Source organism: Sorghum bicolor, chromosome 3, assembly GCF_000003195.3.
Source record: "Sorghum bicolor cultivar BTx623 chromosome 3, Sorghum_bicolor_NCBIv3, whole genome shotgun sequence".
In the NCBI taxonomy this organism is placed as follows: Eukaryota; Viridiplantae; Streptophyta; class Magnoliopsida; order Poales; family Poaceae; genus Sorghum; species Sorghum bicolor.
Window position 1 is genome coordinate 74,219,908 of NC_012872.2, and position 65,172 is coordinate 74,285,079.

Below are 65,172 nucleotides of genomic sequence, written 5' to 3' on the forward strand. Positions count from 1 at the left end.
CCGGACGCACTCACAGAGCGTCTGGTGCCCCTTTGGGCACCCAAACTTCGTCGAAACGTGATCGCTTCAACACGAAGTTTGCTCCTCTCGATCTAAGGACTAACTCTGAGCTGCCTAGTGCTAGGTTTACCAAGTGTGCACCACACCCAAACCTAAAGCCTTGCCTAAGTCAAGCTACTAGATCAAAGCCCCTCTTAATAGTACGGTCAAAGGAAAACAAACTCCTAAACTACTCTAAGTGCCCTTCTTCACCATATGGCACTTAGACCTAGTCTAGTCTCGACGATGTCCATCCATCTTTTGAAAACCGAAACGATTTCCACTATTAAGTAGGCATGTACGTCCCTGTCCATCGAGTACCTATTTACCATGACCTTACCTATGACTTTGCCTCTGCAAAACACACGTTAGTCAAGGTAATCAACAATGTCATTAATCACCGAAATCACTAGGGGCCTAGATGCTCTTTCAATCTCCCCCTTTTTGGTGATTGATGACAACCTCGAGTATGAAAAGAGTTGAGGTTTTTAAAGTGACTTGGTTTCAATAAGCATATTACAATAAGACCAAAGAGATTAGTAATGTTGATATCAACCAAGTCCAATACCCTGCATCCAAATATGTGAGTGGTATACAATAGGATATAAACAAAAGGCTCATAAGAAAAACGGAGTAGAAACGCGGAAGCAAAGATAATATGAGCCAAAACACATGACAATTAGATATCACAGTAAGCACAAATCATGTCTCATAACTCACAAAACATGTCTCATAACTAGTATCTCACACAAGTGCAATGCATAAAGGTAAGCATGATGCATGATGATAGAACACTAAGAAAGTATCTCAAAAGAATAAACTCCCTCTCTAGCTCTAAACTCCCTCTCTAGCTCCCCCTAACTCTATCTCTCCCTAACTCTCTCATACGCACTCTCTCCCCTTTGGCATCAAGCACCAAAAACCTAAGAAGACGGTGGAGGAGGCGGAGCAGTAGAGTCCCTCGACGCGGCAACGAAGCGAGCTGCATCATCTGAAGTATCGGCCGTCGAGGCAGAGGAGGTGGAATGACCCTCTGAAGCTGCAGGTGCTGGAGAAGCGGTCCGGGTCTGCTCTGGCGCTGTCACAGGCTGTGCTGGCTGCTCAAGTCCGGCTGACGAGGCTGGCACGGACTCGGTCGCTGTAGCTGTCGTCTCTGGAATGGTAGTAGACGGTGCAAGCTGCTCGGACGACGCTACTGACGACGACAGAAGCTCTGTAGTGGTAACTGGCGCCGTAAAGACTGCAGGAGCCTGCAGAGGAGGAGGCGTAGGGTCACCAGTCAGAGCACTGTAGGTGAAGCTGAGGTGCGGATCTGTCTGCGAGTCCCACACAAGCTGTGACGCTGAAGCTGACTGAGGTGTGAAGCCTGAGCGGAGAGGGGTAAACTGCGGTACCTGCTCAAAGCCTGAAGAGATAGCACCCTGAGAGACCTGGTGCTGTGGCGTCGAAAACGACTGACTCTGAGCTGGTAGCTGGAGCGGCTGCTGGGACGGGCTCTGAGTCTGAGGTGCAGGAGCAGGGGGCCTGACGGACGACGTGCCTGGGAGCTGTATCTGCGGTAGCTGAATCCCGGAGGCGGCCATGAGAGCGGCCATCATTGCTGTCTGCTGGGCCTGGAAAGCAAGCTGCTGCTCCTGAAAAGTGAGTAGCTGACGCTGAAGCTCATCCTGCCTGGCCTGCATGGCTGCATTGATGGCAGCCTGATTCCTGTCCCGCCTCGCCTGCTCCTCAGCTGCACGGCGCTGATCTGCCCTCATCCCCTCTAGAATAGCAAGCAGGGCGGGGTCTGAAGCACTCGAAGAACCGCCTGCCTCGTGGTCGTGAGCTCTGGGAGGAAGGTCAGTCACTGGCGGCTGATAGTCGTCGTCTGAACTGTCTGAGACGAAGTCAAACTCGCCCTCTGCCTCTGCATCAGCAAACGCTCCAATAGCTATGTCCTGCTGCTCCTCTGTCTCTGCAACAGCTGCTGTACTGCGGGTGCCCCTAGGAGAAGGTGGGGGCACCGGTCTACGTGGAGCACGAGGAGGAGGTGCACCGCGAAGGTCGTGGTGCGCTCTCAACATCTGCCGAGGGTCGTAGTGGGGGAAGACTGTGTCTGACTCTGTCAACTCCCTCTGCAAGTGAGCTGGCAGGGGCAGTGGCCTAGCACGAAGAATAAGCAAGGTGATCCAATGTGCGTAGGGCAACTGACGTCGGCCCCTGAAGCTCTCTGAAATGGTGTCCTCAATCTCGGAGACGATCAAATCCCACAAATCAAACTGCGTCTGGGAGATAAGGTGAGCGACGAGCCACTACTGCATACGAGTGAATCCGTCTCTGTAGCCTGTCCTGGGCAGAAGAGTCTTCCTCAACACAAAGTCGAGGATCCTGGCTGGGCGAGTCAAGTCTGCCACTGTCCTGCTGGAGCCCTCACCAAAGGGTGCACGGAAGCATGGAGCCACGAAGTCAACCGGTGGTATCTCACCACCGTGAGGACGACGAGGGGGATCCACGTTCCCGTAGCACAGCTGGTGAATCCTGGTGGGAGAGGCTCGCAGTCCAAGCACCTCTCTAGCCCTCTGAGCTGTCACTCTGTAGTCTGTCCCCGCCAGTGCGTAGTGGATATAGGTGTGATCTGGAGAACTCCACACTGACGCATAGAACTCTCTGACCCACTGCTCACAAAAAGTACCGGGGAGTGCTAGCAGCTCTGGGAGTCCGTGGAGGTAAGTGAAATACTGACGAATATCAGCTCCAACCACGTTCCCCAGTATCTCCAGGTCGATCACTCTGTGCTCCCTGAACTGAGCCTGAGAGCGAACCAGTGCCTCGTAGATGTCCTCCTGGATGACTGTGTAGAACCTGGCACCGGCTCTAGGATCCCTGGCAGCTGGAAACCAGGTGGGAAACGGAACAAACCTCAGCTGCTGGATCTCTCTGGCTGTGGATTCTGACTGGCCTCGATCGTGAAGATGGAGTACCTCTCGCTGGTGTAGCACGAGCTGAGGAAGTGGACTGTCCCGGCGTGCCGGTCCGAGGAACGGCCTGGGTACGAGCACGAGTCGACCTCCTGAGTGGCTGCTCCTGCTCCTGCTCCTGTGCTGGACCCTCTGCCTGGGTCTCTGTCTCGGTGTCTGGATCCTCCTGAGCTGGATCCCTGACCACAAGCCTAACCCTCTGACCTCCAATCGTCACGGTGCCTGGAGGGGATCCATGGAAAGCCTCTGCCTCAAGCACTGCACGCCTCTGACGTGGCGTAAGATCATCCCCGATCCTCAGAGAACCAGAACGACCACCCCTCTCGGCTGCCTCAGCTGCTGCTGCAACTGCCTCTGCGACCTCTGCATCTCTGTCACTGGCCTTGCGCTTCTTGGTGGCCAGCTTCTTTCCCTTGCCTTTCTCTGCAGCTGAGAAATGACGAGGAGGATCACCTCCACCATCGCCTCCTGGGGAACCTCCTGAGCCGGCTGTCGGTCCACTGACATTCTTGGTACGAGCCATAGCAAATTAAGCGTCCGACAAGCAACTGACTAGCACTGGAGAACAATGTAGATCCACGGACGAGACGCGTTCTGGATGAAATCTCTCGATCGACAATCACCGGAGTACGCGAAACTTCTCCTCAAGGTGCCAAACCCTAACTCTTGGCAGGGAAGAATGCTCAGCACAAGGAGAAAGAAGGGAAGTTCGCCCTCGCAGATCTGGACGCCGGGATGATTCCAAGGGCGCCGGGATCCGGCGAACGGACGGCGGCGGCGGCGATTCTAGGGCGCTAGGGCACGGGTGGCTCGGTTGAAGTCGGCGGAGGAAAGAGAGAACGGCCGCTCGAGACCCCTGGGTGCGGGCTTTAACCGCTCGCCGCGGGGTCACCGGACGCTCTTTATGTTGCACCGGACGCGTCCGGTGACCACCGGACTCATGCGCAGAGAGGTTTGCATTTTGGCATTGCACCGGACGATGGGCACCGGACGCTGGCTTTAGCGTCCGGTGCTTCGGGATACGCCTGGTGAGCACCGGACGCACCGCACTGGACGCAACAGGGATATTGTTCCTGCGTCCGGTGCGTGTAATCTGGCACACACACCGCACCGGACGCTCAGAGGCATCGTCCGGTGCATCGTCCGGTGCTCTTCTGAGCACTTTTCCAACTAAGCACTACGCCCGACTTTGACCCAACCAAGTTCCATCTTCAAAAACACTCAAGTAAACACCAAATGGAACTGGTATGAGTGACATCTCTCAAACCCTCAAGTTTTCACAAATAATTAGCCATAGGCTTAGTAGATTTTTATGAAAAAAGTTCGAGAAAATCACAAGGAGCATCGTATGGCCATAAAGCTAGGGGTTTGAATCACAATGAGCTTTGAATGCTCCCCCTGTCTATGGACGAACACAGCGGATGCTCAACGAATGACCGAAAAGAAACGGTCAAAAACCAAGCATGCATATGATATGAGTTGTAATGCAAAACTTGAAAGAAAGCTAATGCTTGTCAAGTTTGATCCAAGGTTAAGCTTTTTCACACACTCAAGGGGGTTATCTTAACCATGTTAGACAAGCCCTACATACAAGTTACATTTTTAGTTTTAGTATGCATGATATGCAAAACAAGGGTTATTTACAAGTTTCAACACACAACTTTTATCTTTTAGTGAAGTTAGACATGTCAAGCACATTAAGTTCATTTCTCAACATACAAAACCTAGCTTCATCTAGGGGTTTTGTGAAGATGTCCGCCAATTGATTTTCCGTTCCCACATTCTCTAGGGATATGTCACCTTTAGCAACGTGATCCCTAAGGAAGTGGTGGCGGATGTCAATATGTTTTGTGCGGGTGTGTTGAACCGGGTTGTTTGCAAGTTTTACGGCACTTTCGTTGTCACACAACAAAGGTACTTTGTCTAGTACTACTCCATAGTCTAGCAAAGTTTGTTTCATGTAGAGTATTTGTGCACAACAAGCACCGGCGGCTATGTATTCCGCCTCGGCCGTTGACAAGGCAACACTATTTTGTTTCTTTGACATCCAAGAGACAAGTGATCTACCTAGGAAGTGGCACCCTCCGGATGTGCTTTTTCTATCAATCCGGCACCCGGCATAATCCGAATCAGAATAGCCTACAAGTTGGAATCTTGCACCTTTGGGATACCACAAGCCTAGGCAAGGTGTGTATTTTAGATACCTAAGAATTCTATTAACCGCAATTAAGTGAGATTCCATAGGCATTGCTTGATATCTTGCACACATACACACACTAAACATTATATCGGGCCTAGATGCGGTGAGGTAGAGTAGACTTCCTATCATGGAGCGATAGAGAGTCTTGTCAATAGGGTTACCTCCCTCATCCAAGTCGAGATGCCCATTTGATGCCATGGGAGTCTTGATTGGCTTGCAATCCATCATCTTGAATCTCTTGAGAAGATCTTGAGTGTATTTCTCTTGAGAGATAAAGACCCCTTCCTTCATTTGCTTGACTTGAAATCCTAGGAAGAAGGATAGCTCGCCAATCATGGACATCTCAAACTCCTTGGACATCAAATCACCAAATTTCTTGCAAAAATCTTCATTAGTAGAGCCAAAAATAATATCATCAACATAAACTTGGCAAATGAAGATTTCCCCATTTATTTTCTTGGTGAAGAGTGTTGTGTCAACTTTCCCAATCTTGAAGCCCTTCTTAATGAGGAAGTCCCTAAGTCTCTCATACCAAGCTCTAGGAGCTTACTTGAGACCATAGAGAGCCTTGGACAACCGGTAGACATGCTTGGGGTACCTAGGGTCTTCAAAACCGGGGGGTTGCTCAACATAGACAAGCTCATTAATATAACCATTTAAGAAGGCACTTTTCACATCCATTTGAAATAATTTGATATCATGACTTGATGCATATGCAAGTAGGATACGGATTGCTTCAAGTCTTGCCACCGGTGCAAAGGTTTCACCGAAGTCAAGACCTTCCACTTGTGAAAAGCCTTTTGCCACAAGTCTTGCCTTGTTGCGCACCACTTTGCCTTGATCATCCTTCTTGTTCCGGAAGACCCACTTTGTTCCAATCACTCTTGCATCTTTGGGTCGCTCTTCAAGTGTCCACACTTGGTTGCAAGAGAAGTTATTCAACTCCTCTTGCATGGCCATGATCCAATCCGCATCACGAAGAGCTTCCTCTATAGTCTTTGGTTCATCTTCAAGAGACACAAAAGCGTGATGTTCAATAAACAAAGCATGTCTAGAACGAGTAGTTACACCACGTGATGGACTCCCGATGATGAGATCTTGAGAGTGATCTTGGAGGAGATGTGATGTTCTTCTTGGTGCCACTTGAGGGGTTGGTTGGGGAGCATCAACATCTTGTGCTTATGCCACCGCTTGCTCATGAGTGACTTGAGTGTCTTCATGAGCATCTCTCACATCCTTGTCTTCATCTTGTGGACCTTGTGAGGTGGATGGTGGCTCAAAGACTTGCACATCATCATCATCTTCTTTAGGCTTGATGTCTCCCACCGGCATGTTCTTCATGGCATCCCTCAATGGTTCACCACCTACATCATCAAGATTATCACTTGCTCCTTGGGAGCCATTAGTTTCATCAAATTCAACATCAAATGTTTCTTCAACCATGTTTGTGGCATGGTTAAAGACCCTATATGCTTTGGACTTTGATGAATAGCCAACCAAGTAGCCAATGTCACATCTTCTTTGGAACTTTCCCAAGTGTTGGCGCTTCTTGTAGATGTAGCACTTGCACCCAAACACTCTAAAGAAAGAGACATCGGGCTTCTTCCCATTGAGCAACTCATATGGTGTCTTCTCTAGGAACTTGTGAGGAAAGAGCCGATTTGAAGCATAGCATGCCGTGTTGATTGCTTCGGCCCACATCTTCTCCGAAGTGTTGTACTCATCTAGCATTGTTCTTGCCAAAGTGATCAATGTCCGGTTCTTTCTTTCTACAACCCCATTTTGTTGTGGTGTGTATGTTGAGGAGAACTCATGCTTGATTCCCACTTCATCACAATACTCTTCAATGTTGGTGTTGTCAAACTCTTTGCCATTGTCACTTCTAATTTTCTTGATCTTCACATCAAATTGATTTTGGGCATTCTTTGCAAACTTCTTGAATATTGATGCAACTTCGGCCTTGTCTTGCAAGAAGAATGTTCAAGTGTACCGGGAGAAATCATCAACTATGACCAAGCAATATTTGTTGCCTCCAAGACTAGCATATGTGGTTGGTCCAAACAAATCCATGAGAAGTAGCTCAAGCACTCTTGAAGTAGAGAGATAGGCTTTGGTTGGATGAGTGTTTGCCACTTGTTTGCCCGCTTGACATGCACTACAAAGCTTGTCCTTCTCAAATGTCACATCCTTCAAGCCTCTAATCAATTCTTTCTTCATCAACTTTTTGAGTGTGCTCATTCCAACATGTGCTAACCTTCTATGCCACAACCACCCAAGTGAAGTCTTGGTGAATAAGCATGTCTTGACATCAACTTCATTTGATGAGAAATCAACTACATATAAGTTGTTGTGCCGGAAGCCTTTGAAAATCACTTCATTATCATCTTCCTTGGTCACAATTACTTCCTTCTTCTTGAATAGGCATTCAAATCCAAGGTCACATAATTGTCCAACCGAGAGCAAATTGAAACTCAAAGATTGCACATAGAGCACATTGGTGATGGAGTTGTCATTTGATATAGCAACCTTTCCTAGTCCCTTCACTTTCCCTTTTGAATTGTCACCAAATGTGATCTTCTCTTGGTTGTCAACATCTTCATCAAGAGAGGTGAACATCCGGGGATCTCCGGTCATATGTTGAGTGCAACCACTATCAATTACCCAATGTGATCCACCGGTCTTGTAGTTCACCTACACACAAGAGATCAAGCTTGAGATTTAGGGACCCACAATTGCTTAGGGCCCTTGACCTTCTCTACTAGTTGCTTTGGCACCCAAATCTTCTTTGGCCTTTGCTTGTTTGGCGGTCCCATGAAGCTAACCTTGACCTTGCCACTCTTGTCTTTCCTTACAATGTAGTGAGCATTGAAGGCAAATGGTCTTGCATGCTTGGGCAAGGGTGGTGGTAGTGGTGCCTTACACTCATGAGAAAAGTGTCCTTCTTGACCACACTCAAAGCATCTCTTTGGCTTTGGCTTGCTTGCTTGATCATGAGTGGCTAGAGACTTGATGAGCTTTGTTTGATGAGCCTTGTACCCAATTCCACTCTTGTCCATCTTCATGACGGTGTTCATAAAAAGCTCACTTTGAAGGTCCTTCCCCTTTGTGAACTTTGCTAACCCCATGGTTAGGTGTTCCTTCTCTTTCTTGAGCTTGTTGTTCTCTTGAGTTAGCTTCTTGATGATTGGGTCATTGTTGCTAGCTAACTCATCCAAGATGAATGTCTCATCTTCTTCTTGCTTATCATACATCAAACCAAGTTTGAGATATTGATTTTCTTCCTTGAGCAACTTGTTCTCATAAGCAAGCTTCTTGTCTTGATCAAGTGACTCAATCACAATTTTCTTGTGCTTGGCTTGTTCTTGTAACTCTTTCTTGAGCATGACGATCTCATCCTTGAGCTTGATAGTGTCCTCATAACTCTCGGCCACTACCACTTTCTTGCCCTTGCAAACAACACATTTGCTTGTGCTCTCCACAAGTAAGTCATCACAAGATGTGGCTACATCAAGCTTAGCAACATTGTTAGTAGCAACATGTGTTTCGTCAATTGCAAGTTCATAAGCAATCTCAAGGTTGTCATAGTTTGCTTTTAGAGTTGTTAGCTCTTCTTTCATTGCTCTATATCTAGTGATAAGCTCATCATGAACACTCTCAAGTTTATCATGTTTTTCTTTGAGCTCTTTTAGAGAGAGTTTGAGCTCCTTGAGCTTAGTGGTCATGATCTCATTTTGATCTCTAAGCTCATCACTAGACTTAAGCTTTGCTAGAAGTGTGTCATTTTCAAGTTCAAGCTTTTCATTTTCACTTCTAGTCTTTCTTATGACTTTTGTATATTTGTTAAGCAATTCTACAAGTTCATCATAAGAAGGTGATTCATATTCAATATCACTCTCACTACTCTCATCCTCACTTTGTACCTTCCGGTCACCTTTAGCCATAAGGCATAGGTGTGTAGAGGATGTAGATGGTGGTGAAGATGATGGTGATGGAGCATCAATGGCAATGGCGGCAACCTTCTCATCATCACTTTCATTTCCGGATGAGTCACCACTTGAGCTTTCAATGTCGGTGAGCCAATCACCAACGATATAAGCCTTGCCATTCTTTTTCTTGTAGTGCTCCTTCTTCTTGCCACCTTTCTTCTTGTATTGCTTCTTGTCATTCTTCTCATCATCACTTGAGTCATCTTGCTCTTTGTTCTTCTTCTTGTACTTGTCCTTCTTGGGCTTTGGACATTGATGAGCAAGATGCCCAAGTTCACCACAATTGTAGCAATCCATCTCGGAGATGGGCTTCCTCTTGCTACTTGTGAAGAATTTCTTCTTCTTGGAGTCAAAGTTGACTCCATTCTTGTTGAGCTTCTTCAACATCTTGGTGGTTCTTCTCACCAAGAGAGCAATAGATGCATCATCATCACTTGAAGTTGATGACTCAACTTCAATCTTCTTGGCTTTGCCCTTGTGAGAAGCTTTGAGAGCCAAGTCCTTCTTTTCTTTCTTGGCCGATGAGGAGCCATCTTGAGGGTTCATGTGCATGTACATCTCATGAGCATTGATCTTCCCCAATATGGTGGTTGGTGTAGCGGTGGAAAGATCGCCTTGATGAAGCACGGTTACTATGTGCCCATATTTCTCAATGGGAAGCACACATAGTATGTTCCTTGCTACATCCGCCGTACTCATTTGTGTAAGCCCAAGTCCGTTTAGCTCCTCTACAATGACATTCAAGCGAGAATACATTTCATTAGCATTTTCTTTAGGGAGCATTTCAAATGTATTAAGCTTGTTCATCACTAGGTGATAGCGTTCCTCGCGTTCACTCTTAGTTCCCTCATGGAGTGCACAAAGTTCCTTCCAAAGTTCATTGGCGGTTTTGTGGCTCCTAACGCGGTTGAACACCTCTTTGCAAAGACCTCTAAAGATGTGGTTTTTGGCCTTTGCATTCCACTTCTCGTTTTCTTGCTCTTGTGGAGTAAGAGCGGTGGCTCTTTCCGGAGGGGCAAACCCTTCGGTCGCGGCTTTTAGGCACTTTACATCGCATGCCTCAAGGTATGACTCCATCCGTATTTTCCAATACGGGAAGTCATTCCCATCGAACATGGGTGGCGGTCCATCCCCGTTAGACATCTTTCTCTAGGCGGTGAAGCCTAAGTAATGAGCACTAGGCTCCGATACCAATTGAAAGGATCAAGATGCCCAAGAGGGGGGGTGAATTGGGCTTCTCTAAAAATTTAAGCAACCTATAAGCTCCAATTCAACTCCTTGTGCCTAGTGTGACTTAGAGAGCTACCGGATAAAAGTTTTGCAACCTAGTTCCAATCCTATTCTAGCATGGCAATTCTAAGAATGTAAAAGCACAAAGTAAATGCTAGAAAGTAAAAGGAGTAGTGGAAGAAAGTGCTCGGCGATGTTTTGCCGAGGTATCGGAGAGTCGCCACTCTCCACTAGTCCTCGTTGGAGCACCCGCGCAAGGGTCTTGCTCCCCCTTGGTCCGCGCAAGGACCAAGTGCTCTCTACGGGCTGATTCTTCGACACTCCGTCGCGGTGAATCTCCCAAAACCGCTCACAAGCTTGACACGAGCCACCCACAAGAACTCCGGGTGATCTTCGTGCCTCCAATCACCACCGAACCGTCTAGGTGATGGCGATCACCAAGAGTAACAAGCAAAGAACTCTCACTTGACCCAAACAAGGCACTAGAGAGTGGTGGATGCACACTTGACTCTTGGAACTCACTAGAGGAGGATTCTCTAAAGAATTTACTCAAAACTCAATCCTCTCTAAGCTCTTTGCAACACTCTTGCTCCACAACAAGTTTCTCAGATGTTCAAATGGGCAAGAGAGGTCTCATGGACGAGGTGGAGGAGTATAAATACTATCCACCAAGTCCAAAGGTCGGCCAACCGTTTTCCATAGAAAACGGGGTCACTGGACGCACATTATGTTGCACCGGACGCACTGCACCGAGCGTCCGGTGTGACATAACGGCTACCTGTGCTTTCTCTGACAGGTCACCGGACGCTAACTCGCAGCGTCCGGTGCACCGTCTGGTGCTCGGGGAAACTTTACATGCTCCCTGCGCATGGGACCGGACGCTACCCGGTGCGTCCGGTGCTAGCGTCCGGTGCTCAGGGGAACGTTGCAAGCTCCCTGGGTAAGGGACCGGACGCTGCCCGGTGCGTCCGGTGCCAGCGTCCGGTGCCTAACCCTAAGCACGGCACTGTTCTAACGGCTAAGGACCTCACCGGACGCACTCACAGAGCGTCCGGTGCAGCGTCCGGTGCCCCTTTGGGCACCCAAACTTCGTCGAAACGTGATCGCTTCAACACGAAGTTTGCTCCTCTCGATCTAAGGACTAACTCTGAGCTGCCTAGTGCTAGGTTTACCAAGTGTGCACCACACCCAAACCTAAAGCCTTGCCTAAGTCAAGCTACTAGATCAAAGCCCCTCTTAATAGTACGGTCAAAGGAAAACAAAGTCCTAAACTACTCTAAGTGCCCTTCTTCACCATATGGCACTTAGACCTAGTCTAGTCTCGACGATGTCCATCCATCTTTTGAAAACCGAAACGATTTCCACTATTAAGTAGGCATGTACGTCCCTGTCCATCGAGTACCTATTTACCATGACCTTACCTATGACTTTGCCTCTGCAAAACACACGTTAGTCAGGGTAATCAACAATGTCATTAATCACCGAAATCACTAGGGGCCTAGATGCTCTTTCAGAGGGGTTTTGGGGTGCCTGTCCACCCTTTTCTCCAGGGTCTTCTTTTGTATTATGAGATCGGGATTTGCAATCTGCACCCGAACTCAATCCTTCTTGTTTCAACTTTTATCCATTTGTGCGAGGCCTATGTTGGCATAGAGCCGCACTTCGACCTCTTCTGCTATCTTTTCTGTTTAAGGAAGAAGGGAGCAGTTGGAGGCTCCAAGGTTGCAGGTGGAGTATACCTCAACCTTCGCGACGGGATGAAGAATCGCTACCTGCACTGCCCCTGGAACACTTCCTTGACCGAATGGTACACGAGGTGGTTCTACATCAGGGAAGAACCGGGCAGCTCCACGTTCTGCGACGTGGGATACATCCCCGAGAAGAGGGTGAGCTGGACCGACCGCCCAGCGTACGCCGGTCAAGTGGCAGACCTGATGCAGCTGATCGACTGGTCGCACCTGGACGGGCTTGGCGTGGTCGGCAACTTCATTTGCCGCCGGGTGATGCCCTGCCAGAAGAGGGTGCACTCGGCGTACGAGTATGCCGAAAGCGTGGACCCGACCAGGATGCGACCTGAGGTCTTGGAGAAGGCGGAGGTACAACAGCTGTTGAACGAGCTGTTCAACTTTGCGGACGGAGGCTTCGTCCGTGGTAGTGATCGGGTGCAAGCCTTCAAGTTGGGTCGACCAGCACCAAAGGTATGTTACAGATATTTTTGCTTTAGCATCCATGTATCGTCTGCAGCTGGCTTATCTTTGTTGATTTTGCAGATCGGAGATATCGACCGGTGCACAGTGTATGTATCACTGGCACCTGGAATGGAGAATCCTGCGGGAGAAGATCCGCCGGAGGAAAACGCTGTTCGGTGTTCTCGTTACACCAGCAGTGAGGAAGACCAGGCCCGCCCCGTCCTGACCACCGAGGATAGAGTGGCGGGGAAAAGGCCAATGGCGGCGGATCCGTCGCCGGCGCCGACGCTGCCGGCCGAGAGCAGCCGAGCGCCGAAGCGTCATCGGTTCGTTCGTATTACTGACGACGACGAGGAGGAGGAGGAGGCTGCACCATCGTTGGTCCGGAGGCCTCACAGCCGTCCGGACAGCGTGCCGGCCACTGCTGATCAAGTGGCCAGCGACCCTCCTTCGCCTCGCGTTGAGGAGACGGGGGCACAGGTGCCAACTGGCCGGGCAAGGAGGAGGTTCACCGCGACCCACCGTCGGTCGGAGCTGTAAGTGTTCGACTTACGTATTTTGGTGATTTTTTTTTGAGCTGTAGTTGAAAATATCGCTCTGTTATGTAGCGCGGCGTCGGACGTCAATCCCGACCAGGCCGCAGAACAGGTGACGGCTGCTCCTGTTGCCGCCGCTGAGGACGCCGCACCACAGGCCACAAGGCAACCTGCAGCGGCGGCGGGCACCGAGGATCAATCTACCCCGACGAGTGCCGCGGCGAGCACTCAGCCAAGGAGTGAGGAGGCAACAGGGACCCCTCCCCCTAGTACTATTGCAGAGGAGGAGAGCAGAGTCCCGACTCCTCCAGCCGAAGGGAGAGTGCCGACACCGCCCCGAGCAGGGGCTTCTTCGCCCGTGGGCTCCCCTGGCCCAGACCAGGGACCAGTGATGCCCTCGACCGCGGCCGGAGGCAATGCGGCAAACGAGAAGCCCCAGGAGGCCTCCGATGACGACGTGGAGGAGGTCCAGGGTCGTCTCCGTGATGGTCGCCAGCACGTCTACGTGTGGCGCCAACGCGGGGACCACTTTATTGGACATGAGGAGCTCGCAGAGACGGAAGAGGCCGTGAGGGTGGAGCGCGCGGCTAAACGCCTCGTGGACGAGGTTAAGGTAGGTGGTCCTGTGTGCTGCTTGGATAACTTTGTGCAGTGTTCCCGTATTCGACATGTGTTCTTTTTGCAGGGTGCAATGCGAACGGCGAAGTACCGGAAACGGTGCTTCGACCAGATCGAAGGAATTGTGGCCGAGAATAAGGCCTTGTCCGCGGAGGTAGACCGGCTGCGGTCGGAGGTTGGGGAGAAGGTGGCCGAGATGAATGCCCAGGAGGAGCATCGTCTCGAGCTTACCCGTCGCTTGGCTGACCAGTACCGGCAGCGAGAAGGTTAGTCACGTGCTCCGAGCAGCTTTGTGTAGCTGTGTAGTTTGCTTTACTGACTAGGTTATGATTCGCGTAGACTTGGAGGAGGAGGTGGCGCGCCTCCGACAGGAGAAGGAGCAGCTCAGCCAAGAGCTTGCCAGTGCGCTGGAGTCCGGGCGCCGAGCGGGAGAGGAGTTGGGTTGGAAGGACCGGGAGTTATCTGGTAATACGCGCCACCTCGTTATCTGCCGCTTGTCGCCCCTTTGTTTTTTGATATGTCGAAAATAACGTCCTGCTTGATTTGCAGTGCTCAAGGTGAACGCCAAGAAGCACCTGGATGAGCTGATCAAGCACCGGGACTCCTAGAAGGTCAATTGTTGTAAGATCTGGAAAGGAGTATCCCCGGTCCTGGATCTGATCAGTCCCAAGCTCCCAGAGAGCCAGCCCCGCACGCCGAGGTTGACTCCAGTGGAGAAGGCGCAACGGGCGTGGGACTGGCTCCAGCAATTTGTGAAGGACGCCGGGGAGTTTGCTGGCGCGCATGTCCTTAGCATGGTGCGTGCCCACTACCCCCTGGTCGACTTGACCAGGCTGGAGAAGGGGTACCCCAAGGAGGTCGGCCCGCAGGAGGCGGACGAGCTTCGGGGGGGTCTGCTGGACTTGTCGTCGACGGTGATCGGCGACATCAATCTATGCGGAACGGCCACTCCCCCCGACCAGCTAGGTTCAGACAGGTCGGCCAGGGAGCTGTCAGGCGCGTCTATTGCGGGAGATGGGCGGTCGACGCCTGCGGTCTCGACCTGCCAGGCGCCGGTGGCCCCGACCCCTTCGTCCGGGCAGCAGGGCCAGGCGGGTGATCAGCCCAAGCAGTAGGCCAATAGGGTAGTCTGTATGAATAGACTAGCGTCTGCCCGTCAGGGTATTTATTGTAAACTTTGTATGTAAAGTTTGTAATAAAGTTTGCCTTTGTCATGACTGTTATTTTGAGCGCTGTACAATTATCTGAGTGACGTGCCACTGTATTTGACTTTGTAGTCGCTAAGAGTCTTCCGGTGCAGAAGGCTTTCCGAGTTCTGCATGTAACAAAGTATAGGCAAAAAATAGAAACCTTTATTATTGACAGCTATAAGATATTTACAAGCGAAAGTTATTAGAACTTATGGATAAAATCATCGCAGTTTGTCTATGTGCCAAGAGTTAGGCACGCGTGTTCCGTCTGGGTATGCCAATCTGTAGGACGTGGGTCGTGTGACTTCGGCGACCACGAAGGGTCCTTCCCAGGGAGTGGATAGCTTGTGCATTCCATCTTGGCTTGTTTTCCACCTAAGTACCAGATCGCCGACCATGAAATAACGGTCCTTGACGGTCCTGTTGTGGTATCGCCTGACTACCGCGAGATACTTTACTGTTCGGAGACAAGAATTCAAACGCTTTTCCTCCATGCAGTTGATTTCGAGCTCTCTGGCGTTGTCGGCTGTTGACTGGTCGAAGTTTTCAATCCTAGGAGAACTGAAGGTTATGTCAGACGGCAGGACTGCCTCGGTGCCGTAAACCATAAAGTAGGGAGACACTCCTGTGTTCCGACTGGTCTGAGTTCGGAGGCCTAGACCACGGCCGGTAACTCTTTCATCCATCGATCGGGTGCTCTATCGTTCTCGGTGTACAGCCGTTTCTTTAGGGCGTCAATGATCATTCCGTTTGCGCGCTCAACTTGACCATTTGCCCGTGGGTGAGCCACTGACACATATTTTATGACTATGCCCCTGTCATCGCAGAAGTCCCAAAATGTGGTGCCAGTAAACTGAGTACCCAGGTCGGTGATTATGCTGTTTGGGATGCCGAATCTGTGTATGATTTGATTGAGGAACTCCACAGCCTTCTCGGAGGTTGCTTTGACCAGAGGCATGTTTTCGATCCACTTGGAGAACTTGTCGATTAACACGAAAACAAACTAGAAGTTGTCGGGAGCTGGTTTAAATGGCCCGATCATGTCAAGCCCCCAGCAGGCAAAGGGCCAGGATGACGGGATGGTTTGAATTTCATGAGCAGGTACGTGGGTCCTTTTAGCGAAGAACTGACATCCCTCGCAGTGTCGGACCAGTTTTTCTGCGTCATTTACCGCGGTTGGCCAATAAAAACCTGCTCGGAAGGCTTTCCCGACCAGCGTTCTGGATGCGGCGTGATTGCCGCAGGATCCAGCGTGTATGTCTTCTAGGAGCTTGATACCATCATCTTGGGATATGCACTTGAGCAGTACTTCAGAACTTGCGTTTTTTCGCATGAGTTTGCCGTCGACCAGGATGTAGTTCTTTGACCGTCGAATGAGGCGCTCGTTCTCTGTTTTGTCCTGAAAGCCTGACCCGTCCGATATATACTTGATGAACGGGGTACGCCAATCACGACCACTGGTTGTTGGAGTGGCATCGTCTATGAGCATTGCCTCAGTGAGTTGCTTTTCGACTAGGCCGGAGCCTACGCTTGGCTCGTGGATGTCCTGGACGAAAATACCCTGCGGGATCTGGGCCTGAGATGACCCTAACTTCGACAACGCATCTGCTGCCTGGTTCTTATCCCGGACCACGTGGATGTACTCTATGCCATAGAAGTTGGTTTCCCATTTGCGAATTTCTTTGCAGTAGAGATCCATCTTCTCGTGGGTTGCGTCCCACTCCTTGTTGAGCTGGTTGACAACCAAAGCAGAGTCGCCATAGACATAGAGGCGTTTGACTCCCAGCTCAACAGCTAGCCTTATGCCGTGCAGGCATGCTTCGTATTCGGCGACATTGTTTGATGCCGGAAAGAGGATCCTAAGGACGTAACGCAGTTTGTCCTTGTTAGGCGACACGAACAGTATCCCAGCACCAGCGCCGTTGATGTTCAAGGATCCGTCAAAGAACATTGACTAGTGGTCGGAGACATCGGGAACGGGAGGCTCGTTGAGATCCGTCCACTCAGCAATGAAATCGACCAAGGCCTGAGACTTAACTGTGGTGCGGCTCTGGAACTCCAGGGAAAATGGGCATAACTCCATCGCCCATTTTACGATTCTGCCATTGGCATCTTTATTGCGCAGAATGTCCCCGAGAGGGAAACTGGTGGTCACCAAGACTCGATGGCCGTCGAAGTAGTGCTTCAGCTTTCTTGACGTTATTAGAATAGCGTATATGAGCTTCTGTATTTGTGGGTACCTGGCCTTGGACTCGTTTAGGACTTCGCTTATGAAGTAAACGGGTCTCTGGACCTTGTAGACATGACCTGGCTCATCTCGTTCGACCACTATTGCCGTGGAAACAACCCTGTCGGTTGCAACAATGTAAAGGAGTAGGTCTTCATTGGGCTGAGGCGCTGTAAGAACAGGTGGTGAAGTGAGGAAAGTCTTAAGCTGAGTGAACGCAGCGTCAGCTTCCTCTGTCCAAGAGAATTTTTCCGACGCTTTCAAGAGTTTCAAGAAAGGGAGGCCTTTTTCTCCTAGTCTTGAGATAAAGCGACTTAGGGCGGCCATACATCTGGTGAGTTTCTGAATGTCCTTGATATTTTTAGGTGGTCGCATGTCGAGTACTGCTTTTACTTTGGAGGGATTCGGCCGTATGCCGTCACGACTAACGACGTTGCCGAGCAGTAGTCCGGAAGGAACACCAAAAATGCACTTCTTGGGGTTAAGCTTCCACTTGTACCTATTAAGCGCCTTGAAAGTTCGGTCTAAGTTGTCGATTAGGGTGTTTGCGTCCCTTGTTTTGACGACGACGTCATCTACATAGGCCTTGACGAGGTCGTCACGAATCTCGTCGTGGAGGCACTGCTGTATAGCTCGTTGATAAGTGGCTCTGGCATTTTTGAGTCTGAATGACATAGTCGTGTAGCAATATGCGCCGAAAGGAGTAATAAAAGATGTTTTGATCTGATCGTCTTCCTTTAGCGAAATCTGGTGATAACCAGAGTAGCAGTCTAAAAAAGAGAGGAGTTCGCATCCGGCCGTTGAGTCGACCACCTCGTCGACGCGAGGGAGACCAAAAGGATCTTTAGGACAATGTTTATTGAGATCAGTGTAATCAACGCACATTCTCCATTCATTATTCTTTTTGCGTACAAGGACCGGATTGGCGAGCCAATCGGGGTGATACACTTCTTTTATGAATCCGGCTGCTAGAAGCCGTGTTATTTCTGTCCTAATAGCCTCCTTTTTGTCACGAGCGAACCGTCGCAGCTTTTGCTTGATTGGTCTTGCGGTCTTCGAGACATTTAAGGAGTGCTCGATCAGGTTTCGTGGGACGCCGGGCATGTCTGCGGGTTTCCATGCGAAAACGCTCACGTTGTCCCTTAGAAACCTGACGAGCGCGTCTTCCTATTTTGGGTCCAGATTGGCCCCGATGAGGGCCGTCTTCTCAGGGCTGCCGTCGACCAGCTGTACTTCTTTGTACTTCTTGGATTTTGAATTCTTCCTGGCGGTCTCCTGCTCGGGTAATCGGAGCTGGTCGGGAGGCAGCTGCGCGGCTTGGGTTGCTGTTTCTGCCATGCGGATTGAGAGGTCGATTGCCTCGGTAATCTTGAAGCTCTCTTCTTCACAGGTATACGCGGTGTATACATTGCCTCTGACGGTTAGGACACCTTTCTCCGTAGGCATTTTAAGGACCAGGTATGAGTAGTGCGGGACTGCCATGAACTTTGTCAGCGATGCTCGGCCTAGTATAGCGTGGTAGGTCCCGTCGAAGTCCGCGACCACGAAGTTGATGAACTCTGTTCGAAAGTGGTCGGGTGTGCCAAATTGGACAGGCAATGTTATCTGTCCGAGGGGCACTGAACTCTGACCTGGCAGAACCCCCCAGAATTGAGCATCGTAGGGTTTTAGTTGTGCAGGAGATATCTTGAGAGCGGGCAGACTATTGCGGAAGAGGATGTCGATGGAGCTTCCCCCGTCTACGAGCACGCGCTCGAATCTGATGCTGTTGATGCAAGGATCTAGGATCAGAGGGAAACGAACTGGCTCTGGGATAGCGGCCCACTGATCCTTCCTACTGAATGAGATCTCTCTGTGCGACCACGGGGGAAAAATTTGGGTCTGCGATCAGCCCGTCCGTGCTGTCTATGTTGAGGCAGGCTCTCTTTAATAGCTTTCTTTCTCGCTTAGATTCGATGGAGACCTTGCCCCCGAAGATGGATTGGACCACGTCAGTGGGGCTGACATATTGGTGTCGGGGGTCCCTATCTTGGTCCTCGTCCTCGTCTTCGTGGTCGTGCCCGTCTCGCTTGCCGTTTTTCTTGGCGGAGTCGTCTTGGGCGGCCCACCGTGTATAGATGTTTTTGAGGACGCGGCACTCTTCCATGGTATGATTAGACTTTGGATGTAGTTGGCACGGTCCCTTCAACGTTTTGTTGTAGTCTTCCTGATAGTCCCGGCGCCCGTTAGGACGCTTGACCGTATTTACTTCGTGGTCGTGGTCGCGGGGGCGCTTTCCTCTGAAATCATCGCGATTGTCGCGCCGCCGATTCCAACCTTCTCTATGATCACGGTTGTCGGGGCGGCGGTGGTTCCTGTTGTCGAAACGACCGCGACCGTCATCCCGTCGGGGGGGGGCTGGTCGGGACCTCTCGCATCGTCTCGGATTAGTTTCTCTGCGTCGTCGGCATCGGCGTAGTTTTTAGCCGTGGCGAGGAGCTCTGCCACCGTTGTCGGCCTTTTGCACAACAGTTTGTTCCTCAGCGCTTCATGGAAACACAGGCCCTTGATGAAGGCAGAGATGGCTTCGTCGTGGGAAATCTTCGGGATCTTAAGGCGCATATCCGAGAATCGTCGGATGTAATCGCGCAGAGGTTCGTTTTCCCTGTCCCTTATCCTTTCGAGGTCATACTTGTTTCCAGGCTGCTCGCATGTGGCGATTGTTGACGGTCCTTAAGTATCAAATTTAATTATCAAATAAACAAAGAAAAGGATCCAAATGAAATCAACATCTAGACTTAGGGTTTTATCTGACAGAATTCCACGAGTTTTGGTGTTTGTCTATTTTTGGAGGGGGTTATCAGGAAATAAGGAAGAAAGGCCCACATGTCGGGATTACATAGAGATATCAACCCACCACGCAATTTTCTACCATCTAGAAGACTCCAGAAGCCACGGGAAGGAAGCGGAGCCCGAAAGGGGCCAGGCCCAGGGCGCCCGCCCTGAGGACCTGGGCGCCCGCCCCCCTCTGGACTCCGTTCCAGACTCTCTTCGCACACGACGTTCCACCGACCTATTGGATCCAGAATAACATAGTACCACCTCGCCTATCGACCCAAAAACGCATAGAAGGGGAGGACTATATAAGGAGACCCCCTCTGGCCCCTGGAGGAGACAAGAAATTATCATAGAGATTGAGGGGTGCCCTCGAAGGAAAACCTCTTCTCTAAATAATATTTTTTTTAGGCCTAGCAACCAATGTAAAGTAGAAATAGATCTTCTAGTTTCTACTAGATTGAGAGAGATAGAGTGGAGGTGTGGATCGGAGGAAGGCCGGCCTGTCGGTGTCTACTCCGAGTTGTACCTGCGGGATCAAGTCTCCTAACCCGAGGCTTGCTTCTAAGATTCTTCAGTAATTCGACTTCTAATACTAGTAAGTTCTTGTTTTATTGTTCTTTGGTTTATGAGTTTACTTTAATCCTCTTCCAGTTGAGTATTAGAGTAATCACTTGTTAGCGTAAACGTGGTGTTTAGGCTAGGGTACTCATAGATATCCCCTGACTAGCTGGACCGTGGTAGTAGCGAGGAACGTGACATTTCCGAGTTACCTTTGCAGATCACATCTCGTTAGCAGGACAGGTAGGTTTATAGGTGCGGGTCGAACATCCTTTGTGTTGTCTAGATTCCGTGAGCCTCCCCAACAGAACAATAGATCATCCTTACCAAGGTTAGAACGAGACTACGGTTGCAGTCTTCTCTATACATCACTCACATCGAGAGACATTCTTTGTAGCCTAAAGGGGTAGTAGCAATAGATTTGGTTAGTCAGATGCACCCTTTCTCCCAGTGGTAAAAATATAAATACGATAACTCTGGATAACCTCCCGGGTGAAATGCTCACCGATATCCGTGCGCTTGCGGATCATTTTCTAATTGCGTTACCAAATATCAACAAGCATTTCTGGCGCCGTTGCCGGGGAGAAAGACGGTTTGCTGAGATAACTTTGAGTCTTGCTATTATCTTGTATTATACTTTTATACTTTTATTCTTTTATCTTTTTATTTTTTCTATCTTTATGGATAACTCAAATTCCATACCTATTATTGAATTCTTTGCACCTTCGGAGACCAGCCATAGACCATGGGAGTCAACACGTCCTGCCCCTAATTATGATCTGTGTCCGGAGTTTATTGCAATAGGTCAAAACCAACCCTTTTCTATAGCCGAGGTCCTATCTTTTAATCAAGAAGATAATGCACTTTTAGCTACACCTAGGGAATCTTTTAATTTTTTTATAAATTCTGGTTCAGACCTAGCCCTACAAGACCATGTTTTTCCTAGATATTTTCACATTGGTCTTAATCATATAATTTTTGGTAGAGTCTTTCTTTCTTTATCTATTAGTAAAGGAAGGTATGTCTTCATTTGTGGACATCCTTCTTGTACTAGTCTTCATAGAAAAATCTTAGAGATAGAGAAGGAATCATCTCCCAGACGAGGAAAGGAAGTTTCAATAGCCGATTTCCAAACATTTCAATCCCATGATTCGGCTATCCATCCCATCCTTGAGCTTAATAAATTCTACTATGCTCTTTCTCTTAAAACTCCCGATAATCCTATGAATTTCTCTAGACATCCCATGCATAAGAAGGAGGATCGAGAAGAGCAACATCAATGGCTAGAGGGCATTAAAAATCCATGTGCTATCACCATTGAATGGATAGATAAAACAAACTTGAGAGACAATCCTAGAGGAATTTTAAACATTCATGAAGAATCATCCTTGGAGTTTGAGAATAAGAGAAACAACAGTGAGCGTGGAAGTTATTTCATAAATACCTCACCCAGTCCTTGCTCATATAAAACATCTCTCCAATCAATTTGTCTCTCCATCCTTACCACATTTGAGATCTCCAACCCCCTCTTCTTTTCTATTTATAAAAACTTTAAAAGGGCGGTTGTCGATGCATATGTCTATAATAAATATTGCAGATCTCGTTGAGTTAATTGATGGTTTCCCAAGGACAAGCTTAGTGTCCTAAAACAAGCACTTCTAATTATTTGCAACATTGCCTTGTGTATTGAGCATATAAAGATAATTGTAGAAATATTCCTTCGGGTATTCTTGCCACTAACCTTTCTAGGATTGGAGCAAGAAGATCGGATGAATGACAAGCGCAAGGTATGCCCAACCAATCATCATGCAACATTAAATTAAATTCATTCAATCTTGAATTTGCAAAATTCAAGCTTGGGGGAGTACTTTACATAAAACATCCTTTGCCATGTTGCTATGTTGGTTGTCCTTACCTTTGAAACATGCTCAATTTGTTAAATACTAATCACACTACTTCATCTCCACTTGAGTAGATCTCTATAAAAGCCATCATGCTACCTTTGTTTATCCTAGTAAGTGTTAGTTTGGAAGTACTGGTCACACTTCCAATGGCATTTAAATTAAGTGTGGTGCTTAGGTTAAATAGCCTTCCTTAATCTCATTAGACATGGAGTCTAGTTTGGTTACTGAACTAAAAACTGCTTGAGTAGATATTGGTATATTTTGTTGGACTAACCCCTGTAGGAAAACTTTCAATAACAACCTGGGAAGTCCTGAGATGCAAACTCATTAGAGATGAAGAAAGTGACACATGAAGTTTAACAATTTGCACAAGAAAGACGTAGCTCATAAGAGATGATTCATGGAGGGTGCCACAAACACGATGCACAACCGCTAAGAAAGGAAAGCTTCCACAAGGTGATACTGTACCATCACTCTTCAAGTAAGGTAACATCTTAAAGTACTCGATTATCACTTTTATAAGCTTCTCCTTGGTTCTAGCATTCACACAAATAAAGAGGCAAAACATGTATGATTTATAACTCCAAATTAACCAACTCAATTAATTCAACATGTTTAGTCCTTTAATCTTTGTTCTTAGTACTACCTTCGTGACCCCACACTCCTAATCATATAAGCTAAAGTATTGCACATGCAATCTTTGGAAGATATAAACAAAACATAAATATAGATAGATTATCTTTCCATTAGGTTGAGCCATCTGATCTGACAAATGCTACACTCGTGATCCATCAACTTTGTCTTGCTCACTATGCTTAAGGTTAGAGAAGAACAAATACACTTTTGGTTCTGTTGGTGTTTTCCACCAACAGGGCCCATGCACTTGATCTCTACCTTGTTTCTATGAGCAGGAACACTTCGAGCATAATATGAAGGAGTTTTACAACTCCCAGATTCCACCAAGTGAAGAACTAGGATCTACGAGCATAAACACACTGGAGATACTGGACGCTCAGGCAATCACTGCCCTGAGATGCTTGAGGACGTGAACTACATCAACAACAATAACAACTATTACTACAACCGTCCTCAACAACATCAAGGTTGGAATCAACAGAGGCCTAATTACTCAGAGAGGTGATCTAGGACGCCCCGTCATCCCGATCTCCATCGGCATGGTGGACTTCCCAGAAGCACTCTGCGACTTTGGCTCCAGCGTCAACATTATGCCCAGGGTTGCAGATCGGACACTCAGTTTCCCAAAGGAAATATTGAAGAACCTCTGCGTTCGAGTTGGTACCTTGTATGCTCTAGCAGACTTCATGGTGATAGAGACTGGTACTGAGGAGAGGGCACCCATCATCTTAGGGAGGCCATTCCTAAACACTAGAGCTGTCATCTACGCTAATGCTGCCAAGATCAGTCTCTACATCAAGGGGAAGAAGGAGACTTTCCTTCAAGAACAAGACTACACAAACTTCAGAGCAACCCCGACATGAACCAAGGAAGAGGACCAACAGGAGGAACAGGAACAAGCAAATGTGGACCGAGTCAGCTAAGATGGTCACTGCAGTTCAAGGAGGTCAAGATCGTCGACTCAAGTCACCTTTCTTGATCAAGAAGGACGACCCTGGTGTTCCAAGAATCGAATGCACAAACAACAGATACTCTTTTCAGAAGACACTCTACGACACCGGATCTGACGTCAACATAATGGTCGTAGTCACTTATCAGCTCCTGCATGAAACCATGCCCCTACAACCAATATACATTCAGCTATAGATGACTTTCAAGTTATTGACATGGGAGAAGATGAATATGATCCACCCACCATCCTTGGAAGACAGTTCCTCAGCACTATCAAAGCCATCATCTACATTGGAACCGGAGAAGTCCATATGCACTTCCCCTCAGAGAAGGTACGCCGTTATTTTACTGACCCTGACTATATCGTTGAAGAATCTAAGCAGGTCAGAAAGAGACGCAACCGCAACCAGAGGAGGCAGATCATCAAGGACGGATGGGCAGACTATGAAGGAGAAGTTGTAAGGTCAGAAGACGTTGAATTTAAACAGAATTATCCAGAGGAGATTGAAGCACCGAGTCAGGTATGGAAAACGAAGATAACTATACAAGAAGAGGAGGCGCTGCCGGAAGTACCGACTACGCCACCCAACGAACCTCAGGACGATTAAGAAATTGGAGAGTCCCGTTCGGAGGACTTAAAAACACCGAACGCTTTGCCAAGAGGTAAACTTGGTAGTTACCCTTTCCCTTTCAGTTATTTCAAATAGTTTACTTAGTTAATCATATTCACACTATCTTAAAAAGAAAATAAAAATGTTAAAAACTATAAGCCCCATGTGAGTAGACGAGTGGCATAAAATCCATAAGTACATTCACTATGGTGGCATAAAAATAAAATAAATATTTTTCTGCTTTATAAAACAAAAATATAAAAATAGGGAGTAACATTTATTGAGGAGGCTCAACATGATAAAGGCTAGGTATTTATGCTAACACTTAACCAGTTTCACAAAGCTTTGTTGTCTATTTGAGCTCCACAGGATTTAAGAATCAAGAAGACTAGCAGACGGAGGACATTTTAATCGCTGACAGAATGCTGCTGACTTTCAAATACACCTCTGCCACCTGCTAGCTACATCAAGAGAAATTACGTCAAAATTCAGCTTGGGGGAGAGCACCCCCATTTATCTCGATAAGTATTTCTATCTATCTTTATACTTATATTATTTTAGAATATAAATACACATAAACTATGGAAAACCAAATAAAGATTTTATGCTTATATATATATGTCTTTTGCTTAGTGTGTTTAATAAATAAATAAAGTAGCTATGCCAAGCTGTATCTAAATAAAACTTAAGCATGGATATGATAAATAGTTGCTCTGCCTAATTTGCAAATTTTAAGTTCTCTCTCAAGTTTAGATATAACTGTTATAATTTAAAGCTTGCTCTAGACTTAAACTTGTGGGATGAAAACTTAATCTGAAGTCTAAGTTGTTAACGGATACGATATGGGAAGGTTGAGCTGCTGTTTATCTGTTCCTAGAGATGCTAGAATTCTGGAGAATTTTATCTTTGAAAATCTTTAAAATGTTGAATGATGAGTTCCTGTATGATGAGAGTTTAAATTCCTACCGCAGCCATATATACATGCTTGTTAGACTTTGAGCCACACATTTATTATTTACTGCTTATGAGCATTGAGTGTGGTCAAGCTGTGTAGACCCTGAGGAGCTTGTCATGTGGTTAAATCAAGATTCACTTGCATATTCACTCATATATGCTACTTCTACTCCGGAAGTACCATCCACATATATCCACCCATTCCATCTCCATAATCACCCAAAAATATTCTACTCCTAATCCGGGAGAGAATAACCAAAAATATTTCTGTTTTCCCCTTGTGAAATAAATGCTCAAGTTATCTTGTTACTACCACTTGCTATATTATCTCAAGAGATGAATGCTCTGAAAAAAAAAGAAAATAAAAGTTACGAGGAAATAAAAAGGAGCAAGTGCTCGGAACCTCGAAAGAAAAAAAAAAGAAGAGCATCTCATTCTCCTCATAAAGTTTCAAAAGCAAGGAAGGTATGTATCCCCTCAAAGAGCAAAGTAGAATTAGACTTCCACCACCATTACTTCCACCATTGTTATCACCATCATCACCATACATCATTTATTTGCCACACATGCACATCTTGATTTGGCTTATTGATTTGTTTCTTTGGATCCATGGTTTGACTATGCAATAAATGTCTTGTAAGTATGTATACTTTATCTCCCACCTATGAGCTCCAGATATTAAAGCCTTATTAGAGTAAGAGAGAAGACAATGTCACTATGCTTCATACCACAAATACTACATATCTTGAGAGAAGGCATATACCATCACTGCCTTGGTAAGGATCCAAAAATACCACAAAAGAGAGACCTGAGAGAATCATACAAGGAATCTCTGAGTTTTATTTGAAAATCTGCAAAAACCCCAGAGCTATAGCTGATCAAGAATGAGAGACATGGCACTTGACTAGACTGTTCTATCTTTTAACCACTCAAGACAGAAGTGACGGTTACAAGTCCCATGGTGAAGGTAAAGTAAGTAAGTTTTAAGTCTTAACAGTTTACTCTAACCCAGAGATGAGATCTTATTTAAAAGCATGTGTACCATCAAATTTTTAAAGATATTGCAACTACTTATGATCCATAGCTGAGTCTATCCTTGCTCAGGGACGAGCAAGAGGTAAGCTTGGGGGAGTTTGTTGACGGTCCTTAAGTATCAAATTTAATTATCAAATAAACAAAGAAAAGGATCCAAATGAAATCAACATCTAGACTTAGGGTTTTATCTGACAGAATTCCACGAGTTTTGGTGTTTGTCTATTTCTGCAGGGGGTTATCAGGAAATAAGGAAGAAAGGCCCACATGTCGGGATTACATAGAGATATCAACCCACCGCGCAATTTTCTACCATCTAGAAGACTCCAGAAGCCACGGGAAGGAAGCGGAGCCCGAAAGGGGCCAGGCCCAGGGCGCCCGCCCTGAGGACCTGGGCGCCCGCCCCCCTCTGGACTCCGTTCCAGACTCTCTTCGCACACGACGTTCCACCGACCTATTGGATCCAGAATAACATAGTACCACCTCGCCTATCGACCCAAAAACGCATAGAAGGGGAGGACTATATAAGGAGACCCCCTCTGGCCCCTGGAGGAGACAAGAAATTATCATAGAGATTGAGGGGTGCCCTCGAAGGAAAACCTCTTCTCTAAATAATATTTCTTTTTAGGCCTAGCAACCAATGTAAAGTAGAAATAGATCTTCTAGTTTCTACTAGATTGAGAGAGATAGAGTGGAGGTGTGGATCGGAGGAAGGCCGGCCTGTCGGTGTCTACTCCGAGTTGTACCTGCGGGATCAAGTCTCCTAACCCGAGGCTTGCTTCTAAGATTCTTCAGTAATTCGACTTCTAATACTAGTAAGTTCTTGTTTTATTGTTCTTTGGTTTATGAGTTTACTTTAATCCTCTTCCGGTTGAGTATTAGAGTAATCACTTGTTAGCGTAAACGTGGTGTTTAGGCTAGGGTACTCATAGATATCCCCTGACTAGCTGGACCGTGGTAGTAGCGAGGAACGTGACATTTCCGAGTTACCTTTGCAGATCACATCTCGTTAGCAGGACAGGTAGGTTTATAGGTGCGGGTCGAACATCCTTTGTGTTGTCTAGATTCCGTGAGCCTCCCCAACAGAACAATAGATCATCCTTACCAAGGTTAGAACGAGACTACGGTTGCAGTCTTCTCTATACATCACTCACATCGAGAGACATTCTTTGTAGCCTAAAGGGGTAGTAGCAATAGATTTGGTTAGTCAGATGCACCCTTTCTCCCAGTGGTAAAAATATAAATACGATAACTCTGGATAACCTCCCGGGTGAAATGCTCACCGATATCCGTGCGCTTGCGGATCATTTTCTAATTGCGTTACCAAATATCAACAGCGATGAAGTTGTCGATAAAAGCCTGGCGTAGCTCTTCCCAAGAGTCGAAGGAGTCCTCAGGCAGGCCAAGAAGCCACTGATGACCGGCCTGGTCGAGGACTACTGGGAAGTAGTTGGCCATGACGTGCTCATCTCCCGCTGCTGATCGGACGGCGATTTCATAGAGAGTGATCCAGTTCTCTGGATTTTCCTTGCCGTCGTATTTTTTAAGTTTCTCGAGCTTGAAATTGCGGGGCCACACGACCTGGCGGTGGTGTGAGGAGAACTGTCTCAGACCCGGGGGACCGTGCGTTGCATCGTACTCGATACGGCGCAGGTTTTCGTGGACTGCTCTCTCCGTAGCGCGCCTATTGATGCGGTCCCGGGCATCTTTGGGAGGGATGTTATAGCGAAGATCCCTGTGCTGGTTCACTTCTTGACCGCGCCTGCGATTCTGCTCGCGGTGACCGTTGGCATCCCGACCACCATCGTCACGCCGTGAATCTTTACGGTGGTTGTCGGGGGAACGGCTGTGGTGATGCCTGCTTGGAGGCGGTGAGGTCCGGCTATGGTTAGTCTGGTCAGAGGTGGCTTCCGTATAAGAGACGGCTTGGACTCTTTTGAGCAGAATGGCTGTCTGTCCCATTGCGGCAATCAGGTGCGCTCGGACGCTGGTTCGGACTCCGTGGCCCTCAGGAGTATCAGGGAGCCGATCTAGATTAGCCATGGCGACAGCCACGTTGGCGCTTGGCGTTTTGTAGACTGGCTGGTCCCCGACCATGTCAATGGCGTCGCTGAGGTTATGAGGTGGAATTTGTCGTTCCTCATCCGCGCGCCGTCGGGCACGATCGGCGTTACGCTGTTCGCAGAGCTGCCTCTGCTCGTCCGTTTCTCCGTCAACGGCCGGCTCGTCAGCGCTGACGTTGAAAACAATATCTCCTCGCCGGGGGGGGAATACCGGGAAACGAGGGAAACCCGGAGGATGTGAAGGCAGATCCAGATCGTAGTCCTCGTCTTCGGAGTTTATAACTTCGGTGGGGACGGAACCGGTGCTCGAATTGGTGCTGGAAGCCTGGCCATCCCGTAGTTGTCGAATCGTCACCATGTTGACGCAGTGACGAGCAGGTCGAACGTTCCTTTTTGGGGGCCAACCCGCCCTGCTAAAAATGGATTGGATGTGCCGTGAGTAGAGCGAGGCCAAGTTGTTCAGGCCGCAAGGATAATCTTCCTCCGGGTTGGTCTTGAGCTTGACGGATCGTCCTGAGGGAGTTGAGGTTATCGTCAGAAACGTTCCCAACCGTTCGTGTGTAACGACACAAGTTGGCCGGCGGGATTTGAAAAAATCCGTTGGGGCGGCTTGATCAGGCCGGCGCAGGATTCCATCTACTAGTTGGGAGGCTTCGAGTAGCTTGAAATCGGCGCGATCAAGCGATTGGAGAAGGTCCGAGCAGTCGATCTTCTTTCCCTTGTAGGGCTGGAACGGTGGTCGGGTGCTCGGTGCCGTCGTCCGAGTGGTCGGAGACGACGTGATCTCAGATTGGATCTGAGTTTCTTCTGGAACCGTGGTCGTGAGGCCGTCGCTGCACGTCGTCCACGTGATCTGGCCAACGGTGAACGTGAGGCCTTCGGACACGGTCGCGGAAGCTGGGATTGTGACCATCTTGTTCGCCGGAGAAGTTGCACGCACACCCCCTACCTGGCGCGCCACTGTCGACGAAATCTAGTCGGCAGTCTACCTTGGGGTATACCCACGGTAGTAGTTTATCGGTAGACGGTGCGCAAACTACGAACTCGATGGTGACACAAGACACGGACAAGCTTTTTATCCAGGTTCGGCCGCCGAGTTGGCGTAATACCTACGTCCTGCGTCTGGTTGTATTGATTTGTGTTGAGAGAATATGTCCTAGGGGGGTCCCTTGCCCCTCCTTATATAGTCTGGAGGGCGGGGTTACAGATCTGGAAACTAATCCTAGTCGGTTACAATTTCCATAGATAGTTCGATATCAATTCCTATTCTAACCGACTAGAATCCTACTTGATCTCCACGTCTTGTTTCCTTGCGCGAAGCTCCAGGCTGTCGGATCAAGCCTTGAGCCCGTCTCGTAATGGGCCAAGCCTCCTGGCCCAAGTCTAGCCGTAAGGGTATAGGGGTTTATACCCCCACAGCGGCAGACGCATGGATCCAGCGAGCAATGGTGGTGGTGCGTTCGCGGCTCACACATGATCCACAATAGTGGCTCCTCCTAATCGAGCTCCCCCTGTAGCGTCGGCAGGGACAGGGACGTCGGCAGCGAGGCTCAGATCTAGATCCTGTTGGGTTGAGGGCTTTTCCCTTTTTTGTTTTTTATTTAATTAACCGAGGCATGCATTTCAACCGCCTCGGAAAAGAATGATTAACTGTGATCTTTATTCTGAGACGAATACCATGCCTGTCTTGGTTAATCTATTTTGTCCGCTGCGGTTAAAATTCCTGTAGTTAGTTATACATACAATAAGTATAACCATATACTCTATGTATGCATGCATACTTAACATACATATCACTCTAGATGATCTAGTATGATCATATACTTTGTCTATATACATTTCATCCGGTCATATACACCTTAAATCTAGAGATATATAGATGAGAGTAACTACACGCGCGTGTAAAAGAAACGCGTCCTATATATATATATATATATATATATATATATATATATATATATATATATATATATATATATATATATATGTTACTTCCATGTGTATATCTCTAGATTTAGGGTGTACATGATCCGATGAAGTGTATATAGACGAAGTATATGATCATACTAAATCATCTAAGGTAGTATGTATGTTAAGTATACATACATACATAGAGTATGTGGTTATACTTATTATATATACTACAGTAGTCGCATTTTAGTAATATAATAAAAAATATGGATTTCTTTGAAAATTTTTCGCATAGTAAGATCTATAGTATCTTAATATAAGTATATGAACATAATCAAACCGATAAACAAGTATGAATACATACGCAATGTGGTTTATCGAAGATGGGAGTACTCCCAAAAGTACGGAAAATGCACCCTATATATATATCATCCATGTGCGCCAAAGTTCCGTTTAATATATTTAGGCTATGTTTAGCTGAGTTTTTGAAAAGTGGTTCTGCTATCAAAAAGGTAGAAAGCTAATCAAACAGGTCCAATCTAAAGCTGTTTTTTTAGAAGTAGCTGGTTTCATGTACTCCCTCCATCCCAAATTATAAGTCATTCTAACATCTTGGAGAGTCAAAGCATCTCAAATTTGACCAAATTTATACAATAAGGTAATAACATTTATGATATCAACTAAGCATCAAATTTGACCAAATTTATACAATAAGGTAATAACATTTATGATATCAACTAAACATCATTAGGTTTTCATACTATATTTATTTGATGTCATACATCTATGTAATTCGTTCTATAATTTTGGTCAAATTTAAGATGCTTTGAGCCTCCAAGTTTTTTGCAATGTCTTATAATTTGGATGGAGGGAGTAGTTAGTTTTGAAAGCACATTTGGCCTGCTTTTGGCTTTTGGCTTCTTGCTTTTTCAAAATGGATGAAAACAGAGAGTTGTTTCATAGTAGTTTTAAGGAAGATAGAAGGAGGATGTATCTTGTTTCAACAAAACATCTTACAACTTTCCAATAGCACATAGGTCATAGTAGCTTTTTCATAGCACACAACACTTTTTTCACAGTTTACGGCTCAACCAAAGAGACCCTTAAAATTAAGTTTTATAACAATTAAATTTAGTTAGGTTTTAATAGAATAAATTATGAACTATAGTGTGATAGAAAAATCTAGATTTGTAGCACACATGCCATGATGTTTGTAAAACTTAATTCAGTATATTAAATGAAGGACGCATGTAGCCACATAGGCTAACACAACTATTTTAAAAATTTATCTAGGCCAAAGACCAACATAATAGATAACGAGAGCTTGCACTACCAAGTAAACACCACAATGAGTCCATCAAAATTCAAAAAATACTAAGCTAGGAAACATAAGATTTTTATAGAAAAAAATAAAACTAGTTTCATAATTTACCAAGATAAAATAAATTTTGTATTATTTTTCATGAAGAAAATATTTAAAATTTTATTCTTATGTATATATTTTTATATCTTTAAAATAATATTTCTAATGTGGCACTATATCAGCAAAATCACCATCAAAACTACCTAGGATGAAAGAATAGATGGTTTTAAAGTTGGGTGGGTCTATGAAATTAGAGTCACATGTAAATCTAAATACAGTGTGAAGTGTGATGCACCAACACACACACACCAATCGGGTGGCCTTGAGCCCGGCCCGTAGTGGAATTGGCCCATACCCCATCCAACGGCTAGTCCACCGATCGACAAGGCGACTGACTAGTGACCGTTATTGCCTGCCTCCGGCGCTCCTCCACGTCCAGTCCCTCCTCCTTTCCCACTTCCCTTTGAGTTTGAGGCCCTTCCCTAACCTCGATCGAGGCCCGCCGCCCTTGTGTGTTTGTCGGATCGAGATCGAGATCGAGATCGAGATCTCCAGTAATCCACCATGACGCTCGCGGCGCCGGCCTCGGACGCCAAGCCGCGCCTCAACGTGCCGCCGTCCATGGCGGCCGCGCTCCGCCTCGACCCCGTGGGGCTGGGGGCGGGGCCCTCGACGCCGTCCCCCTCCCGCCGCCTCGCCGAGCCTCCCAAGACGCCCTCCCCGTCCAAGACCACCTACAGCGACCGCTTCATCCCCTGCCGCTCCTCCTCCCGCCTCCAGAACTTCGCGCTCCTCGACTCCCCTCTCTCCCCGGCCAAGGACGACACGCCCTACTCCCGCCTCCTCCGAGCCGAGCTCTTCGGCCCCGATTCGCCCAAACCCGCCACCGCAGCATCCGCCTCGCCCAACACCAACCTCTTCCGCTTCAAGAAAGACCACTCCGCGCCCACCTCCCCCTTCGCCAAAGCCGCCGCCGCGCACCATGACTGCACCGCGGGCTCCGGAGATGCGCCGTCGCCGCAGAAGCCACCCAGGAAGGTCCCCAAGACGCCGCATAAGGTAGGCAGCGCGGCTTCATTTCCTTCTCTACTCCTAGACAATCCCGCAAACACCTCGTGGGCAGGGCAACTGATCAATTCTGCCGCGTCTCTATGCAGGTTCTGGACGCGCCCTCCCTGCAGGACGACTTCTACCTCAACCTTGTCGACTGGTCCTCGCAGAACGTGCTCGCCGTCGGCCTAGGCACCTGCGTCTATCTCTGGTCCGCGTCCAATAGCAAGGTACTGTCTCAGCTATACAACACAAGATTGCTGCTGCATATATGTACCATTATGATATTGACACTGATGGATTGGATGAAACCCCCTAACCAACCAATCAACATCCAGGTCACCAAGCTCTGCGATTTGGGGCCCAGGGACAGTGTCTGCGCCGTGCATTGGTCACGCGAAGGCTCTTATCTTTCCATTGGCACCGGCCTTGGAGATGTCCAGGTTTGCCTTGCTTTGCTTTCTCCGTTACCATGCCGGTACTGCAATAGCAGTCAGTTTACATACAAACCTAGTACCAAATGGAAAATGTTAAAATTATGCACTAGTGGAGTTCCGTTATCTGAAGATCTGGACTGATAGATCTCATGTGGTTCACAACTGCACAATACTGCATTCAACCAAAATTTAATCACAGGTTACACTTTGTATAGAGCTAAAAGTTGCAGCTTTATTCAGCTAGCAGCTTAATATGGCATCGCATATGGATTGCTTCATTTGTTATGACGTATGACAGTAGAGATACACGCTTATTCGGACAACTTAGTCTGACAACTAGTTTACACCCCTGACTCAAACGTGCCAGATTTCATCGCATTTTCAAATTCTAAGTTCCATGGATATGGTGTATTGACATATAAGTAACTCTGATACTTTAAACAGATTTGGGACAGTTCTCGCTGTAAACGGATTAGAAATATGGGAGGTCACCAAACACGGACTGGGGTATTAGCATGGAGCTCATGCATCTTGTCCTCAGGTAGCAGGGACAAGAATATATTGCAGCATGACATCCGTGTCCCCAGTGACTATATCAGCAAGTTTTGTGGTCATAGATCAGAGGTGAGATTTCCATGACATAAATAGCGTCCTGGCAAATATTTCAATCACTGTGCAAAAAAATAAAAAGCATCTTGTCTGAGTGTTTTCGATTTCAGACCTTTGTGTGAACATAATTGTCAGGTTTGTGGACTCAAATGGTCGCATGACGACCGCGAGCTTGCCTCGGGTGGAAATGACAACCAGTTATTAGTGTGGAACCAACGATCGCAACAGCCAGTGTTGCAGTTGACAGAACATACAGCCGCTGTTAAAGCAATAGCGTGGTCGCCACATCAGCAAGGACTCCTGGCATCAGGAGGTGGAACAGCTGATAGATGCATCAGGTTTTGGAACACGGCTAATGGAAATGTTCTGAACTCAATTGACACAGGCAGCCAGGCAAGTAGTAGTTCTGACCACTATTGATCTCTCTGCTGTTGGTGCTGCAGTGCTGCTATCCTCATCGTTTGCTTTCTGTTGCAGGTTTGCAACCTTGCCTGGTGTAAAAATGTGAATGAGCTTGTGAGCACACATGGGTATTCCCAAAATCAAATCATGGTGTGGAAATATCCATCCATGTCAAAGGTGAGCTTTTATATGTTGTGGATCTTAAGTACTTAGCTTCTCCTGATATATCAGTAAGCTAGCCATACACTGCATGCTTTGGATACAATTATAGAATGACTTCCGATCTGCGCAACACAGTCTTTCTCGGCTTGCTTGTGAAATATAATAATTTATTTCTATGGGATGATACATTGAATTAAGGAATGCTTAAAACAACAGTGAAACTTAAAGCAAGCAATGAAAACCATTTGCTGTATAATACCATACATAGCATGTTTAGTTCCACATCAGTTGATCAGTAAGAACATAATTGTGCCCTTTTGGTATGAGGCATCGAAAGCCCTCCATGGTGTGACTCCATATGCAAGTTATTAATTAGATTGGTCTTGGATTCCACGCCAAAGATGTAATTTTGTTTCTGTGGGCTGAGACAATGACTTACAAGCAGCTGAAAACACAATAGAAATGTAAACTCCATATGCAAGTTATTAATTAGATTCGTCTTGGATTCCACGCCAAAGATGTAATTTTGTTTCTGTGGGCTGAGACATTGACTTACGAGCAGCTGAAAACACAATAGAAATGTAAAGTGGGCAATGAAAACCACTTGCTGTGCACCGTCCACTGGTTATGTGCTTCTTAATAAACAGTGTTTGTAGTGATATCATTTGTATGGCGTAACTTGTACAGTTTACCAGGGGGCATATCTTTTTTCAACCTAATTTCACTAACTATTGGATTATTTGGGGGCCAAACAGGTTGCAACTCTAACCGGACATACAATGCGTGTGCTTTACCTTGCATCGTCGCCTGATGGACAGGTAATCCCGAATGCAGTTAGTCTTTACATTGTTTCAATGATGAATCCAGAAACTACTATCTATCTCGATGAGGAGGGCAGCTAAGATGATGAGATGTAATTTGCAGACCATAGTAACAGGAGCAGGCGACGAAACTCTACGGTTCTGGAACATATTTCCATCAGTTAAAACGCAGGTAGGTATTAGTTCGTAAGCTTCAGAATGAATCAATGGGAGTTGCAGCGTTCCTGACACCTGATGCATGGTGGTGTGTTTTCGTATTCAGACCCCTGTGCGTGATATTGGGCTCTGGTCATTCTCAAGAAGCCACATCCGGTGAGGAGCAGAGCGGGCCTGGAGGACCAGATCGGAGGCAAACAAGATGATGTAGTGATACAGAGATGTTTGTTTATCCAGTGAATTTTGTACATTGTGAGGCCTGGTAATTCGTCCAAAAAAAAAGGCCTGGTAATTCGTCGATTCTTTTTGTTGTTTATTTATTTATTATGTGTGTAAAAGAACTGAAGTGTAAGTGACATTAACTTAACCAGTTGGATTGTAACTCATCAACTAGAGGAAAAAACGATTAGTGTTCTGACGATGCCTTACCTGTATCAGTATCATCACAGTTGAAAATAAACTTGTACAAGGCCGTAACAGTCAATTTATACTTGAATACCTGGCTTGTGTGGAGGTTGGCTCTTAAACATATACTATAATATATGTTGATGACTGAAGCATCGATTCTTTTTTAGCTGTAAAATAGCCTGTGCATCATCGACTGAATTTGACCTGTAACTTGTGCAATAATCTTGCTCCTCCCTCCGCCTTGATGTCTCTAGAAATATGTGGTACAATAGATAGGTAGACAGATGAGGCAAAGGGTGGGTGTTAGAATCAGATGCTGTGTTGAGTGAGTGTTTACTTCCTTTTTCATGTCCTGAAGAAACAACAGCTATGCTTGGAGCTGTGTGTTGAACTTGTTGGCAGGCACACGGTAGACAGCAAGGAATCCGGAATAGTCCCTAGCAAGTCAGAATGATTTGATATGTGGTGCGGTGGCTCGATTCCAGCGTTACACGCGGCGGCACCGACGCATCGCATCCCATAAATATGGTATATTTTTTTTTTCTTCAATCAAAAAGAAAAAACAACACGTACTGTACTACGTACCCGCCGTGCGTTGACAAAAAAGTGAAGTGAAGAATCAACAACAATGGCGAAAGTAAAGGAACCCACCGACCAGCACAACTGGTTTGTTTTGAGCGATCTGGGGAATGGGAATGGATTGGATTGGGGGCTTCCAAAGCAAAGCTGGTTTGGTTTGTTTTGAGCGATCTGGACTGGCGCCTATAAAAAAAAAAAAAAGAAGAAGGAAAAAACCGCACTTGCCCTCCTCCTGTCCTGCATTCCGCGCTGGTGCCATTCCTTCCAACCATCCAGCCCTCTGAGCTCCCTGCCTTCCAATCTATCCAATTCATCCCTGCAGGTCAGGTCAGGTTGAGGTCCCTCGTCGTCGCCCTCCTCCTCCTTCGTCGTCGTTGCTTCCGCTTCCGCCGCCGCCTTCGCCTTCGCCGCGGAAACTAATCTGGTAATGGAAAACGTTCGAGGTCCAGCATAGCGTCGCCCCCAAAAGACAATAAGTAACTCATAATCTAGTTATTTAGGTCAGGGCGTCAGGCCTAGCCTAGGAAGACGCCAGCCATTGCTTCAATTCCTTGGGGATCTTGTCATTTCTTGTTTGCTTAGATCCAGATCCGCAAAAAATTGATGCTATATTGCCCAAGAACGGAGTGCATGCGTAAAACATTTTGGTCTCTTCTTGTTCCGCAGCACGGGATCGGTATCGTAATGGAGTACGACGGCAAGTACAGCAAGGACCAGCAGAGCCTCCTCAACCTCAAGTGCGACTGCCTCCTCTTCGGTATGTCCTCTTTACATGCTCATCAATCAATCGCAAATCAGTCAATAATCTTTACTTGTCTTATTATCTACTAGACCTTGATGACACGCTATACCCATTCAACTCTGGCATTGCTGCCGATATCATGAAGAACATCCAAGGTACACAAAATATACAGCTAAGCTAGCCCTTGTTTAGTTATCTCAGTCCATCTCCTTGTGTTGCAAGGAGTCGGTCACTGCTGTTGTATGCTGATGAGAATGTGCTCTTCAGATTATATGGTGCACAAGCTCCGCGTTGAGGAGACCATAAGCCTGGAGCTATGCGTCCTCCTCTACAAGCAGTATGGAACCACCATGGCTGGCTTGAGGGTGCGTGCTCTTCAATCCCAGAATAAAACCATTTCATTCCATTGCTTCTGCTTCTGCTTCTTTCTTGTTGCTTACTGGCCCTAACATTAATAAACCTTGCTTCTTGCTTTCTTTCTTGTTTGTTCTTTTATATAATATATAATAGGCTGTTGGGTACCAGTTTGATTACGATGACTACCACAGGTACCGGATTCTGCCCACATTCGATTTCTCTTTTCCAGATTAAAAAGTTTGTCCAGTAATTTTGGAAGAGAGCAGTTCAGGTTCCTAATGCTCCCGCTTGGTTCCTGTGCAGCTTTGTCCATGGAAGGTTGTCTTATGACAAAATCAAGCCTGATCCTGTGCTTAGGAACATCCTCCTGAGCTTACCCATTCGCAAACTTGTATGTGGCATGCCAACAACTTGATAGTGTTTATTCCACAGCAAAAACAAGTGATTGTTCATATTGGCTTGGCTTTTGCGTAATTCTACTTCTATAGGTGTTCACAAACGGTGACAGAGCCCATGCTTCAAGGGCCCTGAAGAGGCTCGGGATAGAGGATTGCTTTGAAGGAGTCGTGTGCTTTGAGACACTGAACCCGACATCTCCTCCGCCTGTCCCAGCTGAGGAACTTCAAATCTTTGATATAATGAAGCATCTGACTCACCCACAGCCTGGAGTGGAGCTACCAAAATCACCTATCCTGTGCAAACCGTCAAGGGAGGCGATGCTGCAGGCTCTCAAGGTCGCCTCCATTAATCCACAGACAACTGTAAGCACCTACCTGCTCATCATTGTCAGCCTTGACATCTGATGGCTACCTTCCATGTATGTTAACAATGCTATGGTGTACTGGTAACTGATTTTTCTTGCTTGCTGGAACACAAACACCTTCCAGATATTGTTCGATGACAGCTTCAGGAACATTGAAGCTGCAAAGCAAATTGGAATGCGTACTGTCCTGGTAAGCAAACCGCATCAATATCTCCCTTGTATTTGATGCTAGAGAATTTTGGTGGGTGGCAAACAAATGTAACACAAAGGTGATGACTGATGAATGAATGTGCCAACCAGGTTGGAACATCTGAGCGGAAAAAAGGTGCTGACCACGCCTTGGAAAGCCTCCACAACATGAAGGAAGCACTGCCTGAGCTGTGGGAAGAAGCTGTGAAGGATGAAGATGTGAGGAATTCAAGCAAAGCCGGAATCGAGACATCCGTGATTGCATGATCTTTTGTTGGTCACAAATTAGCCCTTTTGTTTTCCTTGGAGGAGAACACGAGGTGGTGAATCTTTGTATTTTTTAGCACTGCCTCTTGTACGAAAAAGAGCTACTAATTAGAGGACAAGAAAACCAGCTCCTCAAGGGGGTGGGAGGACTGACTGATCCTGCTACCACTGATGTTACATCCCATATACTATTACTATCCGATAAGAATGCTTGCCCAGTTTTCTTCTTCAACTATCTAGGACGGTTATTTTGTTGGCGTTTAGTTAAAGCAGCTGGATATTTGGATCCAAATGTCTATCTCTTTGCTACTTGGTTCTTCATGCTTATGATTCTGGAGTGATGATGTCCTGTTGTCCTTTGATTTACCATTTACTTCATTATAGACAGATTCTCAATGTTACCTTGATGAAACAAGTTGTTATTTACCTTTGTGCTAGATGATCAATACTATCAAAATTACAGCAGGATCCAGCTGCTCTAAATTTCTCATTTAGTGAAGCACCTGGATGAAAACAGTGCTTTCTATGTACATCCATGACAACTAACTTGATCGATTCTACACAACGGTAAATGTCATGAACGGGAAAATACCAAAGTTCAGCTAGGCGCTAGGTGGATTCTAGGCGGTGACCCTCCGCCTAGCACCTAGGCAGGAGTAATCGCGCCTAGGCGTTCTAGGCGTTTCCCTAGGCGCTGGGAGGAACAGGGGAGGGGAGAGGAAATGGAGCAGGGGAGGAGGAGCTGCCGGCGGCGGAGGGGAGATGAGCAGGGGAGGAGTTGCCGGTGGGGGGAGAGAAGATGAGCAGGGGAGGGGACTGACCTTGGGGCGGGGTAGCAGCCGGCAGTGGAGCAGGAGGACGGAGGAGGCGGCGGGGATTTCGCGTGATTTCCCACGGCCGAAGCCATCCGCGCGCGTGCGAAAGGCCGCGTCGTCCGCCTCCACGCGGCGCCATCAGCCTGCGGGGGCGAAATTTCGTGGCTCGCCCAGCTCTGCGACCGCCTCGGCGCCGCCTAGCGCCTAGATGCCGCCTACCCCCCTAGGCGAGGCGGTTACCCCTCGCCCAGCGCCTAATCGCGCCTAGGCGCCGCCTAGCAGAACTATGGAAAATACTTTAGCTCGGGGGGGGGGGGGTGTTCTGTCAGAAGTAAGCCAGACTGTATATTGTGAATTTTATTAGAGAATCCATGCGAGCTGCAACCTGCAAGTCTGCAACCAACATGAGTTTTCCATTGCTATTAGGTGATGTAAAGCAGCAAAATCTTAAGTTTTTTTTTTGACAAGCAAAGGGGGGGGGAGGCGTTCCCCACCTGAATTTATTTTTATTGGCCCCAAAAACGGCCCGTGGAGTAATACAAGTTTTCAGATCACAGATCACCTAGATGGTGATGGAGGGGGGGGGGTGTTTGTGGAAACCACAGCACCTCAGAACACAAACAAACTAATCAATCTAACTATCCTTGGCCTGAACTAGCCATTTCGAAATAGCTGCACCAAGACTGGGGTATGTCTTTTCTTAGCTGAGAATCTGTGGCTCCAAAGTTGGGCAGAGGATTTGCAACGGTTGAGAAGTTGGACTGCTGAGATGCTTTCTTGCCTGATACCTTAGCATTTCGGACTTTTCAAATTTCCCAGCACGCGAGCGCTAGGAAGGCCGAAAATTCGTCAACGGGAAACCCAGGAGGTGGGGTAACCGACTGAAGGTTTTGAAGCTGGATTCCTATCATAGAGTTGAGGTTCAGACGAGCCCAGAAACTTACAGCGATTGCACAGCCACCAATGATATGCTCCGGGGTTTCTTCGCTCGCATTGCACACCTCACAGGTTGAGTCTTGCACAATATGTTTTTTGCGTAGTAGAGACCTGCTTTGAATCCTTCCCTGGACTAGGAGCCACATGAACAATTGCACCCGCGGTGGAGCAGAGTTTTTCCAGACAAAATTGGCCCCGAGATCATTGCGTTGTCCCCTGGATTTGAGGAGTCTGTACAGGGCGCCGGTGTCAAGGCCAACCTCCCCCTTGCTGAAGACCGAGAGTCTCTTGTCTGTCGAGTCGTCCAGGTGTACACCTCCCAGAAGCTGCTGTACAAGATGCAATTGAGATGTTGCCCTCGCAGTGAGCCTTGGCACCAACGAGTTCTGCAGACCAATGCTGAACATTTGTGCGACAGTGCAGTCCTTCTCATTGCAGTGGCTGTAGAGTGCTGGGCACAAGTCCTCCAGTGACTCATCCTGAAACCAGACGTCACTTTATTTTTGTGGACCATTTAGGCATTGTTGTCTGGCCAATATGTAAGCCATTTCAACATGTAAGAGCACATACAAGGTTCAAACGCTTATACACATTACCATGAATATGAAGAATGATAGGTAATACAAAGTTACAAACAGCAACAATTGGGTAGTTCCATCAAAAAAAGAACACTGAGGTACAAGTACAACACGAGTTCTGAGTCAGAAATGCAAGCAGCAGACAACATTATACAAAGTGCTTTAACTTTTACTGTACAGATCTCCGCGGCCCAATGCTATTGGGCAGAGTAAATAGCATGTTGACATGGAGAATCCCCTGTAAATCCCGTTGCCTGCTATTCAGTTTGCCCAGCCGCAGATGAATTTGCTATATTACGAGGCCAGCCGTTCGGTGCCAACTTTAGCAGGGTTCCTACAATGAATATATGTATTGATTTATTCTTCACTGAATACTGCCTTACCTTTTCTATCAGACTAGCTATACATAGGGGTGAATGCAGAATGTACTCACGATTATGGTATGAGGGGAGGATTTTGCTAGCCCTTTAAGTCGAAATTCCTGATTCTTTGACTGACCTTGTGTATGACTTCGATCAATGCCATTTTCACTTCTGGAATCCACTGATAATGCTGGTGATGAAGATGTTATGGATAATACCTCAGGGCAAAAGGAGCTTGACAATTGATTTCCTGCAAAAAGCACAACCATAACTCTGAATAAATAATAATGACAAGTTAGTGCTACATTTACAAACCACCAAATATTTACGCAAGTTGAAAAGACTTAATTTTTTTTAAACAACTACCACAAACCATGTCCTATCTCCTGAGCCTGGAACCTATGTCATGATTGAAGTTACATAGTATAGACATTTTACCTATGAGATAGAACACGTAATGAGAATATATAGCATAAAGTACCACTGATTGTAGCAGCTTGGAACCTGTTTCTCATGAACCTCACAAATTTGTACAGATCATTGTTGCAGTTAAGTTCCTTCACCAATTCTTCAATGCCATCCACAAAGGGAACACACCGGACTACTGTTATCGAAAGGAAAAGGAACTTCAACATCTATGCACAAAATGTAATCATGTGACATCTACTACAAGTATCAGATGGCTCAGCTAAGAAACTTGCAACTCACAGACGTATCTTTCTTCAACAAGCTTTACGCAAAAAGAATACTCCTTGTCAGGACTTTGCACATCAATTTTGTTGAACACAAATTTCACCCCTAGCAAAAAAAGCTATGTGTAAAATGCTATTGCATCAATCTAATATACTAATTAACCATGTCATTAATATTTCCATTACCTTCTCCTCCAACAACTTGGAAACCAAGAAACTTATCGTACCACATGAGAGAATTCTCTAGGTTCTTATCCCCATCTGCGTCACTCTCAGCTTCAAGGGATTCAATATCTGCCATCAAATCGAGATTTACTAAGGCATATAGGTTTCAGAATATGGGCATCCCGAAAATGTTCCAAAAAAAAGGGAAAAGGTATTAAGTTTACAATACAAGGTATAGTGTATATACATCAGAGTAAACCTAGATTGTTTAGGAGCATCAGAAATGATTTCATTTGTATCTAAGAGATCAATAAAACCCCTCAAACTGAGCTTTTGTAATTTTGAAATCTGAATAAAGCACTGCTAATTGAGTATTTAGTTTCGAAAAGATACCAGGGACCATTGATGTAAATAAGCAAAACAGGGGTTTCGTTAATAAATAAAAAAACAGGGGCTTCATCAATATAAAGAAGCCCCCATAATAAATCCTGAAACAACTACACTGTGACATAAAGTGCTAAAGAATCGCCAAGGCTTACACAATACGTGGATTGGAAAAAAAAAAATGTCATGAAAGCTGAATACAACAAATGGTGCCTAGTTGACTGTACAATTAGTAACTACAGTTACCTTTGAGTTGATTTGATATGGCATTCATGCATGCATCTCTTGTAGCCCTACGGTCCATAACCAAGCGTCTGAGCTGCTCATTTGTTGCAATGGTGTTTGAAATTGACTCAGTCATGAGCTTATGATTTGACATTCTGCTTGTTTGGACTGCGGGGTAGAAAACTTCCATGAGCTGAGATTGACAAAGAAACCAGGAAGGCTAGTATGGAACCAAGCAGTAGAAAGAAAAGAAAATTGGCACAACCGCAAAAGTAGGATACCGTTAGCATGTATAAGAGGAACAAAATGAAATGAAGAAGAAAACAGACAATGGTAGAAATAATTAGCCAATGCAGCATGGCATTGCCATGTATACAAAAGGAAGAAGGATGATGACACATTTCACTATTATTACATGAATAAATGAACCCGATTGAAAAATGCATGGAAATGAGGAAATGCTTGTGCAGTTGTGCTCACCGGAGAGGGCCTGTGCTAGATCTGATTCTAATTTCCGGAGGTGTTGTTTTTGTTGGCTGAGTTTTGCTGCCATTCCAAAAACACACATATGAGTAAAGTAACTTTGCAAATAATATCGAGCTTAAACAATTATATAGATAGATAGGATACTAATGGCAATCGTTGCACTGAAAGGCAAGGACCAAAGCTATTTGTCAAATTGATGACTGCTATTAGTTCTTGATGAATTGAGCAACGACCACCTTGAGAGTTGTGAGAACACCTTTAGCAATAAATGAGGTACTACTACTAGGCAGGTGCTTGGTCACTTGGATCTGCCACTGAGTGAGATCTCAGTACAAGCCCAACATAGTAGTGGCAGAGTCGAGCTCCCTGGTAGAAATGCGGACTAGTTCTAGGAGCCTCTGTGGTGGATTCTGAAAAGAAAAAACACACTAACCCTAGCGGACCCGGCTGACCCATTCTGCTAACTAATAAACCATATATTGGAGGGCGAAGCCGAAGCAAAAGCAAAAGCAAAAGCAAAGACAGGCGAGTAGTAGAAGTGGGGGCGAAGAGGTTGAGATGCCTCGGTTGGAGACAGTCTGGTTGGCGATGGAGCGCGCCTCGAGGAGGGCGGCGTTGAAGGTGGAGGAGGCGGCGGCGGTGCGGTCCCGGGAGTCAGTGATCCGGCGCTTGATGGCGGCGCGCTGCTCCTTTATCCTCCGGCGCAGATCGGCGGCGGCGTCCGCCATGGCTGCTGCGGGGGCGGCTAGGCGTTGGAGAAGCGGAGTGGCTGGAGGAGCCTCGAGTTCGAATTTCCTTGTGGGGGAAAAGAAAAAAAAAAAACACGTCATCATCCTTTTGTTCCGTTGTTCCTTCTCGTGCAAGGAGGAGGGCATGGGCTTTGTTGGACTGGTCATGGTGCCCAAATGGGCCAAAAGGTCAAGATCAGGTATATATTTTATTTACTTTTTGATTGATCTCTACTCTAAACAAAAAATGAAACTAAACATCTCATTCATCAACTCTCAAAATCATTTAAATCATCTCCCTATCCTTGTTAGAAGTAGTTGTTTTGATGTTTTATTGTTTCTTTTAGTTTTAAAAAAATTGGATAAATATCTAATAATTTTTTAAACCATGAAAAATATCAAATTTCAAGAAAAATCCTAGATATGGATTAGTACAACAAAAACCCAATTAAAATATTTCCAAAAAATAGATTGAAGTATAAAATAATAAAAAGTCTACAAATTGTTTGAACATCCTAATGGATCTTTAAACATGTTTATAAAAATTTAGACACAAAAAATGTTGCATTATTGATGGTTGCTTTCATATTTTTATTATATACATTTTTCAAAGCACATTTGATCATCAATTACAATGATTTTGTTTTTTTTGTAGTTTTTATATATTTTCTCACCTTTTTTAGCTAAAATCATGAGCTCTAAAAATTTTATTTGAGTTTTTACTATCCCAATAAACCTATAGGGTTTTTCCTCAGAATTTTTACAATCTTAGAGACCCTTTTAGTGGTTTTAAAACCTTATAGATATTTATTGATTTTTTTTTAATAATAATCTCTACTATAACTGAAAACCTCACCAAGCTAATTCCTTCCTTCAAGATCAATGACTCATAACCTACCTACTACGAATGCAACGGCTGTGATTAAAAGTTTGATGATGCTTCCCACTCTCCCACACTCCCTCATCCATGCCCACGCTCGCGCGGCCCTCATGATCACAACGCCCGACGCCGTGGGTTCAAGTACGGCATCCACCGAGAAATATTCCTCCTTTTTCTACTTTTCATGATCAGTCCACCCAGGTTAAGCACAATTCAAATCAATTTTGAACTCACCCCGTCTACCGCCACAATCTTCGTGTCCCTTCCTCTAGGAGCATGTCGACGATCTACACCACGATGTACGACCGCAATGTCGGGGCAACGTGACGACTGACGAGTGGAGAGATCGAATCCTAGCCCACCCCAACGACGAGGAGGCGCGACGTGGTCGTCGGCATAGGCGGCGCGGTGGAAGAGTTCTGGTGTTCTCGGTAGGCAGAGGCAGATCGACGTCATGGCTGTCCTTGTGTCGACGTGCCGGCTAGATCAAGGCATTTTGCCTGTCAGATTGACGGCATAGCCTCCCCTTGATGCACCGCTGCAGCCCGCAGCGACCGGGGCTATGTTCGCCCCTAGCTCCGGAAAGCCATCACGCTCGACTTCGGCCATGGCCGCCACAGCGACTAGGGGCTTCCAGGTGTTTCACATCGACGACACCGATCGAGGGCTCCGGAGAACGACGTCAATATATGTCTGGAGATATAAAAATAGTGTAAACGACAAACTCTGCAGAAACAAATTGGTTTTTTTTAAAAGCATTCTCTACAAAAAAAAAACTATAGCGTATTATAATACAGGTATTATACTAGTAATAACTAATAAAAAGGACAAAAACGGTTGAAAAGCACTTGTAGCCCGGATATGGTAACTTACAATGTTTTTGATAGTTTGGGAGAGAAGTAAGATGTAGAATTTGACGAGAAAAAATAATCCACGGCGACAGTAATTGAGGGGTTTTAAAAGGCTGGAACGAAACATGTGGCTACTTTGCAGGAGCCATCAGGGCTTGCGGTTGTGCGGGCAGGACGTGGTTACGGGCACAATTGATCAAACCTGCAAATAATCCGTAGCACTCTTTTTTTTTTCTTCAAATGTACTACTCCTAATTATTGCAGTGAGCTGGCCTGCGTTAAGTAACAAGAAAACTCTGGTAGTGCTACTCTTTTCTTCTTCTTTTGAGATGAGCTTTTCTTTTAATTTCAGCTGAGATGAGATGAGCTTGGCTTGTGTCCACGGTCCACGCCTCACCTCGATGACTAGCTAGCATATATCGATGAGAAGACACAGACACAAGGAATGCAAAGATGCCTGGCTGTGTTTCTCATCCCTCATCACCACGGCGGCTACATCCGCTCCTGCGCCGCAGCAGCAGCAACAACAACAACAATGATCTCCTGCTTGCCGGCATTGTCATCCTCCTCCTTGCCCGGGCATCAGCTGGGCCGTGGCAGAAGAGCGCGCACGCCACCATGACCATGTATGGTGGCAGCGACGCGTCGGGCACCATGGGCGGCGCCTGCGGGTACGGCAACCTCTACATCGCGGGGTACGGCGTGGCGACGGGGGCGCTCAGCACGCCGCTCTTCAACAACGGACTCACCTGCGGCGCCTGCTTCGAGATCAAGTGCAGTTGCAGGAGCGGCTGCCAGTGCCAGTGCCACCCCTCCGTGTCGTCGGTGGTGATCACGGCCACCAACTTCTGCCCGCCCAACTACGGGCTGCCCTCGGACGCCGGCGGGTGGTGCAACCCGCCGCGCCACCACTTCGACCTCTCCATGCCGGCCTTCCTCCGCATCGCAGACTACCGCGCCAGCATCGTGCCCGTCACATACCGGAGGTACAGTACAGTAGACAGACACCTCCAGGCAGAGGCAGGCTTAATTAAGTGGTGTTTGCATTATATTATTGCAGGGTGGCGTGCCGCAAGTCCGGCGGCATCCGGTTCAGCGTCAACGGCTTCCGCTACTTCAACCTGGTGCTCATCAGCAACGTGGGTGGCGCCGGCGACGTGGTCCGCGCCGCCGTCAAGGCCTCGCACACGGAGTGGCTGCCCCTGGCGCGCAACTGGGGACAGAACTGGCAGTGCAGCTCCATCCTCGTGGGCGGGGCGCTCTCCTTCCGCGTCACCACCAGCGACCGCCGCACCCTCACCTCCTGGAACGTCGCCGGACCAGCCTGGCGCTTTGGACAGACATTCACCGCCGCCAAAAACTTCAGGGACCCCTAGGCTCCTCTGGCTAGCATAGCAGCCTGCTGCATCAGCACACTAGCTAGTCATCCATGCATCATCATCATCATTATATAAATTAGCTTGTTGGTTGGTTCTGCTTTTGTGTTAATAATCAAATGCAAATCATATTTAGAGGAAGGAAAAAGGCTTAGCCAACATATCAAAAATCGAGAGGGGGCAACCAGCTGCTACCTTGCCCGTACGCGGTACGTGCTGTGACACTGGTGAATCATACTACAGTGATGACCGAAACAAATGTTAAAGGAACGCCGTCGCCCCACCAACCTAACTGAACGCATGCGAGTCCGGTCATTTCGGTTGCCGGCGTCCACCAAACTTCCTTTCCTTCTTTTCCCCCAACGCTAGTTTTTTTTTTAAGGTTACCGGGGGAGGCGTTCCCCACCTAAATTTTTATATATAGTGGCTGAAAACGGCCAGATAAAGTTATACATTTGTCAGCACACGCCCAAGCACAAGGTGAAAAGTGCCAGCAACCAAAGAAGAGAAAAAGAGCAACTACCACAAACACCAAGACACATGAACTCATTGACGATGCCTTCAGGGAGGTGAACGACGTCGCAACGTAGTCATCATCAGCCAAGCATGAAGAGGAGCTCCACATATGGGCATTGGCAGGGCTTTCGCCCAAGTCATGTGCCAGAGGTGTTGAGCGGGTCGAAACAAGAAGACTGCAGCTAAAGCTGAGGTTCTTCAGTGACGTCTTTAGGAAGGAGATCTCGTCACTGGCTCAGAAACATCTGAGCTAAGCTTTCGCCCAGAACTATTGCAAGTACTCCCCGTTAACATGCCCAAAACGACGGTGATACATACACAGACAAGCAATGACGCGTGGACGAGGGGAGTGTGGGAAGGCCGGTTGCCGCCACACCGTGCGGAGCCGAAGCCAGACTCACCCGCGACAGTAGTAGGCACGCACCGGCAACATCCACACCTAGACGGATGGGGGCCGGAGTGCTTGCCAGCCGCCGCCACACCTCGCGGAGCTGTTACTGGACTCGCCCACGAAAGTGGGAGGCGCGCACCGGCAAGTTACGTCGTGACGAGGGATAAGGAGCTTGCCAGCCGCCGCCACACCTCATGGAGCCGTTACCGGACTCGGCCGCGATAGTGGGAGGCGCGCACCGGCAAGACATCATGCCGAGATAGAGAGGGTCACCGGTCGCCGCCACACTACGCGGAGCCGTTGCCGGACTCGCCCGCAATAGTGGGAGGCGCGCACCGGCCACTCCAGCCGCCATGGCCAGCCATACGCCCCGTCCCAGTCTACCACGACAGGACCACACGACGGACCAGCCGCGACCCCCGGCCCTAGACCGAGGTGGGAGTCGGAGAGGGGGCGGATCCGGTTGCAGGAGCAGCGGATCTGAGCCGGGATTGCCGGATCCGGTCGCCTACCGCCGGAGACGAAGGGGAGGAAGAGCGCCGCTGTTTTAGATGTCGTTGTCACACCGGTGGTGGAGCACTGGATCAGCTCTCGTTGGAGCGGCATCCACCCCCTGGGTCGGAGGTGTCGTTGGAGGGGAATCGGAGCTGGCAGGGAAGGCTGAGACACATAGGGCGGAGAAGCCGCGTCGTCGCACGCCGTACGTCAAGGCCCAGCGCGAGAGGACGACGCTCGGAGCAGCGGCGCCACCAGGACCGACGAGGTTCATCCCTGCACGGAGGAGCTCACGGAGTTTCTGGAGAGTTCCTCACCGCCGCCATCCTAGAGGGCCACGAGGGCCTCCCGGCGGTCCTCTCCGGCAGCGGTGAGGGGAGGGAAGATGAGGTGGAGGTGAGGAGGCGGCGGCTAGGGTTTGCCGCCGCCGAGTCGCCTGTGCGGGGCGACGTGTCAATTTCTAGACTTCAAAGACAGTAGTGACCAGCGCAATGCAAAACAACGCAGGCCCCCGCCCAAAAGTAGCCGGCCGGGGAAAAACAGAGAAAGTGATGAAATGAGCCGTGTAACAAAGATCGGTTCTATAATAATATCTGAGACAAGCATGGTAATTGCAGCTCATGATATCAGATGGGCACGCGCAGAATGTTCCAAAATTCTCTAGCGGTATGCATACCTTGCTGTCACTTTACAACACCTATATTGTTCCCCAGCAGTTAAACGGCGATTTTGTATGCTTGAATTGGCTGCGTCGACCTCATAGGTATTCTCATTAAGAAGCTACGATGGTGGGCTGAGCTCTGTGGAGGGTCACGCTTCAATTGCAAGCAGTGGATTCTTCTGGAACTCATTTCTCAGCTGCCCACAGGCTGCGTTAGCATCAAGCCCACGGGTCTGTCGAACGCTGACGGTTATCTTCCGAGCTTCTAAAGCATCCACAAATGCTTGAACCTAATTTGCAGTTCATTTTAACCATGTAAAAAAAGATCAGTAACTCATTACGAAATAGTCTTTCTTTGTTTATTATAGGACAGAAAGCACACATACCACTTTTCTGTAAGGTCTCTTGTACTCGGAGCCTTCAATTGGGTTATAGGGAATCAGGTTCACATGGTAACCACCTCCACACGTACGAAGTAGTTCAGCTAGCTCTTCGGCATGCTCCTTTTCATCGTTGATCCCAGCTGGCCACGAAATTCACTTCAGTCATGTTAGTATCGCAAAAACCTAGGCACACAATAGATGAAAACTTAGTAATATGTTACTCCTGAAGCAGATAGACAGATAGATAGATACCTAGCAGAGTGTACTCAAAGGATACTCTGCGCCCAGTTTCAAGGAAGTAATTCTTGCAGTCATCCATCAGTGCTCCCAAGGGGTAAGACTTGGCACTAGGAACAATTGTCTCCCGCAGCTTCTGATTTGGGGCATGCAGACTGATTTCAAATATGACAGACTTGTCAGCAACAAATTAGAGAGAAAGAAAAAACAGTGGTGCATCTGCTTCTTGGTTCGTTATTATGTGTTGCTGCTCAACCAGAAATTGTGCAATCAAAGCTTTGAAATAATTATATTCTGATGACCAGATATCATACTTCAGTATATTAAAAAAAATTCAGATAACTAGAATAGGGCTCAAGTTTTGTGACTGGGAGTGTTTTTGCAAGCAAAAAATGAGAGCCCTGTAATGTAGCATGGTGACTGACCGCCAGTGCCAAAGGTATGTGAAGTACCGCAGGTTATGCCATATTCAAATTCGTAATAACATACCTGACAGCCAGTGTTGACTGAAGCTTATGAGACGCTAGCATTTTTATCGTATTAGGAACACCAACTGTAGATATTGTCATCATCCTTTGCCCAATTTTTAGTTCCTGACAGCAGGAAATACATGCACTTATTAAAGGTATATGGAGAGTAATTTGTGGTAATTTTTCACATTAAATTGGCAGTGTGAGAGGAACATAGCCTAGTTACTTGTCAACAGACCTTATTGAAGCATCGGTGTGCTTCTAGAACTGACTTGAGGTTCATCATGGGCTCACCCATCCCCATGAACACAACATTTGTCACCCTTTGTTTGAACGTCTCCTCGATGGCCAACACCTGCAATGGCAGAATATTTAATGTTGTAGGCAGCAATGTTACATTGGGAGCTGAAGAAAGACAAAGGGATTGCTGGGGGAGGACCTGCTCAACGATCTCATTTGGTTGAAGGTTCCTTGCAAACCCTCCCTTGCCCGTGGCACAAAATGAGCAACGTAAGGGGCAGCCGACCTGTATATGCATTAAAAACGTCAAAAGAAAGAAAGAGAAAAATTTGGCACACATACTACAGTTTGAATAACAGTGCCCAATAGTAGAGATTCCACTGACAGCACCTGTGATGAAACACAGGCGGTGAGCCTAGAAGAGCCTTTGTTGTCATCATCAACAGGAATCCCTACTGTCTCAATCAACCGGTTATCCTCCAACTTGAGAAGTATCTACAAGGATGGAGAGAGTTGCCATGAGCACCTAGACTAGTGCACCTGTAAATGCCAGCAGCATACGAGAACAATGGCAGTGCACACAGGGCTATTTGTTTGATTACTGATTGTCTGTCAGTATATGATGACCTTGGTAGTGCCATCCGAGGCTGTGACGGCGTGGTGCACTGGTGACCGGCCAGCACTCCACCCAGCGCCAAGCAACGCCTCCCGGAATGCCTTGGGCACTGCCAGTGAATACAATCAAGATTTAGACACTACCAGTTGGTTGGTTGAGGGAAGCAAAAGTGCAAACAGGTGGCTTGCATGAATAAAATGAAAGCTCCTGGCCCGGCCCCACACCCACCGTGGTTGAAATCTTGGATTTGCTTGGCTCTTGATTTGTAGAGGAGGTCGTGCAGCTGCTTGCCCCGGTAGCTTTCCTGTGCAAGCGGAATCAAAAGTCGGATAAGGCAAAGGCAGGCAGGTAAGGTAACCGAAGCAAACAAAACCTCCCGCGGGTGCAGTGCATTGGGTCTGGGTCTGGTACCTCGCCGAGATCGAGGGCGAGCTGGCGGAGCTGAGGCTCCGAGAGGCCGAGCAGCGCGCGGCGGGAAGTCCCCTGAGACTTGATGGGGGCGGGGGCGGGGGCTGAGGCGGACACGGTGGCGGTGGCGGTGGCGGTGGCGCTAGCGCGGAGCGCACGGGCGAGGGGAGCGGCGCGGACGTGCTGGGGAGCAGCCATTTCCTCCTGGTCCTGGATTACGGATGGGGGCAGGCAAGGCTGGCTCTTTAGGATTTTTTCCTTCCCTTTTTCACATGGTACAGCCATTTGGGCCTCTCTAAAGGGCCCACGTAGGAGCACATATTTTTGGGCCTGGCCTCTAGCTTGCCTTTTGTTTTCTGTTCTTGTTAGCTTTCCCCCTCTCACTCTCTCTCTCTCTCTCTTTCATTTCCCTCTCTTTGGATTTGGAAATATGACGATTATATGGAGTACATGTGTATATTTTCCTCGTTTCTCATAATATAAATAATTATTACTGTATGTAGCATAAAAAAAGATGATGCTGTAGGTGTGCACGCTGACATACATAGAGAGAGAGAGAGAGGAGGAGAAATAAGCATTTGCATGCAAATTAATTAAAAAGGAGGAGATGGAGGAAGAGACGAAGAAATCAACTGATGGTGATGGTTTAATGATTGATTATTTATGGATCCATTTATTTTTCTTTAATTGACTAATTATTACAACCAAGTCAATGTCATCACCCAGTAGCAGTAGTTCAGCTAACTAGCGGATGGCATGAGAAAGAATATTCTACACTTATTACTTAACTAGGTAGTGTGATTGTACGTTGCTACATAACAACAAAATTTTTGAACTAAAAACATATGAATCGTATAATAAGATAATAATATAGTAAAGTTAAATATTGATGTTAAACCGATATAATAGGAGGTGGGTATTTAATTAACAGCCTAACAGGCCATGTTAGTGCCAAGTTTTTTTTTTTGAAGGCACAGAAGAAAAGGACAAAGAAAGTAAGAGTTATTTTTTATTTTTGGTTTTTAGTTTTGCTTCTTTTCGGCAAAGATGGATATGCTAGTGGTGAATCTGGTGCATACACCGTGTACAAGTGAGAGTCAGTATTACAAAAAACAAACTTACTCCACTATATATTGATTTTTTGATGATACAGTTTTATCCCATTTTGGTACTCCAGAAACTGGCAGACGATATTGATTGCCGCATTGTAACTGTAGAATGTACAAGTTAGGTGATATGCTTATTGAATTTGAAGGATATTCATTTATAGTTCAAGTTTGTTTGTAATTGTAAACTTGTGATAGTGTTTGAGAATGAGAAGGTGCCTGTCCTGGCACTGGCAGTAATGGATCTAGAGCCTTTAATTGTGAGATTGAGAGAGACTTGTGATGAAGAAGGGAAGGAACATGTGGCAGCCAAAGCATGTGTAAAGCATGCTGGGCAGGTGTGGGCCTGTAGTCAATGCAAGACAATATTCCCAGTGCTGTGTTGTGTTGATTCCTTGGCCCCTTTGCCAGCTTGTCAAACAATCATAATTGGATACTTTTCCCTGACTTTGGTTAACCAGATTATGTGCATGCTATTTGCCGTGGTCGCTTGCCTAAGATGAGAGTGAATCATATGGCAAAGCTTTGATTTCTTGTAAGTGGATGCCCCTATTTCCAGCTGACTGATATGAAAAGTCCTATTCTCCTGTCGCTTGTGTTGCGGTAACTATGTTGCAGAAGATGACTATTATATTGTTGAAAAAAGTAATAAGTAATAGAAAAAGAGAATCTTGTGGCTATGAGACCTTCGCGCTAGCCAACTGCGCCACCACCCCACGGGATGTCCAATTGGGCCTTGTTTAGTTTCAAAAAATTTACAAATTTTTTTATATTTTTTCTATCCTATCGAATCTTTAGATGCATGCATATAACATTAAAAATAAACAAAAATAAAAATTAATATCACATCGAATCTTTAGATGCATGCACGTAGCATTAGAAATAAATAAAAATAAAAACTAATTACATAGTTTACCTTTAATTTACGAGACGAGTCTTTTAAACCTAGTTAGTCCATAATTAGATAATATTTGTCAAATACAAACGAAAGTGCTACAATATCTATTTTGCAAAAAAAAAAATTGAAACTAAACAAGCAGCTCTCTGTGCATAATGTGCCACCATGGAAGGTCGAAGTTTGGATGAAGCCATTAAATAAAAGATACGTAGTAGTACTATTTGTGTACATATATTTTTTTTTCTCGTTTTGTTGCATGGGTTTACAGAGACCAAGAGAGCCGAGGAGATAGGATTTGGGGAGGTGCTACCACTCTTTCCATCTATTTGAATCTATAATTTCCCTTGTAATTTATAACTTGTAGAAATAAAAGTTTGATAATTAAAAAATTTCTAAATACAAATTTAATATAATTACTTGTATAGTATGTACAGGCTAATTGTTAGTAAAAAACAATAAAGATTAATTTTTTAAAATAGGTGCAAATCAGTGTCACTCTATTTTAAAATAATACAACGAAAATGGTCGCATCGTCCCAGCCTCTTTTTGTGTAAAGAAACTAAAAAATAGAAGGACATGTAAGATGTTGCGAGCTTGGGATGATGCATTACTTTTGGCAGCACTGCTAGAAGAGAAAACGAAAGTAGCTTCACCGTAACTGAGCAAGGTCAAATATTTAACTATAAACCAAGTGATAATAGACAAGTTATATAATAAGTTATTAAGACATATTTTCTTTCCTATTCCTCCTCACAACATTAACTATTTGGACCCACTCTTATACATCTGTACCTAGCTTGGTGCTTGCATGATAGTCAAGCTATCATCTCTCATATCTTCTCTCCTCCGCATGCGACTATATCAAAGTGCGAGAATGAAGATCTCCATATATCTTTATCGTGGCTGCTTCTCTCCCGAGGTCCAGTGTCCCCGATGGAGACATCATCAACAGAAGTATAGATTTCTCCGAGCAAAATGAGTTTGCTGTTGTAAGCGGGCTCATTTGTACTTGTCTAACAGTTGTAGCTTTAGTGTTACTCTCTTCGTCTATAAAAAAATATAATTATGAGATCCATATCAATCAAAATAACTCAAGTTTGACTGAGTTTATAGTAAATAATATTAGCTTTTATGTTTCTAAACAAAATTTATTATAAAAATATACCCTATAACTAATCTAGCGGTACTTTATTTTATATATCATGAATGATAGTATTCTTTTATATAAATTTAATTAAAATTTAAATAGCTTGACTTCTTAAAAAAATGATAATTACATTTTTTTTTCAAAGACAGAGGGAAGGGAGTACAATGTACAAGTTAGTTCTTTTTGGGACACGTTGTCTCAAAAGTCTGTACTCTGGTTCTAATGATAATATACTTGAGTACTTGTAAAAAAAAAAAGGAAAACGAACGTGCCACACGCACTGTCATCATTCATCTTAGGGCGGAGATGAAAATTTTTTTGATGTCGTATCGGATATGTTTTGGAAGCTAATAAAAAAACAAATTATATAGCTCATCTGGAAACTGCAAGACAAATCTATTAAGCATAATTAATCTATCATTAGCACATGTGGGTTACCGTAGCACTTAAGGCTAATCATAGACTAACTAGGCTTAAAAGATTCGTCTCGTGATTTTTAACCAAACTGTGTAATTAGTTTATTTTTTTATCTACATTTAATGTTCTATGGATGTGTCCAAAGATTTGATGGGATGGATGAAAAAATTTTAGGTGAGGGCCTTAGCAGAAGAGATGGAAAAAAACTCGAATTGGTGGGTAGGGTGGGTGGGTTGCGAGTTGGGAGTCCGACGGGACGGTGCCGCGCCGCACGCCCGCACCTCTCGTCTCGTGCAGGTGCGGACCGGTGCAGTGCAGTCGTGCGTGCTCGCTTTTCTTCCTCCGCACCGGCACGGCGGCACCTCCACCGCTTCTTCTTCTCCTTCGTCCGCCGCCGCGCTTACGAAGAGTCTGGGACGATGCAACCGCTTCCGCGTTATTATTAGCAAAAAATAAAAAAGGGTAATCTAATCTCCCCTTGCAAATTGCAATAGAGTCATCCAAATCCAAATCCAAATCCAAATCCAAATCCAAACCCCCCTCAACTCAACCTCAACCTGTCTTGATTTGACTTTGCAGGATCCGTCCGAGAACAGCCACTAGTCTCCGTCTCCGATGCCGTCCTCGATGGCTAAATCCCTCCTCCTCCCTCCCCCCTTCGTCTCCGTCTCACCCCGCCCGCACCCTCACCCGCGCGCCGGCTTCCCTGTCCTCAAGCCCCGCCGCACCATGCTGCTGGCCGCCACCGGCGGGGACGCCACGCCCGCGCCCGCGCCAGACGCCGACGCCAACTCCAGCACCAACCCTCTCGCCGCGCTCGTCGAGGTGCCCCGCGCGCTATGGCGCCGCACCCTGCAGCCCCTCGGCGACTACGGCTTCGGCAAGCGCAGCGTCTGGGAGGGCGGCGTCGGCCTCTTCATGGTCTCCGGGGCCGCCCTCCTCGCCCTCGCCCTCGCATGGCTCAGGGGATTCCAGCTCCGCTCCCGCTTCCGCAAGTACAACACCGTCTTCGAGTTCACGCAGGCGTGCGGCATCTGCGTCGGCACGCCCGTCCGGATACGAGGGGTCACCGTCGGATCCGTCGTCCGCGTCGACTCCTCCCTCAGGAGCATCGATGCCACCGTCGAGGTCACCCTCTCTCTCTCTCTCTCTCATGCTTCATTCATTCCCATGTCTTCTTCTGATACTAGTACTGCTTTGCCTGCCCTGCCTGATTAATTAAACAACCTACATTCCTTTTCTGTTCCTCAAATTATTGTTAACTGCATTGCCTCAGTGCTTACCAAAGCAGCTTGTTCTGATCTCATGGATAAAAGGCATTTCCTCTGGTCCAACCACCTCTATCCCTATCGATGACCCCATCTCTACCATCCATATGTTCATCTATCTATCATTATCTGCATTGTGTTTCAAAATTTCTTCGGGTGTTGTTATTGAGCTGAATTTGTCCTCTCTGTTTTCTTTTGTTGCAGGTTGAAGATGATAAAATCATCATACCACGGAATTCAGTGGTCGAGGTGAACCAGTCCGGTCTTCTAATGGAGACACTCATTGATATCACACCCAAGGATCCACTCCCTGCACCTTCAGTAGGACCACTTGACCCTGACTGCACCAAAGAAGGCTTGATTCTCTGTGACAAAGAGAGGATGAAAGGACAGCAAGGTGTAAGCTTAGACGCATTGGTGGGGATATTTACTCGTCTAGGTCGAGACATGGAGGAGATTGGCGTTAGCAAAAGCTATAAGTTGGCTGAAAAAGTTGCAACTATAATGGAAGAAGCACAGCCTCTTCTTACACGGGTACATTCCTTTTTTCCAATTATTTTCCTATCCATTTGCAATCTTACAATTTATTACCTTGATGGAATGCCTGTGCAACCAGTTTGTTTCAGTCAGTACCGCTAAGCAGGGTTGCATGTTTCAAATGCCTTTTTATTCCCTATAATCTCTTAGCCCCTCATTCTGCATAGCCCCGCAACTTTTCCCAACATACCACCATGTGCCAAGGATCAAAAATTCCCTAATTAATTATTTATTATCAAAATAGATTTCCACTTCAACTTATTTGCCTTGGCACACTACTAGATATCCCAAATACCAGCATGCTAGCTCTGCAATCAGCAATGGCTCATACCTTGGTGAGACTTGTGCTTAACTTAGTGAGACTTGAACTCGACTACTGAAATGTTGCAGAGCAGGTCCACTATGCAGCATAACTTCCCGTGCTGGGATGTTTACTTGCCTTTGCTTTATGAGTTATGGTCAGGAGGAGGGGACCTCCACTTAGTTGGAGTGTGGTGTTAGGTTGTTATTCTTCTTCTTCCCTTTTTTTTAGGGGGTGGGGGGAGGGGGGAAAGATGTTTGGTTATTCTTCCTTGCATGCTTTCAGAAATTAAAACAATGGGCGGAGTGTGGTTCTTCCTTATTCTGTTTGCAAAATATGGTTAGAATTGTGTTGGAAGTTACTTGTGCTGTTGAATATGATATATACATGGAATTAAACGGTAGTTGTGGAACAGATTGAGGCCTTGGCTGAAGAAATGCAACCTTTACTCTCTGAGGTTCGTGAAAGTGATCTGCTGAAGGATGTGGAGACTATAGCTAAAGGCCTGGCTGATGCGTCTGGTGACCTAAGGTACCACTGGAAAGCCCTTCTATTCAGTAGCATATAATCTTTATACATGAAGCATCTTGCTTTTGCTCCCTTTTGTGGAATACTTACATATGCAGTGACTAGTGAGGCTTGCCAGTAACCAGGGATGAACTGGCAATAATTTGATGATTTCAGTTTATTTTTATGCACAGCAGAACAAGTCCTAGTGTGCTGTAATAAGTGCATTATAATGATAGGTTAATCACAGAATCTAGTTCCCGGTTAGCGAGTAATGTTTTTCTAGACCCTTTTAAACTTTTTCCTTGTGCTGGCTTGCAGAAAGCTGAAGTCGTCCATGCTTACTCCAGAGAACACAGATCTTATTAAGCAGTCTATTTTCACCCTTATATTTACCCTGAAGAACATTGAGGTCTGTCCTTATTACTTTACCCTGCATCTTGCAGTATCTGTTTCTGGAACTGAACGACATGGCCTTACCTTTATTCGTTAAATTTAAATTTAATTCAGAGTATCAGCTCGGACATCTCTGGGTTCACTGGCGATGAGACGACAAGGCGGAACATCAAGCTTCTGATCAAGTCTCTCAGCAGGCTATTGTGATTGGTTTTTCAGTGCGCAGGAAAAAAGAAATGATGGATTGCTTTGCTTTGCTTTGCTTGAGACGGGGAGTTGATGCTTTGCTGGTACTGGTAGAGTAGGGTGGCAGGAGTAGCTAATTAATGTTCCACAAGATTTTGATAATTCTGGTTCCAAGTTTTTAAAAAATCTTGAACAATCTAAAAACTCGATCTCGGTCAATCACGAAAAGAGCAGGCATGAGGAGAGAGATGGATCTCCCTCCTTGTTGAGCTGTTGTAAGTCATCATCATCATAAATAGTAGGCCCATTTTTTCGGTTGTACATCAGCTGTTGGAAATGTGCAACCAAGTTAAGAAATATATATTTTTCTGTTGTTTTGGTTGTTGCAAACGGTTGAAGCTTATGACGAGGCCGGGGGGGGGGGGGGGGGGGGGGGGATGGTGTAGTCTATAGTACTCAAGCTCACAATGGCTTTGCTTTGGCGACTGGGATGGAAATCTGGAAAGACACGCCGGAGAATGCAGATGTTGGGAAAGGCGCCGAAGTAGCCTGGAATGAATGAATGAAGTGGTCGTCTAGATCAGGGTCATGCCAATGCATGACAAACAAGATCCGCACATTAGTTGTCCGGCCTGGTCAACTCAACTTTACCACTCGTTCAAATTGTATAACCGAAACGTACGCACCACCACTGCAAATGCAAGACACACACTGCATATGCATGTATATATATATATAGGAAGGAGGAGGAGGAGGAGGAGGAGGAGGAGGAGGAGGAGGAGGAGGACTGATCACCATAACAGCCTTCCCAGGACCGAGTTAAATCCAAATCCAAGCTAAGACTAACATAATATAATGCCTCACGGCGGCTTCTCCGGCAGCCTGACGTCACCGAAATTCGACTTTGCCGTGGACATGGGCCATCCTTTCCTCAACCGCACCGTCGACGGCTTCATCAGGATCGGCGCCGTATATATGTTACATCTTTTTCTTTTATTACTTCAGTCAATCAATCAATTGCATGCATTATATACCCGTCATCTAGACTATATTCTTCCATGCCATGTCGTCATGCATGCGTATGCGTATACAATACAGGTTGGCGGTTGCAAGGTCGCCGCCGAGGAAACCTTCGAGTGCCTGCAAAGAGGTTAGATGGCTTATGCTCATCTCCTGCTCCCACCCATCATTTCATTTGTGCAAGTGTTGCAATTAAACTCGATCGAGAGGCTCCCTGCTTGTCCGTCAAATAAAGGACTTAATTGATTCTATATCATGCATGCAGGGGACGTTTCCAAGCACAAAGTCGAGCACGCGGTTAGACCATGCATTTCATTCCATCCTGCCTCTTGTCTTCTGCGTTCCAACAACGCAAACACAAATACTACGGACGACGGATCTCATCATGATCGAGTACGCTCGACGATCATAATTAATTACCTCTATAATCTCTGTGCATGCAGCTGAAGAAAATGTGCAAGGAAGGCGCCTACTGGGGTATGTTCACTGTAGTTGTAGCACATCATTTTAATTAATAATGCATGCATCCCTCCCAGCTTATAATTAACCAAAAAAGAAAAAAAAATTATGGCATGGCCGGATGACCTAATAACACACATGTATATATGTACGTACATGCATGTTCAGGTACTGTTGCTGGTGTATACGTCGGGGTGGAGTACGGAATCCAGAAGATCCGTGGACACAGGGACTGGGTGGGTATTCATTTAGGAGAGAGGCTCATAAATTAATTAAAGAGGAATATATATATATATATATATATATATATATATATATATATATATATATATATATATATATGATCGAATTCCATTGGTAACGTACGGTTATTGCAGAAGAACGCGATGGTTGGAGGTGCCCTGACGGGAGCCTTGGTGTCTGCCGTGAACAACCACCACCGGCACAACGTGGTGAAGAACGCCATCACCGGAGGAGCCATCGCAACGGCCGCCGAGTTTCTCACCCACCTCACCTCATCATGATTATATTCATGACCCACACCTCTCGTTACCTCATCCGATCCGCTCCATCCATCTATTTTTTCTAGCTTGATAAATGATGATGTACTATATTGTATTGTATTGTATTGTATTGTATTGTATTGTATTGTATTGTATTGTATTATATTATATTATATTATATTATATTATATTATATTATATTATATTATATTATATTATATTATATTATATTATATTATATTATATTATATTATATTATATTATATTATATTATATTATATTATATTATATTATATTATAATAATAAAATATTATATAATAAAAATCAATTAATTAACTTTCTTTTTTCTCTGCTAACCGAGCCTCTGACTTCAAATTGCTCTTTATTTTTAGTTAAATTTAATTAAAATAGTTATTTTGAAACAGCCTTAGTTGTTTTGAATTTCTTGAGAAGTCATCTGGGACCGCCTCTAGCGACGCCAGGAATGGAGAAAGCTAAGCACCATATACATGGTTGGGTTATTAACTCAAGATACATAATAACAAGGAGGGCTAGGAATGGAGAAAGCTAAGCACCATTTACATGGTTAGGTTATTAACTCAGAGATGCAAAACAAGGAGGGCGAGAAAAAAAAGAACACCAACAACATACATGAGAAGAGGAAGAAACAACCAATAACAACAACATGAGGAGGAACAATGCTACAAGGTCAAGACACAAACTCTCACGATGGAGGCAGGGTCGTTGATCGACGAATAATGCATCACTAAGTAACAATCCCAAATGATCTTCAACTAACATAAACATATGATAGTCATGATGTACATAATCTATAGAGCACATTCAGGACCCTGTCATCTTCCTCCAATGCCCCTAGATGGGAGGAATACTAAAGGGAGGGAGAATTGACAACTGGAGAACTAGGAGATACAAGAGAGGGGATTATGGCATCGCTAACCCAACATATATGCAATCGAGGATCCTTGAGGACTTGAAGGCAAAGAAATTGGCAGACACCATCCAATGAACATCTTGTGCACCTATAGGGATGTGTAAGTAAAGGACCCTATAGAAATATTGTAGTTAAGCCTGAGAGAACCCTCCATGGCGATTCCCATGATGTTGATGATGTCGCCGCCACCAGCCTAGAAGAACTGAAGCTATATTTTCACTAGGAGGTACCCTACAATTACAAGATGGTCTCCAAGGAGGTTGTCGACACTTGAGGGTGTCACCTATAATATCATCGATAGGTTAAGTATGACTTTCGCCAAAGCCCCTTGAGCCTATGAACTGTACAAACGAGTCCAAAGTGCTCTTGATGTCTAGTCCCTTTCCAACAACAATCGTGGGTGTGTAGGGCTAGGCCTATTTTCCTTTGATCTATTGGTGACAAGCTACTTCTCCAAATATTAGCTCAATGTTTTTCTCTTCCTCTAGCCCGTTTCCTTCGCCTCTCCATCTTCTCCCTCAACTCCATACTCTTCATTGTAAAGGGGAGTAATAGCCCACAACTTGCTTCATTGTTGAGAATAGCCTATATTGGGTCAGTTCATCCTTGTTTGTGCCTATGCTCCGGTCTTAATGACATGTTCACCTAGCACACTGCTTTACACGGAAAAGGGTTTAGTTGGGCTTAATAAATTTAAAGCACAAATTAAAATCTTACCCTATAGGAGAAGACAGGTGTGAGGTGTTTTGCCATGGGCTTATATGTCAGCGTTGATCCTCCACGTAAGTTATCGCCTTGTTCCTCTACTCGCCTCCTTCTCGCCTAGATGACGATCTTAATGGATTTGTGGAGGGGAATGAAAGGAAGAGAGATAGATTTAGGGGGATTCACACAAAATTTACATCCACCCCCATGTGTGTTGAGAAACACATGATTTGTGATGCTACCATAGAAATGCCACGTTAGATCTAATCATCTCCCGAACCGTTGTGAACCTACAATGCACTACGTAAAAAGACTAGGGACCCAAAACCACACTTAGGCAATAGTTAAGGGACATGTGCATTTTGCTTAATAAAAATTAACTAATTTCTACTCGATCCATTCTAACACACATAAATTAATATAAATATTAGTACATCCAAACAGAGTTTTTTTTATTACAAAATTTATATGTCGTTGGGGCCTCAACGATACGAGATGTTTTCCTCACCTTGCTCTATGCTGAACTCCTACCGAGATGAACTAAAGGTGTAATTTATCACTACTTGAGTCCTTTAGTCTTGTATTTTTCAACGTTTTAAATTATAAGTTCACTCTGATTATTCATAGAAAATACACTAACATCCACGATCTTCAAATTAGTTTCATTGAATTCTCCATAATATACTTTGATAGAGCATTTATTTGAAAAAAATAAATGTTAATATATTTTTCTAGAAACTTAGTTAAGGTTAAAATATATTTTGATAGAGCATTAATTTGAACATATAAATACTCATATATTTTCTAGAAACTTAGTCAAGGTTATAGAAATTTGACAACCATAACGTAAAATAGGGGCACTGACTTCCTTAATCCACCGACCAAATTCATGCTATCCACAAGCTAGTGCCAATGATTCCTCATTTCCTGTGTCATATAAACCACAGTAAGACGGTTCCGGAGTAACACGCCCACCAATTTATTTACCCTAACAAAATCGGATACATTAGGCCTTTCCATTCTCGTCCGATCTTGAATTCACATCAAAACCACAACCGCCATTACATGATGAATTCTCAATCCCATATGCACAGTCAGAACCAATAGTCTATTAGCAGTGCTGCTAGTTACAATTAACCAAGTAAACAACCTTTTACCGAAAGGAAAACCAAGTAAACTGCCAACATGGAAGCTAAGCAGTACAGAAGGATTACATCATCTCCAAATCAATATATTCAAACCTACACATTTACATTGTTACTCCGCAATACAAATCTACACGCATCAGGTCAGTTACCATATATGCAAAGGGAAAGGAGAGCAAACATACAAGGGACTATCAATTTATTGAACCGAGCATGCCTCACCAAAAAGAAAAAAAAAAGAAAAAAAAAGAGAAAAAGGTGGATGCCTCAGATCCCAATGGTTCAGCAATACAAAATTGTAGGGAGTCACATCTACGCCATCTTGTCTTAAGCCTTTGTCAATTCATCCAGGTTGGTAAACCACAGCGCACTTTGTCCATAACACAGGATGATCACCAGATTATCCTGTTAATCACAGTGACTCCCCTGGACAGTGACTAGTCTAACAAAGAATAAAGAAATTCAGAAGCCTGTACATGCATATGGCTAAAGCAATAATTTACATGATTCACATAGCATCTGCAAAATTACAACACAAGAAATATTAGTAACCTCATAAGTAAAGATAGGGACTATGGAGAATGTTATTCTGGCAGCCTAGCATTTCGATCATAAGAAACGACAAGAATAATCTTGATCATAAGTGGCAGGATATTCAAAGGGGTCAGTCCATCAACGCAGATGCATAGGAAAAAGAAGTCTTCAAGCATGAGTTTGCAATTATTTATTATCCATAGAGCAGAGAATAAGTTTGTTCACGATGCACAAAAATGCCTAGAGTTCATATAATAAAAAAAACATTACTTTATTTAATATGATTCAAAGTAGGATCATTTCATACTGTTTCCTCTAAAAATAATAAGTGCATTATGTCAAGTAATAATACTTAAGACTAACAAGCAAATTCACATTATTATAATGATGACAATAACAATGAATTAGTTCAGAAGGACATACCTTTTCTTAGTTCGGAGCAGAGGAACATCTTCAGGTGTGCAATAAACACAGCTGAAGTAGTGATTCTAACTAGAGCTTTATCCATTGAAATGTCATCATGATCTTATCATTGGACTCCTAGGTCATTTGATAACTGCAATATCCCACGCATTTGAAGGTATGGGTTCTCCAGAAGTTTCTCATTGTTACACTGGCAATAACACAAACAAGTCAGCACCAACTTAATGTGGTGATAGGATACACATGGAATTAAATTTACTAAGAGGCTTGAAGTGCTTCAACATGTCAGTAGGAGCTATTCTAGGTATAAGATGCATAGCATTGTTCCTCAGTAATAATAATGTAAGATAGGGGAGAAAACCTTAACCTGTTGAGCTTTTGAGATGAGGCTTTGAAGCATTCGTTGGTATATCTCTGGTTCCTCTGTCATCATTCTCTGTTAACACAGATTGTGTTAAGGCAAAGTGGAGAACTATCAACAATGAATCAGCAACTACCTCAATCATACCTTCAAAAGAAAAGCAGCAGAATAATATGCTACCCTTGAATCTGTGTCATCCAGAAGACCCCTGTTGGTTGAATGGACGAATATCAAGCATTAGATTAACATTACAACTTAACCTACCAAGATAATGGAATATAAAAGGAGAATACCTGAAGAACTCATTGCCTTCTACCTCCTTCAGTGCCTCCTGATCAGCTGTGCATTTACCAATCAAAAGTAAAAGAAGTGCTGCTCGGATATCTGATGTAGCACCAGGAAGGTTGCCTCTTCCTGTGCTACCAACAGCAATACCCAATGCAATGTCATCACTGGCTGCCCCTTCAAGCTGTATCAATGGCCAGAAAAACAAAGAA

At 45.8% G+C, this 65,172-nt stretch overlaps 8 protein-coding genes across 10 annotated transcripts in view; 5 read left to right on the forward strand and 3 right to left on the reverse strand.

Annotated features, from left to right (window-relative positions):
• Positions 32,390 to 36,093, forward strand: LOC8078056 (protein FIZZY-RELATED 3). The gene is made up of 9 exons (XM_002456980.2): positions 32,390 to 33,031; positions 33,130 to 33,252; positions 33,361 to 33,465; positions 33,904 to 34,083; positions 34,204 to 34,461; positions 34,546 to 34,647; positions 35,388 to 35,450; positions 35,557 to 35,625; positions 35,716 to 36,093. Exons 1-9 carry the CDS (start codon positions 32,537 to 32,539, stop codon positions 35,767 to 35,769), a joined length of 1,449 nt encoding a protein of 482 aa, XP_002457025.1. The 5' UTR covers positions 32,390 to 32,536; the 3' UTR covers positions 35,770 to 36,093.
• Positions 36,727 to 39,244, forward strand: LOC8078057 (uncharacterized protein C24B11.05). Its single transcript, XM_002456981.2, has 9 exons — positions 36,727 to 37,020; positions 37,263 to 37,353; positions 37,428 to 37,493; positions 37,606 to 37,703; positions 37,849 to 37,886; positions 37,999 to 38,086; positions 38,184 to 38,456; positions 38,583 to 38,648; positions 38,759 to 39,244. The coding sequence occupies exons 2-9, from the start codon at positions 37,281 to 37,283 to the stop codon at positions 38,912 to 38,914; spliced, it is 858 nt and encodes a 285-aa protein (XP_002457026.1). The 5' UTR covers positions 36,727 to 37,020; positions 37,263 to 37,280; the 3' UTR covers positions 38,915 to 39,244.
• LOC8078058 (kinetochore protein spc25) lies at positions 41,237 to 44,366 on the reverse strand. Of its 2 annotated transcripts, none has more exons than XM_002459135.2 (8): positions 44,120 to 44,366; positions 43,552 to 43,617; positions 43,093 to 43,239; positions 42,484 to 42,591; positions 42,314 to 42,403; positions 42,087 to 42,209; positions 41,677 to 41,855; positions 41,237 to 41,577 (listed from the first exon to the last, which is right to left on the reverse strand). In XM_002459135.2, exons 1-8 carry the CDS (start codon positions 44,283 to 44,285, stop codon positions 41,566 to 41,568), a joined length of 891 nt encoding a protein of 296 aa, XP_002459180.1. In that variant the 5' UTR covers positions 44,286 to 44,366; the 3' UTR covers positions 41,237 to 41,565. The 2 variants fall into 2 exon arrangements, with proteins under 2 accessions (XP_002459180.1, XP_021311668.1); XM_021455993.1 differs by having other exon boundaries at positions 41,742 to 41,855; positions 44,120 to 44,357.
• Positions 46,346 to 47,582, forward strand: LOC8074140 (expansin-A7). The gene is made up of 2 exons (XM_002456982.2): positions 46,346 to 47,002; positions 47,077 to 47,582. Exons 1-2 carry the CDS (start codon positions 46,470 to 46,472, stop codon positions 47,390 to 47,392), a joined length of 849 nt encoding a protein of 282 aa, XP_002457027.1. The 5' UTR covers positions 46,346 to 46,469; the 3' UTR covers positions 47,393 to 47,582.
• LOC110433578 (probable dual-specificity RNA methyltransferase RlmN) lies at positions 49,344 to 52,040 on the reverse strand. Its single transcript, XM_021455992.1, has 10 exons — positions 51,813 to 52,040; positions 51,630 to 51,705; positions 51,413 to 51,510; positions 51,176 to 51,280; positions 50,985 to 51,071; positions 50,784 to 50,900; positions 50,565 to 50,668; positions 50,091 to 50,230; positions 49,842 to 49,978; positions 49,344 to 49,745 (listed from the first exon to the last, which is right to left on the reverse strand). Exons 1-10 carry the CDS (start codon positions 52,005 to 52,007, stop codon positions 49,605 to 49,607), a joined length of 1,200 nt encoding a protein of 399 aa, XP_021311667.1. The 5' UTR covers positions 52,008 to 52,040; the 3' UTR covers positions 49,344 to 49,604.
• Positions 55,608 to 58,950, forward strand: LOC8078059 (protein TRIGALACTOSYLDIACYLGLYCEROL 2, chloroplastic). 2 transcript variants are annotated; one of them, XM_021458073.1, is made up of 6 exons: positions 55,608 to 55,839; positions 55,957 to 56,505; positions 56,850 to 57,179; positions 57,899 to 58,014; positions 58,312 to 58,402; positions 58,501 to 58,893. In XM_021458073.1, the coding sequence occupies exons 2-6, from the start codon at positions 55,993 to 55,995 to the stop codon at positions 58,591 to 58,593; spliced, it is 1,143 nt and encodes a 380-aa protein (XP_021313748.1). In that variant the 5' UTR covers positions 55,608 to 55,839; positions 55,957 to 55,992; the 3' UTR covers positions 58,594 to 58,893. The 2 variants fall into 2 exon arrangements, with proteins under 2 accessions (XP_021313748.1, XP_002457028.1); XM_002456983.2 differs by having other exon boundaries at positions 55,608 to 56,505; positions 58,501 to 58,950.
• LOC8078060 (outer envelope pore protein 16, chloroplastic) lies at positions 59,367 to 60,732 on the forward strand. The gene is made up of 6 exons (XM_002456984.2): positions 59,367 to 59,541; positions 59,671 to 59,722; positions 59,858 to 59,889; positions 60,036 to 60,069; positions 60,220 to 60,287; positions 60,429 to 60,732. Exons 1-6 carry the CDS (start codon positions 59,428 to 59,430, stop codon positions 60,573 to 60,575), a joined length of 447 nt encoding a protein of 148 aa, XP_002457029.2. The 5' UTR covers positions 59,367 to 59,427; the 3' UTR covers positions 60,576 to 60,732.
• The window catches only part of LOC110433786, a 14,132-nt gene continuing 12,305 nt past the window's right edge, over positions 63,346 to 65,172 (reverse strand). The window contains exons 11-15 of the mRNA XM_021456361.1: positions 64,969 to 65,165; positions 64,823 to 64,883; positions 64,682 to 64,750; positions 64,315 to 64,504; positions 63,346 to 63,876 (exon numbers count right to left, since the gene is read on the reverse strand). Coding sequence (XP_021312036.1) covers positions 64,421 to 64,504; positions 64,682 to 64,750; positions 64,823 to 64,883; positions 64,969 to 65,165 — 411 coding nt within the window. The 3' untranslated portion in view covers positions 63,346 to 63,876; positions 64,315 to 64,420. The remainder of the gene's footprint in view (positions 63,877 to 64,314; positions 64,505 to 64,681; positions 64,751 to 64,822; positions 64,884 to 64,968; positions 65,166 to 65,172) is intronic.

What these genes read in the sequence shown, in the direction of transcription:
- LOC8078056 (XM_002456980.2), top strand. Translation starts at nt 32,537, where the DNA reads ATGACGCTCGCGGCGCCGGCCTCGGACGCCAAGCCGCGCCTCAACGTG. An exon ending in TCCCCAAGACGCCGCATAAG is followed by an intron (nt 33,032 to 33,129) that starts GTAGGCAGCGCG and finishes GTCTCTATGCAG; the next exon opens with GTTCTGGACGCGCCCTCCCT. An exon ending in AATATCCATCCATGTCAAAG is followed by an intron (nt 34,648 to 35,387) that starts GTGAGCTTTTAT and finishes GGGGCCAAACAG; the next exon opens with GTTGCAACTCTAACCGGACA.
- LOC8078057 (XM_002456981.2), top strand. Translation starts at nt 37,281, where the DNA reads ATGGAGTACGACGGCAAGTACAGCAAGGACCAGCAGAGCCTCCTCAAC. An exon ending in GTGCGACTGCCTCCTCTTCG is followed by an intron (nt 37,354 to 37,427) that starts GTATGTCCTCTT and finishes ATTATCTACTAG; the next exon opens with ACCTTGATGACACGCTATAC. An exon ending in GATTACGATGACTACCACAG is followed by an intron (nt 37,887 to 37,998) that starts GTACCGGATTCT and finishes GTTCCTGTGCAG; the next exon opens with CTTTGTCCATGGAAGGTTGT.
- LOC8078058 (XM_002459135.2), bottom strand. Translation starts at nt 44,285, where the DNA reads ATGGCGGACGCCGCCGCCGATCTGCGCCGGAGGATAAAGGAGCAGCGC. An exon ending in TGTTGAAGAAAGATACGTCT is followed by an intron (nt 42,210 to 42,313) that starts GTGAGTTGCAAG and finishes TTTCGATAACAG; the next exon opens with TAGTCCGGTGTGTTCCCTTT. An exon ending in CCAAGCTGCTACAATCAGTG is followed by an intron (nt 41,856 to 42,086) that starts GTACTTTATGCT and finishes TGCTTTTTGCAG; the next exon opens with GAAATCAATTGTCAAGCTCC.
- LOC8074140 (XM_002456982.2), top strand. Translation starts at nt 46,470, where the DNA reads ATGCCTGGCTGTGTTTCTCATCCCTCATCACCACGGCGGCTACATCCG. An exon ending in GTGCCCGTCACATACCGGAG is followed by an intron (nt 47,003 to 47,076) that starts GTACAGTACAGT and finishes ATATTATTGCAG; the next exon opens with GGTGGCGTGCCGCAAGTCCG.
- LOC110433578 (XM_021455992.1), bottom strand. Translation starts at nt 52,007, where the DNA reads ATGGCTGCTCCCCAGCACGTCCGCGCCGCTCCCCTCGCCCGTGCGCTC. An exon ending in CCGCCTGTGTTTCATCACAG is followed by an intron (nt 51,072 to 51,175) that starts GTGCTGTCAGTG and finishes ATGCATATACAG; the next exon opens with GTCGGCTGCCCCTTACGTTG. An exon ending in CAAATGAGATCGTTGAGCAG is followed by an intron (nt 50,901 to 50,984) that starts GTCCTCCCCCAG and finishes CTGCCATTGCAG; the next exon opens with GTGTTGGCCATCGAGGAGAC.
- LOC8078059 (XM_002456983.2), top strand. Translation starts at nt 55,993, where the DNA reads ATGCCGTCCTCGATGGCTAAATCCCTCCTCCTCCCTCCCCCCTTCGTC. An exon ending in CACAGCCTCTTCTTACACGG is followed by an intron (nt 57,180 to 57,898) that starts GTACATTCCTTT and finishes GTTGTGGAACAG; the next exon opens with ATTGAGGCCTTGGCTGAAGA. An exon ending in GATGCGTCTGGTGACCTAAG is followed by an intron (nt 58,015 to 58,311) that starts GTACCACTGGAA and finishes GCTGGCTTGCAG; the next exon opens with AAAGCTGAAGTCGTCCATGC.
- LOC8078060 (XM_002456984.2), top strand. Translation starts at nt 59,428, where the DNA reads ATGCCTCACGGCGGCTTCTCCGGCAGCCTGACGTCACCGAAATTCGAC. An exon ending in GCTTCATCAGGATCGGCGCC is followed by an intron (nt 59,542 to 59,670) that starts GTATATATGTTA and finishes TATACAATACAG; the next exon opens with GTTGGCGGTTGCAAGGTCGC. An exon ending in AGCACAAAGTCGAGCACGCG is followed by an intron (nt 59,890 to 60,035) that starts GTTAGACCATGC and finishes CTGTGCATGCAG; the next exon opens with CTGAAGAAAATGTGCAAGGA.